Consider the following 60,948-nt stretch of genomic DNA (forward strand, 5'->3'; position numbering starts at 1 on the left):
CGCCAAACCCAGATTCGTCCGTTGGACTGCCAGATTGTGAAGCGTGATTCATCACTCCAGAGAACGCGTTTCCACTGCTCCAGAGTCCAATGGCGGCGAGCTTTACACCACTCCAGCCAAAGCTTGGCATTGCGCATGGTGATCTTAAGCTTGTGTGCGGCTGCTTGGCCATGGAAACCCATTTCATGAAGCTCCTGACGAACAGTTATTGTGCTGACGTTGCTTCCAGAGGCAGTTTGGAACTTGTTTGTGAGTGTTGCAGCCGAGGACAGACAATCTTTACTCGCTACGCGCTTCAGCACTCGACGGTCCCGTTATGTGAGCTTGTGTGGCCTACCACTTCGCGGCTGAGCCGTTGTTGCTCATAGACATTTCCACCTGTCAGCAATGGGTGTGGCTGAAATAGCCAAATCCAGTAATTTGAAGGGGTGTCCACATACGTTTGTATATACAGTGTATCATCTCAAAATGACAAGATGTTGTATAATTACGCAATAAGGCCCGAGGGGGTGTGGTATTTAAGTGATAATGCCAGAGAAGCCGGTGTTTGGAGGATATATTGGCACGAGTGTTGTTAGGCCCGAGATTTCACCTTGCATAGAAAATGTGCTCACTCGTCAGGACACTGTTGTTCAGAGGAGCTAGCCATCAACACAGCTAACACAATCACTTCAAACTGAAGCTGGAAAAACTGCAAACTAGCTGCACTTCGTTTTGTTTTACCTTTTTTCAATTTACATTTCTTTGTATATATATCCATAAAAATTATGCTAGCTGATTCATGATTTCGACTGGCTGAGAAACGCTGCCTGCCTGTTTGTTTGTCTCGTCCCGACACGTTCATTACTATGGGACAGCTGGAGATAAAATTTGAATATTGAAACAATGTTGCAAATGTCGGAGAGACAGACAGCAAGGTTTATACAAATCTCCGCTGTTGAAAACTAAATATTAGTCTAAAAGAAATGTGCGATAATGTCTAGATGCTTTTTATAGTGGAAATCAAGTTAATAAATTACCTGGCTGGGCTTATGAGACAGTGGATTGTGCAGTCAGATGGATCAGAGGAAATAGGCATTTTAACGTCATAGATTTAGCCGGTTGTAATTTGTGGAATAGACACCGGTTGGAATCCTGTTTTAACCAATCAGCATTCAGGATTAGACCCACCCGTTGTATAAATGGGCAAAATAGCATGGCTAAGGCCTGTTCTTAGGCACAATGAAAATAAATACAGAAATATACAATTTACATAAGTATTCACACCCCTTTGCTATGACACTCCAAATTGAGCTCAGGTGCATTCAATTTCCTTTGATCATCCTTGAGATGTCACTACATTCTTCGAAAAAAGGGTTCCAAAACGTTTATTTGGCTGTCCCCATAGGATAACCCTTTTTAGTTCCAGGTAGAACCCTTTTTGGAGCCAAAAGGGTCGACCTGGAACCAAAAAGGGTTCTTCAAAGGGTTCTCTAATGGGGAGTGGGGACAGCCAAAGAACCCTTTTAGGTTTTAGGTTCTTGCAAATTTTTTTGTAAGAGTGTACAACTTGATTGGAGTTCACCTGTGGCCAATGCAATTGTTTGGACATGATTTAGAAAGAAACTCACCTGTCTATATAAGGTCCCAGAGTTGACAGTGCATGTCAGAGCAGAAACTATACCATGAAGTCCAAGGAACTGTACGTAGACCTCTGAGCTCGAATTTTGATGAGGCATATATTTGGGGAAGGGTATGAACATTTTTCTAGAGTGTTGAAAGTTTCCAAGAGCACAGTGGTCACCATCATTGGGAAAAAATATGGATCTACCCAGATTCTGCCTAGAGCTGGCCGTCTGACCAAACTGAGCAACCGGGCAAGAAGAGCCTTCATCAGGGAGGTGACCAAGAACCCAATGACCACTTTGACAGAACTACAGAGTTCCTTGGCTGAGATGGGAGAACCTGCCAGAAGGACAACAGTCTGTCTCTACAGCACTTCACCAATCTTTGCTTTATGGGAGAGTGGCCAGACAGAAGCCACTCCTAAGAAAAAAGCACATGACACCACGCCTGGAGTTTACAAAAAGGCATGTTAAAGACTCTGAGATCATAAGGCAAAAGATTCTGTGGTTTGATGACAAAAGATTTAACTCTATGGCCTTAATGCAAACCGCTATGTCTGGAGAAAACCAGGCACAGCTCATCACCCGTCTAACACCATCCCTACCGTGAAACATGGTGAAGGCAGGATCATGCTATGGGGATGCTTTTCAGCGGCAGGGACTGGGAGACTGATAAGGATAGAGTGAACAATGAATGGAGACAAATACAGGCAAACCCTTGATGAGAACCTGCTTCAGAGTGCCTACGACAGACTGGCTTGAAGATTTACGTTCCAACAGGACAATGAACCCAAGCATACAGCCAAAGCAACGCTGGAATGGCTTCAGAACAAGAATGTGAAAGTCCTTGAGTGGCCCAGCCAAAGCCTAGACTTGAAGACTTGAAGATTGCTGTTCACCGCCACTTCCCATCTAACTTAACAGAGCTTGAGAAAACTTGCAAGGAAGAATGGGAGACATATCCAAGATGACTGAAAGCTGTAATAGCCGCCAGAGCTGCTGTTACAAGGTATTGACTCAGGGGTGTGAATACTTATGTAAATGAGATACTTCTCTATTCATTTTCAATAAATCTGCAAACATTTCTAAAAACATGTTTGCATTTTGTCATTATGGGGTATTGTGTGTAGATGGGTGAGAGAAAACACATATTTAATCAATTTTGAATTCAGGCTGTAACACAACAAAATGTGGAATAAGTCAAGGGGTATGTGTACTTTCTGAAGGAACTGTATGTTTTAACCATGTCCATGTGCCACAGCTTAATTTAATATCTAAATGTTATGAAATATCCAAATATCAGTTTGTTGTTGCAGTTATGGTACATGTCTCTACATGTATGGTTTCTCAGAATTGCATGTCACAGAATTCAAAAGAGTTCTGACTCCAAAAAGTTGCATCATCAAAAATGTTTAAATGATGGAAGAAACTACAGTGTAGCCTATGTCACAACTCTGCAACTGCAGTAGTATATACACTGAACAAAAATGTAAATATACATTTTACAAACGCACAAAAAGCTTATTTATCTCACATTTTGTGCACAAATGTGTTTACATCCCTGTTTGTGAGCATTTCTCCTTTGCCAAGAGTGTCCCGGTAAACACAGACACAGCAGAAGCAGTGTCAGGGCTGCTGAAGGTGGGTGTGGTGCAGGAATCAAGCGCAGGACGCAGAAGCTAAGTCCAAAAGACTTTAGTGAATATTCACGTAGTACACGAGCACAATAAGCCCAGAGGCGAAATAAAGGCGCACACAGGCGTCAAACAATAGGCGCACTAACATGTGCGAAAACCTCTCCAAACAACGGAGGGAAGTACGTAGCTCAGAACACCAAACAGAAGAGCAATCACACACAACACCATACACACACAACGAGAACTAAATAAGACACTAATGAGGACTAACTAGACACAGGTGTACAACATCAAGACAAAACCAAACGAACATGAAACATAGATCGGTGGCAGCTAGTACTCCGGGGACGACGACCGCCGAAACCTGCCCGAACAAGGAGGAGGAGCAGCCTCGGCCGAAACCGTGACAGTACCCCCCTTGACGCGGCTCCAGCCGTGCGCCGACCCCGGCCTCGGGGACGACCAGGAGGGCGCGGAGCAGGGCGCGCGGGATGGTCCCGGTGGAACTCCGACAGGAGAGATGGGTCTAGGATGTCCCTCCGCGGCACCCAGCACCGCTCCTCCGGGCCGTACCCCTCCCACTCCACGAGATACTGGAGACCCCCATCCGGCGTCTTGAGTCCAAGATGGACCGAACGGTGTACGCCGGAGCCCCCTCGATGTCCAGTGGGGGCGGAGGAGTCTCTCCTATCTCACCTTCCTGGAGTGGACCAGCTACCACCGGCCTGAGAAGAGACACATGGAACGAGGGGTTAATATTCTTATATTCAACAGGCAGATGTAACCTATAACACACCTCGTTCAATCTTCTCAGGACTTTAAAAGGCCCCACAAACCGCCGACCCAGCTTCCGGCAGGGCAGGCGGAGGGGTAGGTTTCTGGTAGAGAGCCAGACTCGATCTCCGGGTGCGTACACCGGCCCCTCACTGCGGTGGAGATCGGCGCTCGCCTTGTGAAGACGGATGGCCCGCTGCAGGTGGACGTGTACAGCGTTCCACGTCTCCTCCGAGCGCCTCATCCAATCATCCACCGCAGGGGCCTCGATCTGGCTCTGCTGCCAAGGTGCCAGAACCGGCTGGTAACCTAGCACACATTGGAAGGGGGTTAGGTTGGTAGAGGAGTGGCAGAGAGAGTTCTGGGCCATCTCGGCCTAGGGAATGTACCGAGCCCACTCCTCAGGCCGGTCCTGGCAATACGACCTCAGAAACCTACCCACATCCTGGTTGACTCGTTCTACCTGCCCGTTACTCTCCGGGTGGTACCCTGAGGTAAGGCTCACCGAGACCCCCAAACGCTCCATGAACGCTCTCCATACTCGGGAGGTAAACTGGGGGCCTCGATCAGACACTATATCCTCGGGTACCCCGTAATGCCGGAAGACGTGGGTAAATAGTGCCTCTGCAGTTTGTAGGGCAGTAGGAAGACCCGACATAGGGAGAAGACGACAGGCCTTAGAGAACCGGTCCACAACGACCAGGATGGTGGTATTCCCCTGAGAGAGGGGAAGGTCTGTCACAAAATCCACCGAGAGGTGGGACCATGGTCGTTGTGGAACGGGCAGGGGTTGTAACTTACCCCTGGGCAGGTGTCTGGGCGCCTTACACTGGGCGCACACCGAGCAGGAGGAGACATAAACCATCACATCCCTGGCTAACGTGGGCTACCAGTATTTAGTGCTAAGACAATGCACTGTCCGGCCAATACCCGGATGTCCAGAGGAGGGTGACGTGTGAGCCCAGTAAATGAGTCGATCCATGAGTCGATCCCGAATCTCGAGCGGAACGTACTTCCGACCCACAGGACACTGTGGAGGGCTGGGGTCGGTACGCAACGCTCGCTCGATCTCAGCATCGACCTCCCACACCACCGGTGCCACAAGACAAGACGCCGGTAGTATGGGAGTAGGCTCAACGGACCTCTCCTCCGTGTCATACCGCCGGGACAGCGCATCTGCCTTACCATTCTGGGACCCAGGGATGTACGTGATTTTAAATACGAACCTGGCGAGAAACATACTCCATCGAGCCTGGCGAGGGTTCAGTCTCCTCGCTGCCCGGATGTACTCCAGGTTCCGATGGTCAGTCAAAATGAGGAAAGGGTGTTGAGCCCCCTCAAGCCAATGCCTCCACACCTTAAGGGCCTGAACTACAGCTAACAGCTCCCTGTCCCCGACGTCATAATTTCGCTCCGCCGGGCTGAGCTTTTTAGAGTAAAACGCACAGGGGCGGAGTTTAGGTGGCGTGCCGGACCGTTGAGAGAGTACGGCCCCTATACCGGCCTCAGACGCGCGTCCACCTCGACCTGAAAGGGTAATGCGGGGTCCGGATGCGCCAGCACCGGAGCCCGACGTAAACAGGTCCTTCAGTCTCCTAAAGGCCCTGTCCGCATCAGCTGACCACTGCAGGCGCACCGGACCCCCTTTCAGAAGGGACGTGATGGGAGCTGCCACCTGTCCAAAACCCCGGATAAACCTCCGGTAGTAATTCGCAAAGCCCAAGAACTGCTGCACCTCTTTGACAGTGGTTGGGGTTTGCCAATTACGCACAGCTGACACACGATCCACCTCCATTCTCACCCCTGACGCGGACAACCGATAACCCAAAAAGGGAGACCGACTCCTGGAAAAACAGACATTTCTCTGCCTTGACATATAGGTCGTGCTCCAACAGCCTCCTCAATACACGACGCACCAGGGCTATATGCTCGGCTCGGGTAGACGAGTACACTAGAATGTCATCAATGTACACGACCACCCCTTGCCCCTGCATATCCCGGAAAATCTCATCTACGAAGGATTGGAAGACTGATGGAGCATTCATCAACCCATATGGCATGACGAGATACTCGAAATGACCTGACGTGGTACTAAACGCTGTTTTCCATTCGTCGCCCTCCCTAATGCGCACCAAGTTATACGCGCTCCTGAGATCCAGTTTTGTGAAAAACCGCGCTCCGTGCAATGACTCCGTCATGGTCGCAATCAGAGGGAGTGGATAACTGTATTTCACAGTAATCTGATTGAGACCACGGTAATCGATGCACGGGCGCAACCCTCCATCTTTTTCTTCACAAAAAGAAGCTTGAGGAGGCGGGGAGAAGTGGAGGGCCGTATGTAACCCTGTCTCAAAGATTCGGCTATGTAAGTTTCCATAGCTTTTCTCTCCTCTTGAGACAAAGGATACACGTGGCTCCGTGGGAGCGCTGCTCCTGCCTGGAGATCAATCGCACAATCCCCCTGTCTATGAGGAGGCAACTGCGTCGCCCTAGCTTTTCTAAACACGAGAGCTAAATCCCCATATTCAGGCGGAATGTGCAGTGCGGGCACTTGGTTTGGACTTTCCACCGAAGTCGCCCCTACGGAAACACCCAGACATCGCCCCTCACACTGAGCAGACCACCCATTGAGAGCCCTCTGTTGCCACGAAATAGCAGGGTTATGGGTGCTTAACCAGGGAATTCCCAGCACCACCGGGTACGCAGGAGAGTCGATCAGATACAGCTGTATAGTCTCCTCATGACCCCCTGCGCACACATCCTAAGTGGCGCTGTGACTTCCCTAATCAACCCCCGACCCCAACGGGCGGCTATCTAAAGCATGAACGGGAAAAGGCTTGTCAACAGGCAGGAGAGGGATCCCTAAATCTAAACAAAACTTCCGATCAACAAAATTCCCAGCTGCGCCTGAATCTACTAGCGCCTTATGCTGGGAATGAGGTGCAAACTGTGGAAAACAAACAGGTATACAAAAGTGCGCAACAGAGAGCTCTGGGTAAGTGGGGCGTCTACTCACCTGGGAAGGCTCCCCAGTGCGTGGCCTGTTGTCTCCTCCCCCGGGGAACCCTCCCCAGCACCTGGCCGCAGTGTGCCCTCCACGACCGCAATTGGTGCAGGGGACAGGCCCCCTCGGGCTCCTCCTCCTCCTTTCTCTAGCGCCAGCACCCCCGAGCTCCATAGGGCTCGGCTCGGAGGTGCCGGAGGGTGGAATGGACGGACCCCACTCGGGACGTCCACGGGTGGCCAGCAGGGTGTCCAGATGGATGGACATGTCGACCAACTGGTCGAAGGTGAAATTGGTGTCCCTGCAGGCCAACTCACGTTGAACGTCCTCTCGTAGGCTACATCGAAAATGGTCGATGAGGGCCCGTTCATTCCACCCTGCGTCTGCCGCTAGAGTCCGGAACTCCAGTGCGAACGCCTGTGCGCTCCTCCTCCCCTGTCTCAGGTGGAATAGATGCTCCCCCGCCGCTTTGCCCTCAGGTGGATGGTCGAACACGGCCTTGAAGCGACGGGAGAACTCGGCGTAGGAGATGGTGGTGGCGTCCATCCTCCTCCACTCGGCGTTGGCCCATTCCAACGCCTTGCCCGTGAGACAGGAGATGAGGGCGGAAACGCTCTCATGTCCCGAGGGCACCGGGTGTACAGTGGCCAGGTAGAGCTCCACCTACAGGAGGAACCCCTGACACCCGGCAGCTGTTCCGTCATACGCCCTCGGGAGCGAGAGCCGAATCCCACTGGGTTCCGGACCTGGGACTGGTGGACCGGCCGATGGGGGTGGTAGGGTAGGTGGAGGTGTGGGTGTGGGTACCCCTCTGGACTCCCATCGGTGCAGGGTGTTGATGACGTCCTGTAGAGCGGTCCCCAGTTGTCTGATCTGGTCATCCTGGCCGCAGACATGCTCTTCCAGCGACTCAGGCGTGACTGTTGCGCCTGCTGATTTCATTCATATGGTGTGTGATTCTGTCAGGGCTGCTGAAGGTGGGTGTGGTGCAGGAATCAAGCGCAGGACGCAGAAGCTAAGTCCAAAAGACTTTAGTGAATATTCACGTAGTACACGAGCACAATAAGCCCGGAGGCGAAATAAAGGCGCACACAGGCGTCAAACAATAGGCGCACTAACATGTGCGAAAACCTCTCCAAACAACGGAGGGAAGTACGTAGCTCAGAACACCAAACAGAAGAGCAATCACACACAACACCATACACACACAACGAGAACTAAATAAGACACTAATGAGGACTAACTAGACACAGGTGTACAACATCAAGACAAAACCAAACGAACATGAAACATAGATCGGTGGCAGCTAGTACTCCGGGGATGACGACCGCCGAAACCTGCCCGAACAAGGAGGAGGAGCAGCCTCGGCCGAAACCGTGACAAGCAGGGCCCAGAGAGGGGTCTTCATGATCCTCAGTATCGATAGGACAGCCTGGGACAGGACATGGGAGAGAGGTCAGAGGTAAATTCATGGTCTTCTGCACAGTCATCATTTACAGTGAACACTTTACATGTTGCGTTTATATATTTTTTCAGTATATTTTAATTGACTGATATCCTTATATGAACTGTAACTCAGTAAAATCTTAGAAATTGTTGCATGTTGTGTTTATATTTTTGTTCAGTATAGATTGTAATCACAGATATCTGACACACACTTAACACATTCACAAAGAGTGTCACGCCCTGACTCTAGGACTCGTATTTGTTGAGTCAGGGTGTGTATTTTCTGTGTCGTGTTGTGCTATGTTTATTGTCTATGGTTAGATCTAGTATGTATAGATCTATGTTGGCCAGGGTGGTTCCCAATCAGAGGCAGCTGTAGCTCGTTGTCTCTGATTGGGTACCATACTTAGGCAGCCTGTTGGCACTAGTGGGATGTGGGATCTTGTTCCGTATAGGTTTGTTGTGTGTACCTTAAGACTTCACGTATCGTTTGTTTGTTGTTTTGTCGTGTTTGCACAGTTGTAATAAACATGTACGCTTATCATGCTGCTGTCACGATCGTTACAGGATGAAGCGGACCAAGGCGCAGCGTGATATGCGTACATACTTTATTGTACTAAATACACGATCTAAACAAAACAACAAAACAAACGATACGTGAAGTCCTAGGTTAAATAACACCAACACAAACCTTCCGGAACAAGATCCCACAATAAACTAGTGCCAACCGGCTGCCTAAGTATGGTTCCCAATCAGAGACAACGAGAATCAGCTGCCTCTGATTGGGAACCACCCTGGCCAACATAGAAAACACGAACTAGAACGAAACATAGAAAATACAACATAGACACTACACACCCTGGCTCAACATTAAAGAGTCCCCAGAGCCAGGGCGTGACAGTTGCGCCTTGGTTCGACCAGTCTTTAAACGATCGTGACAGAAGATCCCACCAAATGAGGACCAAGCAGCGTGTCCAGGAGCAGACAGCCTGGACCTGGGAGGAGATCCTGGACGGGAAGGGATCCTGGACTTGGGAGGAGATTCAGGCCGGAATGGATTGCCGTCCTTGGGAGGAGACAGTGGAGGCGCGCTATAGAGAGGAGCAGCGGCAACGCAGAAGGTGCCAGCCGAGGAGGAAGCCCGAGAGACAGCCCCAATAATTTTTTTTGGGGGGGGCTAAAAGGATGGTTGGAGGAGCCTAGTGTTAGAGCAGAGCCAACTCCCCGTACTCATGCTAGGAAGCGTGTGACTGGGCAGGCTCCGTGTTATGCGGAGCTACATACTGTGCCGCGAGTGTTCGGGCACAGTCCTGTACGTCCTGTGCTAGCACCACGCACGTGTCGTGCGAAGATGGGCATTCAGCCAGGACGGGGTGTGCCGGCTCAACGCTCGTGGTCTCCAGTACGCCTCCTCGGTCCCGTATATCCTGCGCCGGTGCTACGTACTGTATCGCCAGTACACGTGCACAGCCCCGTACGTCCTGTGCTAATGCCTCACACATATTGTGTGGAAGTAGGCATCCAGCCAGGACGGGTTGTGTCAGCTCTCCGCTCCAGACCTCCAGTCCGCCTCCACAGTCCGGTACGGCCCGTTCCTGCTCCCCGCACTAAGCCAGTGGTGCGTGTTCCCAGTCCGGCCCGGCCCGTTCCTGCTCCCCGCACCAAACCAGTGGTGCGTGTTCCCAGTCCGGCCCGGCCCGTTCCTGCTCCCAGCACCAAGCCAGTGGTGTGTGTTCCCAGCCCGGCCCGTTCCTGCTCCCCGCACCAAGCCAGTGGTGCGTGTTCCCAGTCCGGCCCGGCCCGTTCCTGCTCCTCGCACCAAGCCAGTGGTGCGCGTCTCCAGCCCGGTCCGGCCCGTTCCTGTCCCTCGCACCAAGCCAGTGGTGAGCGTCGCCAGCCCGGTCCGGCCTGTTCCTGTCCCTCGCACCAAGCCAGTGGTGCGCGTCGCCAGCCCGGTCCGGCCTGTTCCTGTTCCTCGCACCAAGCCAGTGGTGCGCGTCGCCAGCCCGGTCCGGCCTGTTCCTGTCCCTCGCACCAAGCCAGTGGTGCGCGTCGCCAGCCCGGCCTGGCCTGTTCCTGCCCCTCGCACCAAGCCAGTGGTGCGCATCGCCAGCCCGGCCTGGTCTGTTCCTGCTCCCCGCACCAGGCCAGTGGTGCGCGTCGCCAGTCCGGTACGTCCCGTTCCTGCTCCCCGCACCAAGTCAGTGGTGCGCGTCGTCAGCCCGGTCCGGCCCGTTCCTGTCCCTCGCATCAAGCCAGTGGTGCGTGTGTCCAGTACGGCACGGCCCGTGCCTGTCCCACCGGTGCCTGGTCCGGCACCGGTTAGCTGCTCCACTCCGGAGCCAGAGCAATCCGCTCCACCAGGGTCCAGTCCAGCTCCGGTCAGCGGATCCACTCCGGAGCCAGAGCAGTCCGCTCCACCGGTGCCCAGTTCAGCTCCGGTCAGCTGCTCCACTCCGGAGCCAGAGCAATCCGCTCCACCGGGGTCCAGTCCAGATCCGGTCAGCGGCTCCAGTCCGGAGCCTGAGCAGTTCGCTCCACCGTCGTCGGGTCCAGCTCCAGTCAGCGGTTCCAGTCCAGACCCAGATGTCAGCCCCTCTCCAGGGTCGGGGTCTCCCACACCAGGGTCCAGACAGGACTTGGTACGTCGTGGGAGGAAGGAGAGGGGAAGCAGCGCGCCGAGGTCCAGACCAGACCAGGGGCGCAACAGGGAGGTGGAGAGTAAGTGGTGGTCACGCCCGGAGCCGGATCCGCTTCCGAGGCGGAATGCCCACCCGGCCCCTACCCTGTTATGTTTATGTGGCGCGGTCGGAGCCCGCACCTTTGGGGGGGGGGGGGTACTGTCACGCCCTGACTCTAGGACTCGTATTTGTTGAGTCAGGGTGTGTATTTTCTGTGTCGTGTTGTGCTATGTTTATTGTCTATGGTTAGATGTATAGATCTATGTTGGCCAGGGTGGTTCCCAATCAGAGGCAGCTGTAGCTCGTTGTCTCTGATTGGGGACCATACTTAGGCAGCCTGTTGGCACTAGTGGGTTGTGGGATCTTGTTCCGTATAGGTTTGTTGTGTGTACCTTAAGACTTCACGTATCGTTTGTTTGTTGTTTTGTCGTGTTTGCACAGTTGTAATAAACATGTACGCTTATCACGCTGCGCCTTGGTTCGACCAGTCTTTAAACGATCGTGACAAAGAGTCTGTTTAAATGTTTTCTACATTCCTTGTTCTCTGAACCTCTGAAGAGTTTCAAATTAAACGTATCATCTTCATTCTCTTTGTAATTCAATCAACCAGTTTTCACACCCAAACGGTATTGTCCTCAGTCTGCCCTGTGGTCAATGGGAATGTAGCAGGTGTGCCCGCCTAACATCCGGCGTGGCAGGAGTTGCAGGGGAGGCAGTGCCACACAGTGAGTCACATAAGCAGGACCTCAGGCAACAGGGCTGAGAAGGGCTTGGTTGTGCAATGCAGCCCAGTGCCAGCAGCGCAGAAGCAAGCAGTAAGCAGTGAGAGGTGTGGCGGGAGGAGGAGGGCTAGAGAGAGAGACTGCAGCAGCAGCAGAAACTGTTTGTGATATAAGTGGGGTAGAACCGCATGAACTCGGCCAACAAGGAAACTGGAGGAAAGGTTAACGCTGGTCATATCTAGGCTCATACCTCCCCTCACCTGCCAATTCCTCTTCTTACATTACTTCCACGAGGGGGACAAAGGAAGGGGGAGTTGGGGGTAGTGCCTTGCGAGAGTTAAATATACCATGCACCCCCAAGGCCATAATTTATTCCCAGCCACCCCCTAGCACTGATATGCGGATTTTATGGACAAGGAAACAGTGTCAAGTAGAGGAAATGTCATTCACACAGGAGTAGCCCTCTCAGATATGCGTTATCGAAAACTTGTGCTGACTATACTCCAAATAGTGTGTATTAACCATAACAAACATGTTTGGATTTGTCAAGACTCAGGAGTCAGCGCCACAACAGATGGTTTGGTTTAATCAGCTGGTGTGATGGCACAACGGACAGGATTTTATTTTGGGTAGTAACATGAGAATAATTATCAAATGCCTCAATGGAACAAACAGACAAGGGGTCCTCAAAATGATGGATCAGCTTATCAACATTGTGCATGACAGCATTATAACAAACTACTACTGGGGTAAAGTTAATCCCACAGGCACAAATTAAATGGATGACTAAGAGTTATAATTTTAACCAATACCCTAAAGTTGATTAATAAATAATAGTTTGTTGATAGTATGACCATCTGTAGATCATTTATATCGGACTATTCAAATAAAGTGTGACCCTAAATTCAAAGCCCTTATTAGGACTAATTACTATGTATTATAAAAAGGAAATCAGAGTAAATGAAATGTGTGTTCTTCTAACGCTATGTCCTGTTCATATGATATCAACATCTAGTTCAAAGGTGAGAACTCTGTGTATGGCTCTGGGTTCCACTCTCCTGGAAAGTACACCAGCAGCAACTGTTGACATCAACATACACACCTGTCTGCACCTGCACTGGTGTATTTCTGCTCTGTCATTCCAGACAGACAGCCAGGAGGAATGCTGAACCCATCCCCTAGTGGAAGCTTCACTGGGCATGGGACCATGAGGTCCCGAGGAGGCCCTTCTTAAAATACCTCAGAGAGATGACATGTCACTCTGACAGTCGGCCAGGATAGTCTGGGTGAAAGGACACCAACATGGGAGAGAGTCTACTGTGTCACCGTGTGGCACATGTCCCTGTGCCATACCTGCCATGGCTAGCATAGGTAGGGGATTAGTTGTACTCCTTCCTTTTACGTCGTTGGTAAGTTTTCGGCCTATGCTCTACTTGGATGTCAATCAGTGTTAGCCTATCTGTTTTGGATTTTTTTTTTTTGGCTTGTGTTATGTCATTTTTCCATGGAGCTCATAAAGTCTTACCCTTAAGACTGACTGATTTGACCCCAAGCTTCTTTGTCCCTCCATATTCTATTGCTTTGTCCATTAGATTAATACAAAATCATGATAAAGATCAAGTGCAATGCTGGTTAAGCAACAATCTCATTTTTCAAGTGAACCATATTCCATACTAGGCTATCCGTTCAAGTCGGCCATTTTCCTTTCGTGGGACTACTGTCTATCAATCACCTGACAACAGGCCACGCCCCCCACAGACACAGCAATTCCCAACAGGATTCACTCAGGATTGGTGCGTATTGGATGCCAAAGCCAATCTGTTTATAATGACACATTAACACATTAGCTGCTAATTTGCCAGCTGTTGTCTAGGTAACGGTGGGTGGCGAGGCAGGTTTGAAGGCGGTTCCCTAGTGGCACTCCAGGCATGTGTGGTGTGTCTGATGATTACCTCTGAAATGGGAGGGAATAGGAGGTATTTATGTTTGAACAAGCTATTAGATTTGAGTCATTTAGCAGACGATCTTATCCAGAGCGACTTACAGTTAGTGAGTGCATACATTTTCATACTTTTTTCATACTGGCCCCCCATGGGAAACGAACCCACAACCCTGGCGTTGCAAGCGCCATGCTCTACCAACTGAGCTACACGGGGCCCATCTAGCAAGAGAGGAATGTGTCAGTCTAGCTATGTTGCTGCTGTTACCTACTGCTGCAGCACATGTCATGACAGAGTTTGCAAAACAATCGGCACCCCATTGATACAAATAATGATGATATAGTTCTGTCAGTAAGCCTACTTTGCAGTTTGCATTTATTGAGAAAAAATGTCAGTCTACCCAAAAGACACCGGTTATCATTAGCATCGCTAACTGGCTACATACGGACTCATAGACAAATGAGCGCCCTAAACAGACAGGGGCAATATTGCTGGAAATTAATTGGCAGATAATGTGTTACGTTTGGATTTTTAAGCCAATAGTGGCAAACCAGGGGTGGGATAATGTCAATGTGGCTTGATTGGATAGTAGCCGGGACAGTTTTCCAACAATTGTTTACAGACAGATTATTTCACTTATAATTCACTGTATCACAATTCCAGTGGGTCAGAAGTTTACATACACTAAGTTGACTGTGCCTTTAAACAATTTGGAAAATTCCAGAAAATAATGTCATGGCTTTAGAAGCTTCCACGTTCATCTGTACAAACAATAGTATGCAAGTATAAACACCATGGGACCATGCAGCTGTCATACCGCTCAGGAAGGAGACGCGTTCTGTCTCCTAGAGATGAACGTACTTTGGTGCGAAAAGTGCAAATCAATCCCAGAACAACAGCAAAGGACCTTGTGAAGATGCTGGAGGAAACATGTACAAAAGTATCTATATCCATAGTAAAACGAGTCCTATATCGACATAACCTGAAAGGCCGCTCAGCAAGGAAGAAGCCACTGCTCCAGAACCGCCATAAAAAAGCCAGACTACGGTTTGCAACTGCACATGGGGACAAAGATCGTACTTTTTAGAGAAATGTCCTCTGGTCTGATGAAACAAAAATAGAACTGTTTGGCCATAATGACCATCGTTATGTTTGGAGGAAAAAGGGGGTGGCTTGCAATCCGAAGAACACCATCCCAACCGTGAAGCACGGGGGTGGCAGCATCATGCTGTGGGGGTGCTTTGCTGCAGGAGGGACTGGTGCACTTCACAAAATAGATGGCATCATGAGGAAGGAAAAGTATGTGGATATATTGAAGCAACATCTCAAGACATCAGTCAGGAAGTTAAAGCTTGATCGCAAATGGGTCTTCCAAATGGACAATGACCCCAAGCATACTTCCAAAGTTGTGGCAAAATGGCTTAAGGACAACAAAGTCAAGGTATTGGAGTGGCCATCACAAAGCCCTGACCTCAATCCTATAGAACATTTGTGGGCAGAACTGAAAAAGCGTGTGCGAGCAAGGAGGCCTACAAACCTGACTCAGTTACACCAGCTCTGTCAGGAGAAATGGGCCAAAATTCACCCAACTTATTGTGGGAAGCTTGTGGAATGCTACCAAAAATGTTTGACCCAAGTTAAACAATTTATAGGCAATGTTGAGTATATGTAAACTTCTGACCCATTGGAAATGTGATGAAAGAAATAAAAGCTGAAATAAATCACTCTCTACTATTATTCTGACATTTCACATTCTTAAAATAAAGTGGTGATCCTAACTGACCTAAGACATTTTTACTTGGATTAAATGTCAGGAATTGTGAAAAACTGAGTTTAAATGTATTTGGCTAAGGTGTATCTAAACTTCCGACTTCAACTGTACGAGCGTGTGTGCATGTGACAAATATACTGTACCCAAGTCACAGAGCTTAAGTACCCGCAGCCTCAAGGAAACAGATCAACAGTGAGTTGGGAAAGTTGGGGCTTTCCCATGACAGACAGGTTTGGAATGTATCTCAAACAAGGTTCGTTCGAGGATTCTGTGTTAACTGTTTTGTGTAGGTCAAATTACCACCAACTAAATAATCATTGTATATATTCATGTAAAACATTATGATGATATCTACAGTGCCTTCAGAAAGTGTTCAGACCCCTTGACTTTTTCCACATATTTTACATTACAGCCTTATTCTAAAATGGACTTAAAAAATAATAATCCTCAGCAATCTACACACAATACGCCATAATGACAAAGCGAAAACAAGTTTTTAGAAATGTTTACAAATGTATTAAAACTTAAAATACAGAAATACCTTATTTACATAAGTATTCAGGCCCTTTGCTATGAGACTCGCAATTGAGCTCAGGTGCATCCTGTGTCCATTGATCATCCTTGAGATGTTTCTACAACTTCATTGGAGTCCACCTGTGGTAAATTGAATTGGTTGGACATGATTTGGAAAGGCACACACCTGTCTATATAAGTTTCCACAGTTGACAGTGCATGTCAAAGCAAAAACCAAGCCATGAGGTCAAAGGAATTGTCTGTAGAGCTCCGAGACAGGATTGTGTCGAGACACAGATCTGGGGAAGGGTACCAACAAATTTCTGCAGCATTGAAGTTCCCCAAGAACACAGTGCCCTCCATCATTCTTAAATGGAAGAGGTTTGGATCCACCAAGACTCTTCCTAGAGCTGGCCTCCCGGTCAAACTGAGCAATCAGAGGAGAAGGACCTTGGTCAGGGTGTTGACCAAGAACCCAATGGTCACTCTGACACATCTCTAGAGTTCCTCTGTGTAGATGGGAGAACCTTCCAGAAGGACAACCATCTCTGCAGCACTCCACCAATCAGGCCTTTATGGTAGAGTGGCCAGACAGAAGCCACTCCTCAGTAAATGGCACATGACACCCTGCTTGGAGTTTGCCAAAGGTCACCTAAAGACTCTCAGATCATGAGAAACAAGATTCTCTGGTCTGATGAAACCAAGATTGAACTCTTTGGCCTGAATGCCAAGTGTCACGTCTGGAGGAAACCCGGCACCATCCCTACGGTGAAGCATTGTGGTGGCAGCATCATGCTGTGGGGATGTTTTTCAGCGGCAGGGACTGGGAGACTAGTCAGGATTGAGGCAAAGATGAACGGAGCAAAGTACAGAGAGATCCTTGATGAAAACCTGCTCCAGAGCGCTCAGGACCTTAGACTGAGGCGACGGTTCACCTTCCAACAGGACAACAACCCTAAGCACACAGCCAATACAACACAGGAGTGGCTTCAGGACAAGTCTCTGAATGTCCTTGAGTGGCCCAGCCAGAGCCCGGACTTGAACCGGATCGAACATCTCTGGAGAGACCTGAAAATAGCTGTGCAGCAACGCTCCCCATCCAACCTGACAGAGCTTGAGATGATTTACAGAGAAGAATGGGAGAAACCCTCCAAATACAGGTGTGCCAAGCTTGTAGCGTCATACCCAAGAAGACTCGATGCTGTAATCGTTGCCAAAGGTGCTTCAACAAAGTACTGAGTATAGGGTCTGAATAATTATGTAAATGTGATATTTCAGTTATTTATTTATTTTTGCAAACAAATCTAAAAACCTGTTTTTGCTTTGCCATTATGTGGTATTGTGTGTAGATTGATGAGGGGAAAAAACAATGTAGAAAAAGTCAAGGGTCTGAATACTTTCCGAATGCACTGTATATATCTATCTATGTGGTGTCCCACCTTGCTATCTTAAGATGAATGCACTAGCTGTAAGTTGCTCTAGATAAGAGCGTCTGCTAAATAACTAAAATGTTATTCAAGGAGTGTGTCAGTGAATGAATGAGTGAGTGAGTGAGTGAGTGAGTTGACCTCACAAGTGGTTGAATGCATTCAGTTGTGCAACTGACTAGGTATCCCCTTTCCCACACAAGACTAAAAAGGACTTGTTGAAGTGCAGGGTCTCATCTATAACTTGAAGTATGGGTACAGCAGTCTGCAGGGGTTCTGAGAAGCTACATTGTATACTGTAGACAGAAATTCTTTCCACATTACTTTATTAGTCACCATTTCCCAGTAGTATTTCAACCATTGTTGTTAATCATGACTTGTGTGATCGAGAATGTCCTCCTACTATATGAACAAACGTCTAAGAACCAACCAATCATTCATGAAGGCCTTTCACAGAGTCAATAGTCCTCACAATGAGTTCACACATTAGGATAGACTAAACAACAACATTATACAACTGATACAGGATGTTTTCTCCAATGGACTCCCTATAAATATCCCAATGAGTCTCGCACAGACACGCAGACCATCCCTGATTCAAATACATGTGTTGTCCCACATTTGAGGTCCAAAGTCTGTCTTACTGTCCTAACAAATAAACGTTACACAGTCAGGCTTTCACTGGGTTTTCTCACAGTAGATCATTCCAGAGTTACAAACCCTTGGAAGCATAATAAACCAATGTTCTCGAAAAGACGTTGCTCAACTTTGAAATAAAACACAAACTTAATATATTGATAAAATTGCAGACAGGATCACACAAGATGTTATTATTAATAGTAATTAATAATGAGTATTAATAGCCCACATACTGTACATACTGAACTGTTCAAACTGAACCTGAATGTGTGTTTTGAGCAAATAATGACTTGCTATGGAGATAAAGACTCAAAACAGACATGTATGGCCACAGCTGAGACAAAATAGTATTTGGGGTAAAAAGCAGGACATTCTGAGAAAATTCCACTCAAGTTGCTAAGCAACCATGTCACCATGTCTTCCCCATCCCCCAGTCTACAGCCAGGCCCAGTCAGTTTCTGGCACTACTTCTCTCAAGCTATTCAAGTCTGTCTCTCTCTACCTAAGGGCAGAGTATATGGACCCCAGCCAAGAAGGACTTTACCGGAGGTTGCCTCTCTTCTCGGGTGTTCCTCCTCTACCCAGACCTGTGCCAGACAAGAGGGAGAGAGGAAGAGAGGGAGAAGAGAGCAAATGACTTAGGGCTCAAGGGTAGCACCTGAGGCTCGACTGGGTGGAAGTACATTTACATTTTACATTTTCGTCATTTAGCAGACGCTCTTATCCAGAGCGACTTACAAGTAGAACTACATTTGGCTGCCTTGCCTCTCATCGCCATATCCATTAATCTCAGTTAGTGGCTCAGTCATGGCTGTTTACCTCTACTCTGTCCACCCACTCAGCCCCAGATTTAGATTGCTTTCGCAGAATCATGCTTTGGTTACAACAGGCCAGGCCCATTCACATCCACAGCCATTTAGGGCTCTCTGTTGATCTGTCTTGTAGGATCCAATGAGCCACTTCATACACTCAAAAAAGAAAAGGTTCCTGGAGTATCCTTTAGGTGTTCTTCAAATTGAAACTGTGGGGGAACCCCTATAAGTTATTTGAAGAACACTTTAGAAGGGTTCTTCAAATAACCCCTTATAATGGATCCTCAAATAACCTTTTGAAGAAACTTTTGGGGTACATTTTTGAACTACCCCCCCTCCCCTATTATTATTATTATTAATAATAATAATAATAATAATAATAATACGCATAACAATAACAACAATAACACAGTATTTTAGTTGTCACTGTTTATTATGATTTTAGTGGCAAAGCAGAATGAAAAAATCTAAATATGAGGTAAACTCCCAGCAGAGCCCCAAGTCCAATGGGTATATCCTCTGGCGTGTTGATGTTAGTGTTGATGTTCTCCATATCCATAGCCAGAATGATTTTACGGTGCATGGTGATCGAACAGGTTTCATGGTATATTCATCAGAGGTGTAGGGAGGGTGAAGTCTGTGAATCCCAAAAATAGTAATTATACAGATGATTAATAAAACATGCACACGACAGTATTCATACCTTGGTTTTTGTGGTAAATGTGAATGAAAAAAACTGTTTTGATAATGGTTTTCATACACATACCATGTCCATAATGTAGAGGCCTATGGGCTATTCATTGAATAGGTAAGGTAGGAGGATGGTAAATGGGATCTGCATAACATACCAATACCAATTAACATACCTTTGTATGGCTCCTTGTTTGTACAGTGGCTTGCGAAAGTATTCACCCCCCTTGGCATTTTTCTTATTTTGTTGCCTTACAACTGTCACGATCGCTTAAGGAGGAGGACCAAGGCGCAGCGTTGAAGGTGAACATGTTTAATAATAATAATGATGATGATCAACCGATCAGAACAACAAACGAATAACGTGACGTCTACGGTTAACACAAACCGAAATGAACAAGAAACCACAAAACACAAAGTGAAAACCGACAGTTTAAATATGGCTCCCAATCAGAGACAACGAGCCAACAGCTGACACTCGTTACCTCTGATTGGGAGTCACTCACACAAAGAAATACAATAACCTAGACCCACAACAAAACATAGAAACTAACACCCTGGCTCAACATACGAGAGTCCCCCGAGCCAGGGCGTGACAGTACCCCCCCCTAAAGGCGCGGACTCCGACCGCGCCAACGAAACACAACAGGGGAGGGACCGGGTGGGCACTCCGCCTAGGCGGCGGATCCGGCTCCAGTGGAACAGGCACGTGCCGTGCCGAACCGACGACGCACACCACTGGCTTGGTGTGGGGAACAGGCACGGGCAGAGCCGGGCTGACGAGACGCACCACAGACTTGATGCGGGGAGCAGGAATGGGCCGGACTGGGCTGGCGACGCGCACCACAGTCCTGGTGCGGAGAGCAGGAACGGGCAGAGCCGGGCTGACGAGACGCACCACAGGCTTGATGCGGGGAGCAGGAATGGGCCGGACTGGGCTGGCGACGCGCACCACAGACCTGGTGCGGGGAGCAGGAACGGGCAGAGCCGGGCTGACGAGACGCACCGTAGACTTGATGCGGAGAGCAGGCACGGGCCGTGCCGGACTGACGACGCACACCACTGGCTTGGTGCGGGAAGCTTGGATGGGCCGGACTGTACTGGGGACACACACCACTGGCCCTACACCGGGATCTGGAACGGGCCGGACCGGACTGGCAACACACGCCAGTACCTCTCGCCGTGCCTCTACTTCCTCCATCCCCTCTTCGACCAGTGGCCCCCGTAACCCGGCGGCCTTCTCCGGCAACCCACTGGGCCGCTCTATCGCGGCCTCCTGCTGGTCCGACGTCGTGAGCCCCCCCCTAAAAATTTTCGGGGCGTCTCTCCTACCCGTGGACCAGGTCTCCATGTCCCTCGCCAGCCTCTCGCCCTTCTGCCATAATGTCAAGCCCTTCTCTTCCTCACTCGGCTTGACCCAGTCCAGGAGGCGAAGGAGATCTGTCAGGGATCTCCCTGGCGATGGCTCCTGGACACGCTGCTTGGTCACATCTTGGTGGTTTCTTCTGTCACGATCGCTTAAGGAGGAGGACCAAGGCGCAGCGTTGAAGGTGAACATGTTTAATAATAATAATGATGATGATCAACCGATCAGAACAACAAACGAATAACGTGACGTCTACGGTTAACACAAACCGAAATGAACAAGAAACCACAAAACACAAAGTGAAAACCGACAGTTTAAATATGGCTCCCAATCAGAGACAACGAGCCAACAGCTGACACTCGTTACCTCTGATTGGGAGTCACTCACACAAAGAAATACAATAACCTAGACCCACAACAAAACATAGAAACTAACACCCTGGCTCAACATACGAGAGTCCCCCGAGCCAGGGCGTGACAACAACCTGGAATTAAAATTGATTTTTTGGGGGTTTGTATCATTTGATTTACACAACATGCCTACCACTTTGAAGATGCAAAATATATTTTTTAATGAAACAAACAAGAAATAAGACAAAAAAACAGAAAACTTGAGCGTGCAACTATTCACCCCCCCCAAAGTCACTACTTTGTAGAGCCACCTTTTGCAGCAATTACAGCTGCAAGTCTCTTGGGGTATGTCTCTATAAGCTTGGCACATCTAGCCACTGGGATTTTTGCCCATTCTTCAAGGCAAAACTGCTCCAGCTCCTTCAAGTTTTTTAGTCATTTTAGCAGATGCTCTTATCCAGAGCGACTTACAGTTAGTGAGTGCATACATTTTTCATACTGGCCCCCTGTGGGAATCGAACCCACAACCCTGGCGTTGCAAGCGCCATGCTCTACCAACTGAGCTACAGGAGGGTTCCGCTGGTGTACAGCAATATTTAAGTCATACCACAGATTCTCAATCGGATTGAGGTCTGGGCTTTGACTAGGCCATTCCAAGACATTTAAATGTTTCCCCTTAAACCACTCAAGTGTTGCTTTAGCAGTATGCTTAGGGTAATTGTCCTGCTGGAAGGTGAACCTCCGTCCCTGTCTCAAATCTCTGGAAGACTGAAACAGGTTTCCCTCAAGAATTTCCCTGTATTTAGCGCCATTCATCATTCTTTCAATTCTGACCAGTTTCCCAGTCCCTGCCGATGAAAAACACCCCCACAGCATGATGCACCATGCTTCACTGTGGGGATGGTGTTCTCGGGGTGATGAGAGGTGTTGGGTTTGCGCCAGGCATAGCGTTTTCCTTGATGGCCAAAAAGCTCAATTTTAGTCTAATCTGACCAGAGTACCTTCTTCCATATGTTTGGGGAGTCTCCCACATGCCTTTTGGCGAACACCAAATGTGTTTGCTTATTTTTTTCTTTAAGCAATGGCTTTTTTCTGGCCATTCTTCCGTAAAGCCCAGTTCTGTGGAGTGTACGGCTTAAAGTGGTCCTATGGACAGATACTCCAATCTCCGCTGTGGAGCTTTGCAGCTCCTTCAGGGTTAATTTTGGTCTCTTTGTTGGCTCTCTGATTAATGCCCTCCTTGCCTGGTCCGTGAGTTTTGGTGGGCAGCCCTCTCTTGGCAGGTTTGTTGTGGTGCCGTATTCTTTCAATTTTTTAATAATGGATTTAATGGTGCTCTGTGGGATGTTCAAAGTTTCAGATATTTTTTTATAACCCAACCCTGATCTGTATTTCTCCACAACTTTGTCCCTGACCTGTTTGGAGAGCTCCTTGGTCTTCATGGTGCTGCTGCTTGGGGGTGCCCCTTGCTTAGTGGTGTTGCAGACTTTTGGGCCTTTCAGAACAGGTGTACAGTGCTCCCTTTAAGAGTGTGCTCCTAATATACAGCTCGTTATACAGCTCGTTACCTGTATAAAAGACACCTGGGAGCCAGAAATCTTTCTGATTGAGAGGGGGTCAAATATTTATTTCCCTCATTAAAATGCAAATCAATTTATAAAATGTTTTACATGCGTTTTTCTGGATTCTTTTGTTGTTATTCTGTCTCTTACTGTTCAAATACAGTGAGGGAAAAAAGTATTTGATCCCCTGCTGATTTTGTACGTTTGCCCACTGACAAAGAAATGATCAGTCTATCATTTTAATGGTAGGTTTATTTGAACAGTGAGAGACAGAATAACAACAAAAAAATACAGAAAAACGCATGTCAAAAATTTTATAAATTGATTTGCATTTTAATGAGGGAAATAAGTATTTGACCCCCTCTCAATCAGAAAGATTTCTGGCTCCCAGGTGTCTTTTATACAGGTAACAAGCTGAGATTAGGAGTGTGCTCCTAATCTCAGCTCATTACCTGTATAAAAGACACCTGTCCACAGAAGCAATCAATCAATCAAATTCCAAACTCTCCACCATGGCCAAGACCAAACAGCTCTCCAAGGATGTCAGGGACAAGATTGTAGACCTACACAAGGCTGGAATGGGCTACAAGACCATCGCCAAGCAGCTTGGTGAGAAGGTGACAACAGTTGATGCGATTATTCGCAAATGGAAGAAACACAAAAGACCTGTCAATCTCCCTCGGCCTGGGGCTCCATGCAAGATCTCACCTCGTGGAGTTGCAATGATCATGAGAACGGTGAGGAATCAGCCCAGAACTACACGGGAGGATCTTGTCAATGATCTCAAGGCAGCTGGGACCATAGTCACCAAGAAAACAATTGGTAACACACTACGCCGTGAAGGACTGAAATCCTGCAGCGACCGCAAGGTCCCCCTGCTCAAGAAGGCACATATACAGGCCCGTCTGAAGTTTGCCAATGAACATCTGAATGATTCAGAGGAGAACTGGGTGAAAGTGTTGTGGTCAGATGAGACCAAAATGGAGATCTTTGGCATCAACTCAACTTGCCGTGTTTGGAGGAGGAGGAATGCTGCCTATGACCCCAAGAACACCCTCCCCACCGTCAAACATGGAGGTGGAAACATTATGCTTTGGGGATGTTTATCTGCTAAGGGGACATGACAACTTCACTGCATCAAAGGGACGATGGACGGGGCCATGTACCGTCAAATCTTGGGTGACAACCTCCTTCCCTCAGCCAGGGCATTGAAAATGGGTCGTGGATGGGTTTTCCAGCATGACAATGACCCAAAACACACGACCGAGGCAACAAAGGAGTGGCTCAAGAAGAAGCACATTAAGGTCCTGGAGTGGCCTAGCCAGTCTCCAGACCTTAATCCCATAGAAAATCTGTGGAGGGAGCTGAAGGTTCGAGTTGCCAAACGTCAGCCTCGAAACCTTAATGACTTGGAGAAGATCTGCAAAGAGGAGTGGGACAAAATCCCTCCTGAGATGAGTGCAAACCTGGTGGCCAACTACAAGAAACGTCTGACCTCTGTGATTGCCAACAAGGGTTTTGCCACTAAGTACTAAGTCATGTTTTGCAGAGGGGTCAAATACTTATTTCCCTCATTAAAATGCAAATCAATTTATAACATCTTTGACATGCGTTTTTCTGGATTTTTTTGTTGTTATTCTGTCTCTCACTGTTCAAATAAACCTACCATTAAAATTATAGACTGATCATTTCTTTGTCAGTGGGCAAACGTACAAAATCAGTAGGGGATCAAATACTTTTTTCCATCACTGTAAACCTACCATTAAAATTATAGACTGATCATTTCTTTGTCAGTGGGCAAACATACAAAATCAGCAGGGGATCAAATACTTTTTTCCCTCACTGTACATATTCTTACCTCTTTGTTGATTGATATCCATTGAATTGTGTCCATTTTCTGTTTTAGAAAGATTTGCACAAATATGAAAAGATAGATGGTATCATCATAAAGCAATATCAATTGAGATCATACAAGGGACAAACCTTACCTTAAATTGAGGAGATCTTTACATTTTTCAGTTAAGTGCCTGCACCTGCTGTCCTTTCAAGTTCAAATCTAAATGTTTCAGTTGGGCAGTTAGGTTCCTGCAAGAACCCCCACCAACTCATCGAGGAACTAAGGAGGTTCCTTGATGAACCCCACACTTCCTGTTGAACACAGAACGAGGGAGAGCTTGGTTTGTTGTTTTGGAAAGTTTGTTATTTTAAGTGTATTGGAAAGTTTCTTAGTAGCTAGCTAACTTTTTAGTTTGGATCCTGCGACGTAGTTGGCATCAGTTGCTGGGACTGCTACTCTCTGTCCAGTGATCCTGCCGACAAAGGCCTGGTCTGAGGAGCTATTTGGCATAGCAGCTAGCCTAGCAGCTAGCTAGCTGCCTATCAAGCTAGCAGGGTTTCTTGAGGGCTTGAACACAGCCCGTGACACGGTTAACCATTGTGGCTGGGACCACGGATTGTCCCAGGTTTGTGGCTGTCTAGATCCCTGCTGTTTGCTGTTTTAAATCTTCCCTGTGACCTGCCCTGTCTGTTACTACGAGGAGTAACAACGTAACCTACATTGCTAGCTACCATGACAAAGACCAAAGCCGACGGGAGTACCGTTGAGGACAGTGGTGTCTCTCTATCACAGGTGAAGGATATTTTAAACGAACAAAAAGAGTTCTACAAGCAGTTGTTAAGTGTTTTGTCCAAATACTGTTGGATTCAACTAATAAAAGAATGGACGACCTGACCAGAGAGGTCCAGGACCTGAAGAACAGCTTGCAGTTCTCCCAGGGTCAGCTCGTTGAGTTGAAACAGGAGAACGGCAAGATGACAGCAATCTGTAAGTCATTGAGAGAGGACATCAGTTCTGTGTGTGAATCCCATGATAACAATGATGGATGAATCAGACTATCTTGAGGGACAATCAAGGTGGAATAACATGGTTGTGGACGGAGTTGCAGAATCTCCACATGAGACCTGGACGGAGTCTGAGGACAAAGTGAGGGAAATGATCTCTGAGAAATTGAAGATGGACCACAGGAAGATTGAGGTGGAGTGCGCCTACAGGACTGGGAAACACACCACCGGCCCAGGTGACAGGCCCAGGCCAATAGTGGTCCAGTTCCTGAGGTTCAAGGACAAGGTAGCTGTTCTGGGAAGAGCCAAGAACTTGAGAGGAACGTATATCTTCCTCAACAAGGAATATCCTGAAGCTGTGTGCCAGAAGAGGAAATAACTTATCCCAGCCATGAAAGCTGCCAGAGTGCGTGGGGACATTGCTTACATCCGCTATGACAGGCTCATTGTCCAACCTCCCTCCCAGAAGCCTGGAAGGGATGAGAGAGCCAAGCCTATGGGTTCGTAGCTTCAACCCCGCAGCACACACACACCAATTGATTAATGGACTGCTGAATGTATATTTTTTCTCTTGCTTTGTTTGCTCTTTTCCATATTATGTCTATCTCTGATAAGCTACCCAGGAAAGGGCTGAAAATAGCCCATATTAATATATGTAGCCTTAGAAATAAGGTTAATGAAATCAGATAACATTAATATATTAACCGTTTCTGAGACTCACTTAGATAATTCATTTGATGATACAGCAGCAATACAAGGATATAACATCTATAGAAGAGACAGAAATGCTTATGGAGGAGGTGTCGCTGTATACATTCAGAGCCATATCCCTGTAATGCTTAGAGAAGATCTTATGTAAAGTGTTATTGAAGTGTTGTGGTTGCAGGTTCACTTGGCACATCTAAAGCCTTTTCTTTTGGGGTGTTGCTATAGGCAACCAAGTGCTAACAGTCAGTATCTAAATAATATGTGTGAAATGCTTGATAGTGTATGTGATGTAAACAGAGAGGTCTACTTTCTTGGGGACCTGAATATTGACTGGTTTTCATCAAGTGCTTGTAATCTGGTTCAGGTTATTAATCAACCTACCAGGGTGTTTACAAACACTACAGGAACAAGGTCATCCACATGTATCGATCACATTTTTACTAATACAGTAGAACTTTGTTCTAAAGCTGTATCCGTACCCATTGGATGCAGTGATCACAATATAGTGGCTATATCCAGGAAAGCCAAAGTTCCAAAAGCTGGGCCTGAAATAGTGTATAAGATATCATACAAAAGATTTTGCTGTGACTCTTATGTGGATGATGTTAAAAATACTTGTTGGTCTGATGTGATTAATAAGGAGCATCCAGACATTGCACTTGATGAATTTATGAAATTGCTTCTTCCAATTATTGATAAACATGCACCTGTTAAAACACTGACTGTTAGAACTGTTAAGGCTCCATGGATTGATGAGGATTTGAAAAACGGTATGGTTGAAAGAGATGGGGCAAAAGGAGTGGCTAATAAGTCTGGCTGCACATCTGACTGGCTGACTTACTGCAAATTGAGAAATGATGTGACTAAACTCAACAAAAAGAAGAAGAAACTGTCAAGATCAATGATATAAAGAATGATGGAAAAAAAACTTTGGTGTATTTTAAATGGAATATTGGGCAAAAAGACAAATTCAACTCCATCTTTCATCGAATCAGATGACTTATTCATCACAAAACCATTTGATGTTGCCAATTATTTTAATGATTACTTCATTGGCAAAGTGGGCAAACTTGGCAACAATGAACAGTGAGCCATCGTATTCATGCATAAAAAACAAATAATGAAAGAAAAGCATTGCAAGTTTGAATTTTGTAAAGTTAGTTGTTGTTATCGATCAATAATGACAAACCTGGCATTGACAACTTAAAGCTACTGAGGATGGTAGCTGACTCCATAGCCACTCCTATCTGTCATATCTTTAATCTGAGCCTAGAGGAAATACTTTGTCCTCAGGCCTGGAGGGAAGCCAAAGTAATTCCGCTACCCAAGAGTGGTAAAGCGGCCTTTACTGGTTCTAACAGCAGACCTATAAGCTTGCAGCCAGCTCTAAGCAGACTGTTGGAAAAAAAAATATTTCACCAAATACAATGCTATTTCTCTGTAATCAAATTAACAACAGACTTTCAGCATGCTTATAGAGAACGGCACTCAACATGTACTGCACTGACACAAATGACTGATGATTGGTTGAAAGAAATTGATAATAAGAAGATTGTGGGAGCTGTACTGTTAGATTTCAGTGCAGCCTTTGATATTATTGACCATAACCTGTTGTTGAAAAAACGTATGTGTTATGGCTTTTCAACCTCTGCCATATCGTGGATTCAGTATCTATCTAATAGAACTCAAAGGGTTTTCTTTAATGGAAGCTTCTCTAATGTCAAACATGTAAAGTGTGGTGTACCGCAGGGCAGCTTTCTAGGCCCTCTACTCTTTTCTATTTTTACCAAATACCTACCACTGGCATTAAACAAAGCATGTGTGTTCATGTATGCTGATGATTCAACCATATACGCATCAGCAACCACAGCTAATGAAGTCACTGAAACCCTTAACAAAGAGTTGTAGTCTGTTTTGGAATGGGTGGCCAGTAATAAACTGGTCCTGAACATCTCTAAAACTAAGAGTATTGTATTTGCAAAATAGTTGGGAAGAGATTTTTTACGTACCGATCCCATGGCATAGTGTTTATGAACTGATATGCAAAACGATGCCGGATTCAAAACTTAGAATTTTTCAATTTAAATTATTATATAAAATTCTTGCTACCAATAGAATGTTATTTTTATGGGGGATACAATCTTCCCAGCTCTGCAGATTTTGCTGCGAAGAGACAGAATCATTAGATCATTATATTTTGGTACTGTCCATTTGTAGCTTGTTTTTGGACACAGGTCCAGGAATGGCTAAAGGATTGCAATATTTCCTGGAGCCAACCCTGCAGATAGCATTACTGGTTGATCTGAAAAGTCATAGTCAATCGATCAATAATATAATTTTACTTTTAGCAAAAATGTTTATTTTCAATTTACAATCTGTAGAAATAATGAGAATAGAAAGGTTCAGAACTTTTGTAAAACATCACAGTACAGTTGAAAAATATATGGCAAATAGAAATCCAATATGGATGGTGTTAAGAGATAGATGGGTGGTGTTGAATGGAGTTGAAGGATGGGACTAATAACAACTAACAACAACTAATAACAACAAGATAACTAATAATGTAAGCATGCTGTGTCCATAATAAGTATATAGGTTATAGGTTGAGAACTTTTGTGAAAGAGCACAGTTAGAAAGATATGGCATATAGAAGCAAACCGGATGGACATCATGAAAATGATCGGAGAGGTTGAGGGTAGAGGAAGTTCAGGAGTAAAAACAAACAAAATCGAATTATTGTAAAATTGACTGTGTCCATAAAATGTATATAGTATGTATAAGCTGGAAGTCGAGGCCTAAGCATTGTTATTCACTAGTTTACTCCAATTATGGAAGGGGTGGTGGGGTTGGAAAGTAATAAAGGGAAATATATAAAAATATAATAAAATAAAAAGTATTGTATTTGGTACGAATCATTCCCTAAGTTCTAGACCTCAGCTGAATCTGGTAATGAATGGTGTGGCTGTTGAACAAGTTGACGAGACTAAATTACTTGGAGATACCTTAGATTGGGGCAGCAGGTAGCTTAGTGGTTAAGAGCGTTGTGCCAGTAACCGCTCTGGATAAGAGCGTCTGCTAAATGACTAAAACGTTTTTAAAAAATTGTAAACTGTCATGGTCAAAACATATAGATACAATGGTTGTAAAGATGGGGAGAGGTCTGTCCATAATAAAGAGATGCTCTGCTTTTTTGACACCACACTCCAAAAAGCAAGTCCTGCAGGGCCTAGTTTTGTCTTATCTTCATTATTGTCCAGTCGTGTGGTCGAGTGCTGCAACGAATTACCTAGTTAAGCTGCAGCTGGCCCAGAACAGAGCGGCACATCTTGCTCTTCATTGTAATCAGAGGGCTGATATAAATATTATGCATGCCACTCTCTTGGTTAAGAGTTGAGGAGAGACTGACTGTATCACTTCTTCTTTTTATAAGAAACATTAATGTGTTGAAAATCGCAAAATGTTTGCATAGTCAACTTACACACAGCTCACAGGGGTCTTTTCACAGTCCCCAAATCCAGAACAAATTCAAGAAAGCGTACAGTATTATATAGAGCCATTATTGCATGGAACTCCGTTCCATCTCATATTGCTCAAGTGAACAGCAAACCTGGTTTCAAAAAACAGATAAAGCAACACCTCACAGCATAATGTCTCTCCCCTATTTGACCTAGATAGTTTGTGTGTATGTATTGATATGTAGGCTACGTGTACCTTTTGTATTTATTTTATTTTATTTATGTAGTCCTGTCATTGAGCTGTTGTCTATTAATGTTCTGTATTATGTCATGTTTCATGTTTTGTGTGGACCCCAGGAAGAGTAGCTGCTGCTTTTGCAACAGCTAACGGGGATCATAATAAAATACCCCAAAAATACCAAATACCTCCTATGGGGTTCTTGGAATACATTTTTTGGGGGGTAATTTTCAGTGCCAAGAACTCGAAGGTTCTTTGAAGAATTTTGAGGATCTTAGAAGAACCCTTGATGAACCCCTAATTTTTAGAGCGTAGGCCCAGGCACAGTTTGTGATAATAACATAGGCCATAGAAATAGAATCAAGATTATTTCTCTATGCCATACGCGCCATGGAAGTATCCACTCTTCTGAAGTCTGAGGATTCTACATCACTTTGAGCTAGAAAAAGGAAAGCCCCTATCCTTACTTCTAATACACATCATAGCAGTTTAGGTTCATTTCAACTGTCACATTAGCAGTAGGCCTACTGTACCTTACTGTGTGTGCCTATGTCTCTGCTGCATTCGCCTGTTTCTCTAGCCTAACATGTCTGAAAATGGTACTGTAGTACCCAAATATACTCCAGTCTGAATAGTGTGGATGTACTGTACCATAAATGCCTTACCACTACCGCTGTATCTTTTGTGGGGACATTCAGATGGAGAGACTACGTTAGCGAGGCCATTTGAGGACATTGGTGTGTTTTCGGAGCAATGTGGTGACTGGCGAGCGAGGCTGTGTGTTACTGTTTTCACGCCTGTTTCCTGTCAGTGGGGCTTTGGGGTTGGTGCCCAGACATATGGACCTGTGGAAGACTGGGGCTCCAGCCACGGCTGAGTTTGCTCTGTGGCTGAAGGGGAATGTTAATGAAGCCAAGGCCCAACATGAGGCTTACATCCCAAATGGCACCCTATTCTCTCTATAGTGCACTACTTTTGACCAGAGCCTCTGGTCAACAGTAGTGCACTATATAGGGAATAGGGTGCCATTTGGGACATGAGCCACCAACATACAGACCACCAGTACAGCTCCTGGAGCTTTTTTTATTGGACAGTTGGACACTATATGATACATGAGAGAATATTCCCAACATCTGAGAAAAGACATGTCATTTAAAAAACAAAGACATGTACAAATATTTCAACCTACCCTCGACATATACTGTAAATACTATGTTAGAACAATTTCATACAAAAACAAGAAACATAATAAAACATTATATTAGGAATAATAGTAACATTCTGTTTGATATATACGGTAAAAAATAACCCATTTCCCATTCTCTTAATAAATATATACACATTAAGTACTCTGGTACAAAAAGGAGCTTCTACAGTACGCAAGGACACATTTTTTCAACATTTTCAAATGGACACAAATGTAATGTTATCACATTATTACTGTACCTGATGTGTGTATACAACGACATAGGGAGAATCTGTCAATCTGAATGGGTTTGACCTTAACTATCTGACTTCCTATGCACTAATAGACATTCTCAAATCTATTTTGTTGTGAGTCTGCAACCTGTTCTGAAACCTATTCAGGCCATAGCTGAGTGAAGGGTTGATACTTTTTTCTTCTACTTAATAAAAAACATGTAATACCTATGAAGAGGCCATATGCTAAAGCGCTATAAGGGAAAATGTCTGCTCTCGATTCTATTCAGAAATCCATGTGAAAACCACATGCAGTACATGCTCATACTCAACACACATATGGTAACAACAAACACAGATAATATCATACTAACTGCCAGACTGAGTGTACATACATACATACATACATACATACTAAATACTGCCAGGATGTTTAGTATCAATACAGTGAGCCAACCATCCCCTCTATTTGCAATACAATTAGTGTTTGCAATGCGTGCTAAATATCCTCTTTAATCGATTAAGATCTATCTTCAGTGCTATATGGAGTTCCAATGGGGCAGACACAATGCAGTCTGAGGCATAAGGATAGCTAGCCTGGTCCCAGTTGTGTTTGTACTGTCTTGCTATGTTTGGCAAGACAATCACCATAGGAATTGGCAAGATAGCACAAACAGATCTGGGACCAGGCTAAAGGATAGCATGCATCTCCAACCACTCTACTATGATGCTAATGCTAATGTCAAAATCAATGCATTATTAGCCTGTTTCTCTTACGTATTCCATGAACAACACAAAGATACTGAGAGAAGGTTTGTCTGCATAGCATCAGGTATTATAGCCACACAACAAATACGCCACACATACTGTACTGTAACAAAGATTCTCAAATGGCCTTTACATACATATATTACATAGCTATTACAAAACGAAGAGGGCTTCTTGTTACACTCGATTCTTATATATAAAAGTTACACAAAATGTATCAAAAGTCTACATCAAGCCATCGACACAATGCCATCATCATATAAGAGCAGTGGCTTTGTAACTTGGCTTAGTGACCTTACAGATAACAAAGAACACTGTCTCTCAGACAGGTGGACAGTTAAGCCTTGTCCCAGATCAGTTTATGCTGCCTCGACAACTGCAATGATCATTGGCATGACTGATAACAACAGATCTGGAACCATGCTAGTGGACTGTAGATATTGCGAATAGTGTCAGAGACATTCTGTTCATGTTCGGTGACTGGGCTAAGGCCATGTGTATGTGTATGTGTAAACCACATTTCTTTACATTTACAACAACTTTACAAGCTGCCCAATGTCCACACTCTATGTAGACTGGGCGGTGACAGTGTCAATCACTCCCCACCCCTCCCTTTGGGCCAATCAGATTTCAGTCAGGGTGAGTTTGTACACGCCCCCTAGCTCCTCCATGGCGATCTGGAAGGTGTCTTCATTGGAGTAGTGCTTGATGATGTTGTCATCCATGTTGACTAGAATCCTAATAGAGGGACAGATAGGGATGTCAGTATCATAGAAATAGAATCTAGTCAGTCTATTTCCATGGTTATTATCTTATTATGTAATACATAATGTAATACATAAAAATCCTGATTCTCCACAAATATAACGTTTACTTGTTGTAGAACGATCTTAATCATGGTAAATAAACTTAACCATTGATGTGAACCTCTTACCCTTTCTTGCATTTCTTGTAGACTTTCCCCACTTTCTCGAGCGGCACGTTGTATTTCTCTGATATCTAGAAGAAGCGGAGCAACAAAGACTTGTTATCCAGTAGTCTCTTGTTTGAAAGAAGAGACAATGTATGTGAGGGTGGTTGAGATGTTTGAAATAGTATTTGAACCTAGGTCTGGTGCTTGCTTTGTTTTGAAGTAACATTATGTTGTATACTTGTTGTTTTTTTGTGTGTTTTTTTTATTATTTAAAATGGAACTCAATAACTCCTTTATAATGTAACTCAATAACTCCTTTATAATGTAACTCAATAACTCCTTTATAATGTAACTCAATAACTCCATTATATATATATTTTTTACAATGCCTTAATGTTTTGTTTTCCATCTTCTATGAATAAAAAAAAGATCACCCTAACAAATTATTCAAAATTCAACCAGGAAAGAGAAGAGACATGGGAAGAGACATATGATGGTATCTTTGCCACCCTTTGCCCCCAGCTGCCCACTCTCCCCTCCCCAGGAAACTAAGAGGCCCTGTCACAACTCATTTGGCCTGTTGTGGAGGCGGTTGGGGACCCATGTTGAGTTCCCCACAGCCTGGTGTCCCCTGCTGAGGGATGTCCCCTATACCCTTTGTCTTAGTGCACTACGCCAGACAGACCCCCTAATCAGAACCATAGCCACCATGGCCCCCCACCTGAAGGGAGACCCTACACGTGGCAATGCCTCTGTCCTCCTTGGGCACCCCCCTTTCTCTTTCTCCATCCGTCCCTCCATTTCTAGGAAATAATCATCTAGGTTGTTGTGTCTCCTCTCTGTCTCTCTCGCTCTCTCTGAGATGCTGGGTTGAATTAGGATAATCAAGCTGAGCGAGATAGATAGTGGCCATGGGTAATTTCAGGGTAGACGATAGAGGAGTTTGTGTGGCAGAATGGGCCGTGACACAAACAGAGCCACCCACACTAGTGTCAGCGGAGTGATGCGATGTGACCAGCCTCCCATAACATACACCATATGTCTGGCTGTCTCCCTGGGTGTCCCTCCCTGACTGACCCTATGAAACCCCACTAGGGACAGGCTCACCCTGTTTCTAAGCCACTATCATGGTGGTTCTGTAGGTGTGAAGTTTGACTTTATGAGTAAAAGTGATCTGTTTCATAAACTTTAGTGGAGGATTGTGGTTCTGAACCTGCAGTTGTTTGGAGCATGTTTTTGCACTAGGGTTGTGGGTTTGATTCCTGCATGGGCCACATACAATGACGATTAACTGTAAAGCACTTAGGGCTTAATGGCCATATTACTGTGTTATTACTATAATATTATTATATTATTATATTATTATGCTCTAGTTGTATTGCGTAGAAACTTACTGCTTCCACCAGGCCTTTCAGTGTGGGGTTCTTCAGCATGACAGCATCAAACACCTCCTCGGTATCCTTACGCACATACAGCAGAACTACATAGGAGAGAGGAGGGGTACAGTGAGACATACTGATCACACATACACACAGGCATGTACACACACACACACACACAGGGACACATACACAAACATACATAAATATACACACAAACACACTCAAATGGGGCTAGGTTTCGCAAAACCAAAGTCATAGCAGGACACACACCCCAAATCACACAGCACATGAACTTATTGGCAGAGTCAGATATCTGTTTTGCTGAAGCTAAGCAGCCTGACTGGTGGTGAGGCCCTTTATGTGGGTTTGAACTGAGATTCTCACTATGACCCTGTCTCAAGTGACCCATACCTCACAGTGTTCTATCAGATCTGGGACAGTAATACACATTCGCACAAACACACATATACGTACACACACACGAACACACACATGCACGTGAACACGCACACGTGCAACGGACGTCACGCTGCTTGCCTAGCGAGTACCGCTTCCTCCTGCTACACACGCACACACACACACAGCAGTCTGACACCCAAACCACAATGAATAACTAACAACAACCTGCCCCCATGACCTCCTGCCCCTGTCGCCCTAGCCCAGGACATTCCAGTCTGGGAAGGGGCCAAACTCAAGGCTCTGGTCCCTCTGGTACTCTGGTACTGGGAAGACCAAGTCATTCTCTAGACCAGAGATTTGTTGTCTGCCCAGCCTCTTCCCAGACCTCTGGGTTAGCATTGGCAGGATGCCTGGTCAAACTCAGCCCCAGTCTGTGATCCTGAGCGAGGCAGCACACTGCTCAGGGAGGGCTGGAGTGTAACTTCCCACACGTGGAGGATATTCAAGCACTCTACCACGCTGCCCACTGTCCACCCACATTCACTCCAACCTGATACTCAGAATAGATGTGCTCTAAATAGATCTATTGGTTCACTGACACTGGATATGATATCAAAGGGAATTTGGCAGCCCTAGTACAAGTGACCGTAAAGGGGATTTTGACCAAGGGTGTATGTGTCTACCAGCTCTCACAGTCTCACGTCAGAATTAGACGTTCATCCATGTTTCTCAAACGTCAAAATTCGAAGTTGTTCCAAACGTCAAATTTCAAAGTGTTTAAGGTTACGTTTAGGCATTAATTCCGAATTTTTAAGGTTAGGGTTAAGTTCAGGTATTAACGCCAAATTCTTAAGATTAGGCATTAACTCTGAATGGTTAAGGTTAGGGTTAAGGTTTGACTCGACCTTCGCCTCTCCCGAGCCCGTTGGGAAGTTGCAGCGAAATTGGGGAAAATTTTTATTTTTATCACTGGATTCAAACTTGCAACCTTTGGAATCAACGCCCATCCACCATCCCCGTCCACAACACTCTAGCAAAACCAAAACCTACTTGAAGGTAACAACGCTCACTGTTGCCCCTAATGGTCGGTTTCCGCATCATCTCCTGACGTCCTAAGACATGGATGGACGTCGAATACTGACTTGTATCATGGGTGACCTGGCTGGTGTGTGTTCTGACTTCAAGTTTCTGCAATGGTGACTATGACATCATTCGCTATACTAAGCTTCCCGTACTACATTTAAAAAAGCCTTTTCGTTAAAAGCTTCTCAATACAAACAGTGTGCAAGTTGTGTGTGCTTGCATGCGTGCGTGTCCATATGCTGATGAAGGGTGAAGAGTGTGTCCTTGTGTGTGAATTGTGAGTGAGAGGTGAGAATGAACAGTGATATTGGGTTATGCCGTCGGGAGGGGGGAATACAGCATGAGTGTGTTTCAGGGACTGGGTGAATAAAGGTGTCAGCATTATTCAGTTCGGCTGGTGCCAAGCCAAACTCGGCTAGCCGAACCGAACAAGTGTGCTTGGGTACTCCCTTAAAAGACCTTCGCTTGAAAAACGAGAAGAAAGCGTCAATAGTACTGTTTGTCCATTTTGAGACGCCGTAGTCAGTATACACTTCCTCAAAATAGTCAGAATTAATAAAAGATAACTCAATAAATTTGTCATACATTTTTTGAGATCTTAGTAGCGCAATTTTACATCTAACTAAGATGTTCGGTGCAGTATTTCTCAATGAAAAAATGTGCATGAAAACGAGTCATGTCTCGTTGAATGACAACAAAGACTTTATTGAAGAATCCCTACTGTTGACCAATCACTGACGAAGGGGCGTAGACTTCGGCTCCGAACTTCGGCTTGCTTCCAGAAAAAGATTTGTGTGCCCGAACAGCGCAAAAACCCTCACCGAAGTCCAAAACGAACAAAAACGTCACAAAATGTCGTCATAATATATGCACAAACTATACCAAACTGTTTCGGCTTGGTAAGCATGCAGATGCCTTAAGGAGTCATGTGCCTCTATGTCTATGGGCAGTGTTTGTAGGGAGGGTAGGTGGCCTTCAGGGAGCAAGCCATAACATTCACAACAACGCACGCACACACACACGCACACACAATAACACACTCCTCCCTCTGCATACCTCCCCCTCTCTCTGGTCTCATACCAGGGAGGATGGTAAACAGTGACTGTGAGACACCTTATCAGTAGTGCATACACAGTGTATTGGTGGGCACACACACACACACACACACACACACACACACACACACACAGACAGACAACGAACAGTAGACTCATTTACAAAATAGCCTCCAACACTCTACTCAGCAAATTGGATGTAGTCTATCACAGTGCCATCCGTTTTGTCACCAAAGCCCCATATACTACCCACCATTATTACCTGTATGCTCTCGTTGGCTGGCCCTCACTACATATTTGTCGCCAAACCCACTGGCTCCAGGTCATCTATAAATCACTGCTAGGCAAATCCCTGCCTTATCTTAACTCATTGGTCACCATAGCAACACCCACCCGTAGTATGCGCTCCAGCAGGTATATCTCACTGGTCATCCCCAAAGCCAACACCTCCTTTGGCCGCCATTCCTTCCAGTTCTCTGCTGCCAATGACTGGAACGAACTGCAAAAATCTCTGAAGCTGGAGACTCTTATCTCCCTCACTAACTTTAAGCATCAGTTGGCAGAGCAGCTTACTGATCACTGCACCTGTACACAGCCCATCTGTAATTAGCCCACCCAACTACCTCATCCCCATATTGTTATTTACTTTGCTCATTTGCACCCCAGTATCTGTTTTTGCACATCATCTTCTGCAACTCTATCACTCCAGTGTTAATACTAAATTGTAATTATTTTCCACTATGGACTATTTATTGCCTTACCTCTATAACTTACTACATTTGCACACACTGTATATATATATTTTCAATTTTTCTATTGTGTTATTGACTGTACGTTTTTGTTTATCCCATATGTAACTCTGTGTTGTTGTTTTTATCGCACTGCTTTGCTTTATCTTGGCCAGGTTGCAGTTGTAAATGAGAACTTGTTCTCAACTGGCCTACCTGGTTAAATAAAGGTAAAAAAATAAAGAAAATAAAAAATAGAACACAAAAACACCCCACATACAGACATCATACCTTTCTTGGGCTCGTCCATTCTGGCCAGCTTATTGGGAGGGGAACCAAACTCATCCTCATTGGCGTAGGGTAATCTCTTCATGCCCGAGCTGCTACGGACACACACGAAAAGTTGGCTTAGAGCGTTTACACACACACACACACACACACAGGCCCTCTCACAGAGAAGTGGCAGGAAGGTCCTAGACCATACTGTCTTTATTTTCTCCAGCCGTTTTCCACCCACTTAAATCAAATTACAGACAAACAAGTGTAAAATGTGTGTTTCCAGGAACTCACCTTTCCTCTCCATCTTCTTGTGAGAAGGGCTGCATGGAGAGAAAGAGAAGTGAGTGAGAAAGGGAAGTGAGTGAGAAAGAAAGTGAGTGAGAAAGGGAAGTGAGTGAGAAAGGGAAGTGAGTGAGAAAGGGAAGTGAGTGAGAAGGGAAGTGAGTGAGAAAGGGAAGTGAGTGAGAAAGGGAAGTGAGTGAGAAAGGGAAGTGAGTGAGAAAGAGAAGTGAGTGAGAAAGGGAAGTGAGTGAGAAAGAGAAGTGAGTGAGAAAGGGAAGTGAGTGAGCTAGGGAAGTGAGTGAGAAAGGGAAGTGAGTGAGAAAGGGAAGTGAGTGAGAAAGGGAAGTGAGTGAGAAAGGGAAGTGAGTGAGAAGGGAAGTGAGTGAGAAGAGAAGTGAGTGAGAAAGGGAAGTGAGTGAGAAAGGGAAGTGAGTGAGAAAGAGAAGTGAGTTAGAAAGGGAAGTGAGTGAGAAAGGGAAGTGAGTGAGAAAGAGAAGTGAGTGAGAAGGGAAGTGAGTGAGAAAGAGAAGTGAGTGAGAAGGGAAGTGAGTGAGTAAGAGAAGTGAGTGAGAAAGGGAAGTGAGTGAGAAAGAGAAGTGAGTGATATGGGTCAAGGGTGAAAACACACATTCCTACATATCAAAGAGGTGATTTTATCTGATATGGACCGCATTTGGAAATAAGTGCAAGAAAATAGGTCGATTGGACTTTGTGGGCAGTGACAACAATCCTTGGGGAACTCTTCAATCAAATTTAATGACAGTGTTTTGGATATACTTTACTTATTCTGACTCACACTTATAGGATGTTCTTGTTCAGGCCATTCTTGCAGCACAAGAGGAGTGATATTTCTCTGAAACCGACAAACCCGGTAACTTGTGCTATAATCAATATTAGCTCTGGTCCAGGTTGTTAGTGTGCACCCCTCTACTATGTAGTGGAGCAGAGCGCACTAACGACCTGGACCAGAGCTAAATCAATGTAGGCTATTCTCAGAGGAAACCCAGTCACCCTGCTAATCAGTCACAGATAAATGTGCTGGAGGTTTACTGGGTTGCTATTTTGGATCCAACTGCCAATTGTGCACCAAAATAAATGTTTTCCCTCCAGGCTGGATCAGAAAAGTAAACAGGAAAGGTTTATTTTCAGCTCAGTCCACTCTGCAGCTCAGTAGCGCCATGTGGCCCAGAAATCAGTGAACTCATTGAGCTGGGTCATGTTCATTAGGCACCAAACGGACTGAAACAGGGAGGAACACTACCAATGAGAAACACAGATTTTTGTTTTCTGTTGCAATAATATGTTTTTAAACATTTAAACCTAATGAACAGGACCCTGGTGCCACTGTAGCCAATAGGGTGGCGGTGGGTGTATGGGCAGGCATAAGCTACGGACAACGTGGCAGGCAATTTGAATGCGCAGAGATACCGTGACGAGATCTTGAGGCTCATAGTCGTGTCATTCATCCTCCGCCATCACCTCATGTTTCAGCATGATAATTCACGGCCCCATGTCGCAAGGATCTGTACACAATTCATGGAAGCTGAAAATGTCTCAGCAAAACAACACTGTCTATCCTGGTCCTCAATGTTGGCAACATACCCACTGTACAGACAACATTCTCAGAGCTTTGCAATGACTTGGGCCCTGTTATATACTAAACCATCCTTCCTTACTAATTTCCTTGAAATATTAGTGATCTATTGAGGTTGAATAAGTAAATGTGGCTTTCACCAATTCGGTCTGATTTCTGATGACCTCACAGCAGGAAGGAAGGAAGAATCCATTGCTAGTGTTCAAACAGGGCCCTGGAACATTTGGTCTCAACATGAGACCTAAAAACATGTTAGATTGACTCTGTATATTCTTGGCTCTAAAAATCAAGGGGAAATGCTTCACTCTATGCTTCCTGCATCCAACCTGAAGGCCATGTTATGTCACGCTGGCTGGGAGCACTGCTAGAGGTGTGCTGTTGGGTAATGTTGAGAGACCTGACATACCACACGCAGACAGACAGAGCTACACTACCCTCTGTCTCCTCTCACCTTGGTGTCAAACCAAGTCACAAGTGCAACAGGTGCAGTCTACTCTAGACATAATGTATTAGGTGCCTTATTCAAAGAGCACCGGGCTTAAAATAATCAATTACGTTAAAAGTATATATTTTTTAATCTGCTATACATGCTTAAGAGTGATTCCAAACATGTTTTGATTCATTGAAGCACCATGTAAGATCTTTGGCACATAAACACACACATCAGCCAATCCCAAGGCTATCTCCCCCTATTAGAACACACTGGAAAGTCCCAGTCTGAATAACCCCTGATCCCATGATATTACAGGATTACAAAGTCCTGGCCAATTGGCAAGTCTAGCCTGTGAGTTTTGGTTGCCTTGAGGTCACCTTGTGCTGAGTAGGAGTTGTGAAACTCTTTACCCACCGGGAACCACGTAATGTGACGCACATCTTAATGCATGTCATAACAACAAGATGCCCAGCGCTTCAAGCCAAGCCTCCTCCTCCAACCTCTCTCGCTCTCTCCCCACCTGCAAAATATTAGTTGCATCTTGCGCCCTACACTCGTCTGTTCAATGCATGTAAATAGCTTGCCCACTCCATAGCAAGCGGCTCTAGCCACAATGATTGGTGAAGTAATTTAATGTCGAGCTAAATGTACAAAATATTTTATTTCAAAGGTTTAAAAAGGAATAGAAAGGAACAATATAAACCGCTACTATTTTTGGGTTCGAACCAGTTCAGAACTTCATTTTGCTGGTCGGAACAGTGGAACGGAACCAAAAAAAGAATTGTTCTGTTCAGAACGAAACGATTGGAAAATAATTTTGGTTCCAACCCCTGCTAAGTACCACTCTCTGAGTGGCGAGCTCTAACGCAATGATCCAGAGTGTGGTGTCTGGAATATGTCTTCTGACTCACACCCTGACCCTACCAGCTGGGGAGGAGTGACCGATAGGAGGAGCGCTGGGTATGCAGGGTCACAACACGGCACAGACATAACACATTCCCCTATAGGATTTCAAAAGTCCATAAAACCTGGGAATATTGTGAAAGTTTCTGGAATTTTGATCCCCCATAATGCACAGCAGATCCCCTTAAAATCCCTGGACATCAATGGTGTTCAGGGCTTGGACATCAAACACTAAGGTTGGGTCTCTAACTCATCTATTAACAATGCATAGGCAGATTAACAATGCATAGGCAGAGCCTCTACACTCTAAAGTAAGATAGCCTTAGGGGGATATCCACCCACTAAAGAACACCTGGTATTTAGTGAAGGAGTGTCAGAATGAGGGGCTCTTAGAAGTCTGAAGGAAACATGGTGGGGGGTGGTTTGGACTCTTTGGTAGTCAGTGGCTGGTGGGAGTTGCATTCAAATGCCCTTTGATAAGATTTGTATCATTGAATCTGCACCAAGTACAGTATGTGCTCTTATCTTATCACAAAACATATCATTTGTATACTTACCGGTACTCTATAGTAAATTCTACCTTGCACTTGCATGGCAATTAAGTAGGTATAACTACGATGTATTCTAAATGCATGGCTGTTGTGGTCCACTTGTGCAGCCTACATACAGCCCAATGGAAATACACAGGTAGATTTTTTGGAATCCGCTAAAAAAAGGGTTGGCGTTTATAATTTTGTCCCAATTAATCTGATAACAGCCTTATCACCACACCTACAGTATATCAGGAAAATTAAACTGTTTTAATATCAGTTTGAATGTCACAGGTACCATCCCATAACATTTAGGTGGTATGCATACTTTGCATAACCCTGCATTCGGTTACCTGGCCAAGGATGTTGACCCTGTCATGTCTGGGTAGAAGTTGCCTTAAGATATATATCTAGGGTCAGCTTACCCTGCCCAAATCCTAACCATTCACCATTAGAAGGTGAAATGCAAGACGGACCATAGATCAGTTTATAGGGGTACTCACATGGCGCTGGACGTTGGAGAAGTGGATGTCAGGGATGAAGAGAACCGGCTGAGTCTCAAAGTCAGTCATCATCTTGAAGGTTGTGACATCATTACGCTTCTGAAGAAGAGGGACTTTGACGTCACCATCTATGGGGGTCGAAAATGACAAATGATGAGCCTTGTTGATGTGTATCGTTGCAAGAATAGATCATATAACACTGAACAAAAATATAAACGCAACATGTAAAGTGTTGGTCCCATTTTCCATACGCTCAAAAAGCTTATTTATCTCAAATATTGTGCACACATTTATTTTCATCTCTGTTAGTGAGCATTCGTCCTTTGACAAGATAATCCATCCACCTGACAGGTGAGGCATATCAAGAAGCTGATTAAACAGCATGATCCTTACACAGGTGCACCTTGTGCTGGGGACAATAAAAGGCCACTCTAAAATGTGCAGTTTTGTCACACAACACAATGCCACAGATGTCTCAAGTTTTGAGGGAGCATGCAATAGGCATGCTGACTGCAGGAATGTCCACCAGAGCTGTTGCCAGATAATTTAATGTTAATTTCTCTACCATAAGCCATCTCCAACGTTGTTTTAGAGAATTTGGCAGTAAGTCCAACCAGCCTCGCAACCACAGACCACGTGTATGGCGTCGTGTGGGCGAGCAGTTTGCTGATGTCAATGTTGTGAACAGAGTGCCCCATGGTGGCGGTGGGTGTATGGGCAGGCATAAGCTACGGACAACGTGGCAGGCAATTTGAATACGCAGAGATACCGTGACGAGATCTTGAGGCTCATAGTCGTGTCATTCATCCTCCGCCATCACCTCATGTTTCAGCATGATAATTCACGTCCCCATGTCGCAAGGATCTGTACACAATTCCTGTAAGCTGAAAAATGTTTGGAATGCTCTGGATCGATGTGTAAGACAGGGTGTTCCAGTTCCCACCAATATCCAGCAACTTCGCACAGCCATTGAAGAGGAGTGGGACAATATTCCAAAGGCCACAATCAACAGCCTGATCAACTCTATGTGCTGCACTGCATGAGGCAAATGGTGGACACACCAGATACTGACTGGTTTTCTGATCCATGTCCCTACCTTTAAAAAAAAGTTATCTGTGACCAACAGATGCATGTCTGTATTCTCAAGTAAAATCCATAGATTAGGGCCTAATGAATTTATTTCAATTGACTGATTTCCTTTTATGAACTGTAACTCATTAAAATCTTTGAAATTGTTGCATGTTGCGTTTATATTTTGTTCAGTATATTATTGTGTGTGTATGTGTGTGCTTGCGCCTGTGTGTGTTTATGTGTCTATGCTCATTTCTATGTGTCTATGCTCAGTGGGCACTCACATGCTCCCATACTGGCGGTGAGGTCGGTGCACTTGCCCTTCCTGCGAGACTGCTTCCTCTCCTCGTCTCTGATCTTCCTCTCAGCTCCCTTGTCACAGAACACCTTGATCTGGCAGAAGGCCCGGTGGATTGGCTTGTTACTGCGGTTGTTGTAGCTGTAGGTGTCTATCTGCAGATTCAGTGGAAGGCCCTTCACCCCCTTCTGGGAGGAGAAGTCTGTGCTTAGGCAGTTGACCGAGATGAAGATCTGAGGAAGAGGAGGAGGAAGAGGAGGAAGATTCAGGATGTTGTTTTTTCAGTGGGAATTTTATTTGTTGAGTAATTCAGGTACCTTAAAACCATGCATAACAACAAATGGTGGGTGGGTGGGGGGGATTTGTGTACCATTGCCTCACTATGTTAAACACTATAGTGACTGTGCACAACGCATGGTACAGTATCTTACACTTAAGGCATTAGACCCTGTTTATTCTGTATATAATTTTTTTTTTATAGTTGTAGAAAAAAGCTAAAATAATGCAAATGGTGAAATTGGATTGTATTCTTTGTCAATGACTGATGTTCCATGCACAGTAAATTAGGTCATATTTTTTCGACAGCATTCCCACTGGTTCCACTCCCACTGAATTCCAAAGAGCATAGAATATCTGTCTGGTTCCTTGTTTTTGTACGTGCAGTCTTTACTGAACTAGTGTGTGTCTCCCTCTTTTGGCAGACAGTGGTAATTACATGTTGACTCAGTTCTACTAGCAACCACTAAAAGAAGGTTGCTGAAAGCAATTTCAAAACATCGCTTTCTTTAGAAAGTACTATGTCAATATGCTTACTTAATATTATAACCACTATACTGAGAAACGTTAACTGCAAGTTTGCACAGATATCATGTAGTGACAACTGTTAATTTATTTCTATAATCACATAGTAACTATATAGTAACTACATTTTGTAGTTAATTTTAAGCTGAATTGAACTAGTTTTCTAAATGAGATGCTTGGTTTAATCAAATAGCTGACCGGTTAACCAAAGTAGTAAGTAACTATATGGCTTACTTCATGTAAAGTCATGTCTGGCGCAACATAGTCTCATGAGCTACATGTTCCATTTCAATGTTTTTGCAATTACTCATCTTCAGTAAAGGTGATCTCATCATATAATGACCTATTCTCATGATCCTAGGAGTATGTCCTATCAAGAAACCCAAAGGGTGTCAACATTTGGGAAAGGCTGCTCCTGCTTTGACTTCTGTTTCACTTCTACCTTCTGAGTAAACTGTGTGTGCCTACGTTTCAAATCACCAGGGGGCACAACGAGAGAAGGTAAAGCATCTTTCACACACACGCATACGTACACACGCACGTACACACGCACGTACACACGCACGTACACAAACGCAGTGACTATGTGTCCTATCAGTCTTACACATCATCCTTAGTGTGACACCTTACACCTGGCTCATCTGTGGTTCTAACAAACAGGCAGAGTGGTGGGTACACAAAGGTGATTCTACACAGTACAAACAGGTGGTTATACACAGTACACACACACAAGGATGAACATCCTCTATCCTATGGACACAGGCCTCGGGTCATGAGACGAGAAGACCACATCCTGGTTATGTGTGTGTGTCTGTGTGTGTCTCCCTCAGGGGATCCAAGGGATAGATGAACTGCGGTACTGTCTTGTCTGCCCGTCTATTTGTTAGCCTAATTGTGTTAGCATCCCAGGTTACAGTTGAACAATCAACAGTAGCAGTGTCATAGCACTACACGAACACAAAGCGCTAGCTAAAACGTCTGGGAGGTTGACAGTTGACACCATCCCTCACAACCATCTGGGAGGTTGGCAGTTGACGCCATCCCTCACAACCAAAAAAACTGGTCAGGAACAGTGGAATACTGCTCTTCCCTCGAACCCGGTCGGACAGGATTCCATCGTTAGCTGTCAAATCCAGTTTTCTGCCCCCCTGCCGCGTTTCCTCATTCCAACTCCCATTGTTGGGCACGTCTTAGCCCCTAAGGCCTCCCTTGTATGTGCATCACATTAGCTAAACAATGGCGATGACAGGTAAAACGAGTCAAGAATGTGGCCTCAACGGCAGACAAACACCTACCTACAGTTGAAGTTGGAAGTTTACATACACCTTAGCCAAATACATTTAAACTCAGTTTTTCACAATTCCTGACATTTAATCCTAGTACAAATTCCCTGTCTTAGCTCAGTTAGGATCACCACTTTATTTTAAGAATGTGAAATGTCAGAATAATAGTAGAGAGAATTATTTATTTCAGCTTTTATTTCTTTCATCACATTCCCAGTGGGTCAGAAGTTTGACTTTGACTTTGTTGTCCTTAAGCCATTTTGCCACAACTTTGGAAGTATGCTTGGGGTCATTGTCCATTTGGAAGACCCATTTGCGACCAAGCTTTAACTTCCTGACTGATGTCTTGAGATGTTGCTTCAATATATCCACATAATTTTCCTTCCTCATGATGCCATCTATTTTGTGAAGTGCACCAGTCCCTCCTACAGCAAAGCACCCCCACAGCATGATGCTGCCAACCCCGTGCTTCACGTTTGGGATTGTGTTCTTCGGTTTGCAAGCGACCCCTTTTTCCTCCAAACATAACGATGGTCATTATGGCAAAACACTTCTATGTTTGTTTCATCAGACCAGAGGACATTTCTCCAAAAAGTAAGATCTTTGTCCCCATGTGCAGTTGCAAACCGTAGTCTGGCTTTTTAATGGCAGTTTTGGAGCAGTGGCTTCTTCCTTGCTGAGCGGCCTTTCAGGTTTTGTCGATATAGGACTCGTTTTACTGTAGATATAGACACTTTTGTACCTGTTTCCACCAGCATCTTCACAAGGTCCTTTACTATTGTTCTGGGATTGATTTGCACTTTTCGCACCAAAGTACGTTAATCTCTAGGAGACAGAACGTGTCACCTTCCTGAGCGGTATGATGGCTGCGTGGTCCCATGGTGTTTATACGTGCGTACTATTGTTTGTACAGATGAACGTGGTACCTTCAGGTGTTTGGAAATTGCTCCCAAGGGTGAACCAGACTTTTGGAGGTCTACAATATTTTTTCTGAGGTCTTGGCTGATTTCTTTTGATTTTCCCATGATGTCAAGCAAAGAGGCACTGAGTTTGAAGGTAGGCCTTGAAATACATCCACAGGTACACCTCCAATTGACTCAAATTATGTCAATTAGCCTATCAGAAGCTCCTAAAGCCATGACATCATTTTCTGGAATTTTCAAAGCTGTTTAAAGGCACAGTCAACTTAGTGTATGTAAACTTCTGACCCACTGGAATTGTGATACAGTGAATTATAAGTGAAATACTGTGTCTGTAAACAATTGTTGGAAAAATTACTTGTGTCATGCACAAAGTAGATGTCCTAACCGACTTGCCAAAACTATAGTTTGACACAAGTAATTTTTCCAACAATTGTTTACAGACAGTTGCCATACCAGGCAGCGATGCAACCAGTCAGGATGCTCTCGATGGTGCAGCTGTAGAACCTTTTGAGGATCTGAGGACCCATGCCAAATCTTTTCAGTCTCCTTAGGGGGAATAGGTTTTGTCGTGCCCTCTTCACGACTGTCTTGGTGTGCTTGGACCATGTTAGTTTGTTGGTGTTGTGGACACCAAGGAACTTGAAGCTCTCAACCTGCTCCACTACAGCCCCATCAATGAGAATGGGGGCGTGCTCGGTCCTCTTCTTTTTCCTTTAGTCCACAATCATCTCCTTTGTCTTGATCACGTTGAGGGAGAGGTTGTTGTTCTGGCCAGGTCTCTGACCTCCTCCCTATAGGCTCTCATCGTTGTAGGTGATCAGGCCTACCACTGTTGTGTCGTCGGCAAACTTAATGATGGTGTTGGAGTCGTGCCTGGTCATGCAGTCATGAGTGAACAGGGAGTTCAGGAGGGGACTGAGCACGCACCCCTGAGGGGCCCCCGTGTAGAGTACCAGCGTGGCGGATGTGTTGTTACCTACCCTTACCACCTGGAGGACGGCCCGACAGGAAGTCCAGGATCCAGTTGCAGAGGGAGGTGTTTAGTCCCAGGATCCTTAGCTTAGTGATGAGCTTTGAGGGCACTATGGTGTTGAACGCTGAGCTGTAGTCAATGAATAACATTCTCACATAGGTGTTATTTTTGTCCAGGTGTGAAAGGGCAGTGTGGAGCGCAATAGAGATTGCATCATCTGTGGATCTGTTGGGGCGATATGCAAATTGGAGTGGTTCTAGGGTTTCTGAGATAATGGTGTTGATGTGAGCCATGACCAGCCTTTCAAAGCACTTCATGGCTACAGATGTGAGTGCTACGGGTCGGTAGTCATTTAGGCAGGTTACCTTAGTGTTCTTGGGCACAGGGACTATAGTGGTCTGCTTGAAACATGTTGGTATTACAGACTCAGACAGGGAGAGGTTGAAAATGTCAGTGAAGACACTTGCCAGTTGGTCAGCGCATGCTCGGACTACACGTCCTGGTAATCCGTCTGGCCCTGCGGCCTTGTGAATGTTGACCTGTTTTAAGGTCTTACTCACATCGGCTACGGAGAGCGTGATCACACAGTCATCCGGAACAGCTGATGCTCTCATGCATGTTTCAGTGTTACTTGCCTCGAAGAGAGCATAGAAGTAATTTAGCTTGTCTGGTAGGCTCGTGTCACTGGGCAGCTCGCGGCTGTGCTTCCCTTTGTAGTCTGTAATAGTTTGCAAGCCCTGCCACATCCGACGAGTGTCGGAGCCGGTGTAGTACGATTCGATCTTAGTCCTGTGTTGACGCTTTGCCTGTTTGATGGTTCGTCGGAGGGCATAGCGGGATTTCTTATAAGCTTCCGGGTTAGAGTCCAGCTCCTTGAAAGCGGCAGCTCTACCCTTTAGCTCAGTGCGGATGTTGCCTGTAATCCATGGCTTCTGGTTGGGGTATGTACAGTCACTGTGGGGACGATGTCATCGATGCACTTATTGATGAAGCCAGTGACTGATGTGGTGTACTCCTCAATGCCATCGGAAGAATCCCGGAACATATTCCAGTCTGTGCTAGCAAAACAGTCCTGTAGCTTAGCATCTGCTTCATCTGACCACATATACTATTCTATCCTACATATCCTTCAGATATACTATATATTATATCCATATGCTGTCCACAATGTCTATACATCCCATCACATACAGTATATATATATTGTGACGTCACGAGAGGCTACACAGCTTTCGGCGGGGTTGCTCAAGTAGTGCAAGGAGACAAGGTTCAAACAAACCAAGGATTTTATTATAGGTCTTGGGAAATTAACGAAAATATAACAAAAGTCTGTTCTCTTGTGGCTCTTTAAGGGTTAACAGTTCAGGGATGTCTCTTCCACATCCAACATCATAATTCTCACTCGCTCAGATAACTTTTCCCCAGCCTTACTGTAGTCCACGTTGCAGCTAGTGGCCAACCCAGCAAAAAAGTCCTTCCAAATGTCTCTCACGTATTTCCACAGGTGCATATATCCAAAGGTGAGTATTTCCCAAAGGTAAGTATCTCCAAATCCTTATATTCCTCATGGAAGTGGACGTGCAGCACTCTTGTCCTCCAGAGAGCCCAGCTTGGAGACTGTGTCTCTTCCCTTCCCCAACCTTCAGCTCATCAGCTCCTCATTTGTTTCAGCTGCGTGGGAAGATTGGCCATAGAGGGGTGGAGTTCCCGACCATACCAGCAGATGGAGCCATAGCTGTCTGGGTTTGCAGCCACCTCAGGGGGATGTAACGTCCCTCCAGGACACAGCCTCTCGTGACATCACACATCCCCCTCCTCGGGACCGACGTCCTCGTCGGGGTAAAGGCAGCGAAGAAGGCATCACGCCGGGAGAGGGCGTCCGCATTGCCGTGGTGCTTGCCAGACTGCTCTCTCTTCAACTCCTCCAACTCTAGGACCAGGGACTCAGCCTCCTGTTGTCTCTCCTTGAATTTCTTACTGAACGCATCAGCCTTGGTTTTAGCAGAGTTTAGCTTCTGTTGAGCAGCTTTCAGTTCCTTCTCTCTCTCTGCCTCCGCATTCTTCATCTTGTTCTCCAACACCTTGTACTTCTCCTCTGCCTTCTTCTGGACCTCCTTACTACTGCGCAGGGTCTCCTCACACTCCTCGATGGTCCTGCGCAGCCTCTCCAGCTCCTCCTGTTGCTTAGGGAAGGAGCTCTGTTGGAGTTTAGCCTGGAGGATATCTAACTCTTCTGTCTTCATGTCTAACTGTTGCTTTAACAAACGATACCTCTCAGCGGTCCCCTTCAGACCAGACAGTTCTTTGTCCAGATTCTGTAGCTCCGTCTCTGTGTCGGTCTGGGCACCTGCCATCCCTATCAGAGCCCGGGCGGGAGTGAGTAACTCGGAGGATTGCACCGGAGCCTTCCCAGGATGAGTCTTGCCTCTCCGTTTCCGAGGTACTCGGGTTATCCTCTCCTGAGACTCTCTCCAGAGTGGGTAAAAGGCTGGGCAGTCTCGTCCAATTAGGACAGGGACGGGGAGGAATCAACCACCCCCGCCGTCGTGTGTATGGTTCCCCGTGTGCTGGTCATTGTAAGTTCAGTAATGGGGTATTCTCTGGTGTCCCCATGGACACAGGAAACTGGGAGGACTTTCCCCGGGGTCAGACACGTTGGGCCCACCAAATCCTTACGCACCAGGGTGGCCCGGCTACCAGAATCCAGTAAGGCCTCCACATCATGGTGATTCACAGTTACCGGGCAGGTGGGGGGTCGATCTGGGCCGCCATCTCGACTCCCAAGAGCGAGGCAAAACGGTGTGTGGGTGCTGAGCTGGAGGACTCCGCAGTGGGCATAGGTTCATCGGCTGGTTTCCCACACTGCCAGGAGATATGTCCCATCTCCCCACACCGGTAACACTGTCGAGTTTCCCCCCTCCTGGTGTACTCTTCTTGGACCCGCCTGGTTTCTGGCTCCCCCTGGAGCCGGGATAAGTCCTGACGTGGCTGGGTTCGAGACCTTGGGGGTCCTTTGGACGGGTTCTTCCCATTTGTGGTGGGGCCGCACTCCTGGGGTCTTTTTCGGGAAGCATTCAGCATCTCCGCTGTGGCCTGGTACTTTTCCACAGCTTCCACGGTCAGATCAGCCGTGGTCAAGGCCTGTTGACTGATGAACCGTTTTTGCCTCATAAGGCAGGGGCGCGTAGGTAACGATCCACCACAACGGCCTCCACCACCGCCGCTGCTGTATTCCTCTGCGGATCCAGCCATTTCCTTGCGATTCGGACAAGTTCATGCATCTGCGCCCGAGGAGGTTGGTCTGGTTGGAAGGTCCAGCTGTGAAAGCGCTGGGCCATACCAAACTTTGTGAGTCCATATCTGCTGAGGATCTCAGACTTCAGGGCATCATAGTCAGTAACCTGGTCAGGGCCCAGGTCCCGGACAGCATTCAGCGCTTCCCCGGTTAGAAAGGGGGCTAACAGACCAACCCACTGTTGCTTGGGCCAGGCTTCCCTAGTGGCCGTGGCCTCAAATGCATGCAGGTATGCCTCAATGTCATCGGTAGCTCCCATCTTAGATATAAAGTCACTTGCCTTTATTGGGCGGGTATTTTGGACCACCCTCTGTCTCTGCAACTGCAATTCCTCTGCCTTCAGAAGGTTGGCTTTCTTTTGCTCCTCCAAGAGAGCCACGTTTGCTTGCATCTGGGCTTGCTGGCCAGCAACAAGGGCTTTCAATATGTCCTCCATTTCAGTCGGCGGGGAGCCTACGGCCAACTTGGAAAACTGGGTGATCAAACCTTCGGTATCCTCCTCTGACATGCACTATTAACGCTTGAGCGTGCCCGTATTCACCACCATCTGTGACGTCACGAGAGGCTACACAGCTTTCAGCGGGGTTGCTCAAGTAGTGCAAGGAGACAAGGTTCAAACAAACCAAGGATTTTATTATAGGTCTTGGGAAATTAACGAAAATATAACAAAAGTCTGTTCTCTTGTGGCTCTTTAAGGGTTAACAGTTCAGGGATGTCTCTTCCACATCCAACATCATAATTCTCACTCGCTCAGATAACTTTTCCCCAGCCTTACTGTAGTCCACGTTGCAGCTAGTGGCCAACCCAGCAAAAAGTCCTTCCAAATGTCTCTCACGTATTTCCACAGGTGCATATATCCAAAGGTGAGTATTTCCCAAAGGTAAGTATCTCCAAATCCTCATATTCCTCATGGAAGTGGACGTGCAGCACTCTTGTCCTCCAGAGAGCCCAGCTTGGAGACTGTGTCTCTTCCCTTCCCCAACCTTCAGCTCATCAGCTCCTCATTTGTTTCAGCTGCGTGGGAAGATTGGCCATAGAGGGGTGGAGTTCCCGACCATACCAGCAGATGGAGCCATAGCTGTCTGGGTTTGCAGCCACCTCAGGGGGATGTAACGTCCCTCCAGGACACAGCCTCTCGTGACATCACAATATATATATATATATATATATATATATATATATATATATATATATATACAGTACCAGTCAAAAGTTTGGACACACCTACTCATTCAAGGGTTTTTCTTTATTTTGTAGAATAATAGTGAAGACATCAAAACTATGAAATAACACATCAGTCATGTAGTAAACAAAAAAGTGTTAAACAAATTATTCAAATAGCCACCCTTTGCCTTGATGACAGCTTTGCACAATGTAGAAAATAGTAAAAATAAAGAAAAACCCTTGTATGAGTAGGTGTGTCCAAACTTTTGACTGGTACTGTATATATTTCTATATTTCCTAATTATTTTACTTTTAGATTTGTGTGTATTGTTAGATATTACTGCACTGTTGGAGCTAGGATCACAAGCATTTCGCTATACCAGCAATAACATCTGCTAAATATGTGTATGTGACCAATACACATTTGATTTGATTTGATGTGTTGTAGGGATAAACAAGTTGACCTACAACTTTCTCTCCATCTCCCTTCACCTTTTTCCTCTCATTCCTCATACCCAAGGTATGTTTCCTGTATCTCACCTTAGCCTCCTCGTTGATGTCCCAGGTGAAGGATATGGCGTTGTAGGAGATCTCCTCGATGTTGCTGATGGTGTTGAAGCTCTCCTTGTAGTCAGCTGGGAACGACAGGACACATAATGGACTGTACTGTTAGCATTGACATTAGACTTTCAATGAAAAGGGGCTGCGGTCGTGGCTAAGTTATGAAACTACAGTAAGTTGGCTAAGTTGATGTATGGAGTGGTGGAAGGAGACTTCTGATATTTTATTGGAGGAAGGATGACAATATTATAAGGATAGGGTTGATTTCATTGTCTTAGTAGCGTTGCATAAGAATGAAGCTCAGGTCAGTAGCTTGTTTTAGATACAAGTACTGAGAATGTGCTCCCACACTAGTGAAGTCGATCCTCAAAGGTGTGGATAAAAAAAGCTCCCTCTGTGGTATTGGCCTCCTAGTCTCGCATTATTGTACTTCCAAGTCTTTCAGAGCCATTTTCACTCTGCCATTTTACAAAATAACGCGAGAAATTCGGAAATCTAGGTGCTTGGTCGCCAACTTTAAGTTCTGACCAATCACAATCAACTTCCTTACTAGGGATCACCAATACACTCTCACACCTTGGCCTATAGCCCTTTACTACAAACCACACTGTTTAAGTAGGGCGCCTCTACGTTTTTGACTGACTGACTACTTTAATCCAAAGCAAGCAGGGTGTATCAACAGTCACCTTTCGCCCATAGTCCTTCCATCAAATTCATGAGACAATACACTTTCCTCTGTCAAGCAGAATTAAGCTTTCTTTTCACAGTGTGTGCGTGCAGAGTAAGATTGATCAGTCTACCTCCAGAAAATTAAGTTACTGGATTGTTCTGACAGGGAGCCACCATGGAGCCCAGTTTACACAGGTATTATTAACAAACAGGGCAACTGGCCTTGTCCCATTTCCACCCACACTCTCACCCTCCCTTATCCAATCAGGTGTATTGTTCTAAAGAGGTTTGTTAAGATTCAACCAATGAGAACATGGCCTGTATTCACAAAGAGTCTCAGAATCGTATTAATGAATAAGATTAAGTTTATATGGACAGGGGGACCTGATCCTAGATCAGCACTCCTACTCTGAGACACTTTTTGAATACAGGCCCAGTTTGTGTTGTTCATTGGGTGGATCTGTCTGTCTGGCTCCTTGGCTAGCTGCCTGCTCCTCCTTGAGCTGAGACAGAGACAGCATGTGACAGGAGGGAGGAAATGGAGGGTGATGGTTGCACAACAATTCAGGGAACAACAATGAATCAGTGGCAGTGCAGGATGGTATGGTAAGAGTGTTAGGTAGATATGATCAAATGCATTCGTCACCATTCATGAAGTACTTCTGGAGACTTTATGTAACATAAGAAACTACGGCCTAATTTAGTAAGCATTTGTAATAGGAAATTTGCACCTGTTATTTCCCAGAAGTAATAAAACAGGTTCATTAACACTTTTAAAGGGTAAAGCAATGAATGTTTTAGCCAGTGTTTTGTTTTTCCTTGTGCTTCGCACCGTAAATCAGGCCTTTAATGTATTCTTTAGTCCTTTAAACTTCCCTTTAGGAGTTATTGTGGAGATGTGTGTGATGTAGACTCCAGTAGCATGGGCTCTTACCAATATCAAGACACCTCTGCTTGGCTGTGTGCTGTCTGGAGTGCCAGTACTTCCAGTGCTTCAGCTGGTCGTCTCTGCACTTCTCTTCCCCGAACACCACCATCACCACACTCTGAAATGGAGCACACAATCCCAGGGCCATCAAACATGTTAGCTCAACTGACACATTCAATTTAACGAGATCAGACCTGTTAGTAGCTAAAAGCTACTATTAGCAAAATAGCTACCAACTAGCCTAAGATTTCTCTGTTTATTCTGTCTAACCTTTCACCAGAAGTATCTTTAACATGAGACCTACTCATATCATGTATTGGTACTTCAACAATGAGACTAGCTAGCTTTGTGGTGTGGTCTTACCCTGACTTTGCTGATGGGGTGGTGAAGCTGCTTGCTGTTGTCCATCTCCCTGAGGCTGATAGGGTAGAACTGACCCTTGTTCAGGTACGTCATGGTGCCGTCACCTGTCTTCTGACGCAGCGACTTGGACGCCTCCAGGGTGTACTCAAAATTATTCCTAATAGAGAAATAAGTATTGGTTACAATAGTACATTTGTATTTTCCTTTAGGGAAAGAGTAGCCTGAAATCCAGACCTGTTTTGTGCTGACATTCCACTCCTTGTACTCTGTGTCATATGTTTGGCACAAAACAGGTCTGGATTTCAGGATATGGAAAGGGTATGCCTTCACATTAAGGCCCCACTCATCAATCCCTTCCCATTGACTTGATCGTGACCCAAACTCCTCGTAGCGTCACAGAGGCCCTGTTGTTTGGCATTGTGCCTTTTACACTGAGGGAATCTGGTGACTCCCAGGTGACTGTGGTGAATGAGGCTATTTTCAGTAGTCTTCTATCAGGGCCTGAATGGCGACAGCGGGCGGCCGGCGGGCTTACCCCGGCACGGTGTCAAAAGCGGTGTATTCCTCTGGCGCGATGGAGGCCAGGCGTAACTGGAGATCCCCTGGGAAGGAGAACACCTGCGGCACACAAAGAGGAGAGAGGGCTTGGATTTAGACAAGCATCCATGACGAGGCTGTAGCTAGTGCTTTCAGGGGTTAAAGGGAGTCAAGGGAGCTCTCTCTCTCTTTCTCCCTCTCTCTTGCCCGCTTTCTCTCTTTTTCAGTGAAGGGGAAACAAACCACTTCCCTTCCAATCCCTCCCTCTCTCCTTCCCTCCCTCCCTCCCCCTGTGTGAAGGGGGTTGTGTTGGGTTATCCCTTTCCAAGGTAATCCCCCTCCAGGTTAAATAGAGAAAGAGAGAGAGGAGAGAGAAAGGGCCTGGGCTATTGTAGGGGGGAAATAGTACAGCACTTTATTGTGTAGGCCAGACAATGGCATAATAACACGCTGGTCCGCTATTTTGGCATATTCAAATAAAACAGGGAGGGCTGAGACCCACTGTTGTAGGCTCCAGAGGCTCAGGTAAAAGGGGTATTGTCTGACGGGGGAGAGAGAGATCTGAAAGTGGGGGAGGGTTGGGGGGTTTTAGATGAGAGAAAAGGCTATTGGATCCTTGTTGTTGAGTATGTTTACACACCTCTTGGTGACCGTCCTTATAGTTCTCTGGGAAGGTGGAGTCGGGGGTTCGGGACTGAGTGCTGGGGCTGAACTGGCTGTGGGTGAGCTGCCGGGCGAACTCCACTGTGTGGCTGTCGGACTCAGAGCAGTGGTTGGGGACTGTGACAGAGAAGCTGTTGGAGGGCCCCTCCATCTTGACATTGGGGTAGTTGGGGACGGTGGCGATGGAGACGGTGACAGTGGTGTCTGGGGAGGGGAAAGGGACTCCCCTCTTGTTGTCATGGCCATGCAGCTGGTTGGGCAGGAGGATGTTAAAGGGGCCCTTCAGAACCTGGATCCTGCTCTCCGCTGACGCCATGGAAGTCTCTTGCAGGGGGGTCATCAAGTGCCTGAGCAAGAACAATTAAAAATAACAATTAAAAAAAACAGGGCAGGTAAAATGTCATTGGTTTAATATGAAATAAGGACCATAGACAGGTGGGGCGTGGGTATCGCGTGGATATCAACCAACCAACACACACACACACACAGAAACAAAACATAATGCTAAAATGCATTACCATGGCAAATTCTGGTTTGTAAAAGGGATGTTATACCTACATATACCTTTTGTTGGGATCCACATCAGAGCCCAGTGAGTCTGTCTTGGTCTGAGATATTGTTCTCTTCTCCCGGGGAACCTGCATGGGAAGGTAAACACAGCCGCTGTGAGTCTGACCACATCCAATAGAACCATCTCTGTCTACATGGAAAACAAAATGGCAACCAGTCAATGTGCTGTGGCTGCTTCACAAATGAAGTCTGGAAGACACAGGTCTTGAGTAAAGCTACTTCAGTCGTTTAGTTTACATTTACATTTTAGTCATTTAGCAGACGCTCTTATCCAGAGCGACTACAGTTAGTGAGTGCATACATATTTCATAGGCCGTACTAGTGGATAAGGGTTTATAAATCATTAATAAACACAATGGTTCAAATTGTGTGGTTGTCATTTTGATGCTTGCCAAGTGGGGAGCTTATTTGTGGCTGTGCTGTTATGAATCATGAATTGATAATAATCAATTACAGTGCAGCCATATACACCTTATAGGAGTGTCATGACACCTGTGAGGGAATACAGCTCCTGTACCGGTAATAACCAGCCTTGGTTCTGTCACTTCTATGTTACCTTGTAGTAGTCGTAGAGGAGGCCCAGGGCTGCGGCGCTGTCCTCGTCCCCGTTGATGCTCATCATGGCCTTGGTGGCGGCCGTCAGGGGATTCTCCAGGAACGACTTCCACGCCTCGTCCTCGTTGGTGAATGGCCGCCGCTGACCGTAGCTGGGATCATTCTGCAGCACCAGGACTGCCCTCTTACTGGCAGAGGGGGAGAGAGGAGAGAGAGAGAGGTTAGGAGGAGTGCCGTGACAATGTCATGGGAGAAAGCAACTCGTGCTACATATAGTACATGTCAAAACCAGGAGCTGCAATAATAATAATAATAATAATAATAATAATAATAAGCTACACATTTAAGATGGACTGAGTTATAAATATGTTAATATAGTTAATGTGACCCTGTTTCTCTAACTGGTTCACTTAAAAATCAGACAGTGAATCATCAGATGGATACGCCAGACTGACAGCACGTAATATATCAACAGACAGTCAGAGCAACAATCACTGCCTTGTTCACAACCAACTAACAGTTGGAGAGATCAACAATGTCACACTTTATCTTCCAGACCTGTTGTACAAGCAAGACGATTGTGCAACAAATCTCAGCAATTTGTGAGATTATGGCATCTCGGAGAAAAGACTGGCTCTTCCAGTGTGACAGCTCATGATGATCAACAGTTTCCTATTGGTTACCCGTCTGCTATTGAATGTTTCCTATTAGTTATCTGTCTGCTGTTAAGCGTTTCCTATTGGTTACCTGTCTGTTGTTAAGTGTTTCCTATTGGTTACCTGTCTGTTATCTACACAGAAGGATCTAGTGCAACATTCCAGGGTTTATCAGACTGGGTTGTTGTTTTATTTTTAGAGAACCTGTTTGAGAACATTTATCGCCATCGTCATCATCATCATCACCAAGCTTAACTGAATACACTCCCAAAGAAAGCAAGTAATGCATCCTCTCTCGAAGAGGAACAAGACTTGGCTACACCTTCTTCTGGTGTTTAGTGAAGGGGCTAGGTGTATGGGGGGGGGGGGTCAATGTAGTTCTAATTTACAAGTTGGTAGGTAACTCTACAGTATAAGAAATCAATACAAATCTTATTCTTCTAGGACTTGATAAGGCACTTATTATTAACCTATTAGGCCCAGGTCTACACCATTGTATTATGAGAAGCAATGCAGTCTTTCTGTCAATTGTGGGTGAAGGTCAAACTTGGAATAGTGTAGTGTGTTATATGACATGATCACACAATTACTCAGTAGTTTTATTTTTAACTGAATGATTTTACAGTCACAAACAGAACCCTAGAGCTTTCAAGTGGGATGTGGGAACAATATTGAAAGTGCAAACAATGACGACTTCTCAGACCTAAAGTCTACACTGGGCATATTTATTTCATTCAATAAATATATCTACAAACAAAATGTCTCCTATGATCCTATAAAATAAAAGCTAGCGTGAGATATGATACCTATAGCTTGTCTATCCTCAATTCACATGAACGCTTCTCCAGAGTGGCATACACTGAATTTATGGATTGATTTCCTTTTGTTTCCAAGCTATAGTTACTACAGAAAAGGCTTTTATTCTGACTGGTCAAGGTAAACATATTATTAGTAATCCAATATCTAATTGTTTCATTCACAAACTGTTTCCCGGGTAAAATTGAGGCGTTAGGGATTTTCAACCCGATATATTCGTTAATAACTGGCAATATAACTTATAGGGTATGCAATACATTGTTAAAACAAAGGAGCATTAACGTTTTTTCTATTTGGAAAAAAAAGCATTGAATTGGACACTGAATAAATAGCGTTGTCTACATTGTTTTCCCAGAAATGTTGAAGAGGAACCCCAATTGCCTCTCACACCGTAGTTGGATGTCAGGAAATAGGCTGGCCTAAATAACACATTTTACATTTGGAATTACATTAAAAACATAAAACGAAAAAGTTGTTATTTATTGGCCTACTCCCCCCCCCTTTCAACAATGGCCTATTTGTGAATATCAAAATCCATTTTTTTTCTTCATATTCACTATCTCAATCAATTAAATAACTCTGTCAAAATAAATTATTCATCCAGTGACTGTATGTCTGTATGCAATACAACGGAGAGAATGCTTGCTTACATTGTTCCTTTGACTATAGGGGCCAACGCCTAACAGGTGTATGATTTCACTGGAGTCAACAGTCTCCTTGTCATTGCCCTCAAACTGACAAAATACATCCACATTTGACCACTTTGGAGCAAAGATTAAAATCATTCTAAAAATCATTATTTATATTTTTTCGATTAAAATTTAATTTTCGATTAGAAATGACATTACAAGCATGGATTAGGCATCACATAATGCATTTCAAACCTAAAATAAATAGGAAAATATATGCATAATGCCTCAATTTCAATAAAGTAGCCTAAAACAATAGGCTAAACGTATGCCTTGCAAAGGTAAAGCCAAATCAAACACCTCCAGGGGGTATTAAGACGAATTTCTTCAATTATTGTAAGCTAAATCAAATACTGACAGACGGAACGGCAGAACAGTACTCTGAACAGGCGCCTGAACTAGCACGACAGGTGGAGAGATACAGTACACCTGTGCCATGCAGGCTGGAACACGACAAGTGAAACTGTGCTTGTAAACTCTCAATGGCGCTCTCACGGATCCCAAGCACGATAAATACAGATATTGAATCATCCTCGTTTTGGCAGACAGGCAAAAAGTAAACTTTCTCACAGTCCAGGGAACTCTATTAGAATCCACAAGTAAAACCCCTCAAAAACAGTCAAATATCGACGGCTCATTTTTGCACCAAAGTAGAGAATGCTGTATGAGTTCAACATATTGGTTCTGATGGACTTGCAGTGGTGATTGAAAACACTTACTTGTCATGCTCCTGTGACATCTCGGTTGGTGGAACTGGACTTTCTAGTTGGTACTGTAAATCCGATCCTTCTTCTTTCCCAGAAAAACTCAATTACGACTCGGAATGAGGGCCAGAGCAAAAGTGTCTCTGAACGAACGGGTTTTGTCGGCTTTTCTCGCTTTTGGGGTATAGTGTGAGAATATGAGGCCGGTTTTACCTGTGACAGGGCATCGGATTGGATTACAACTCGGTAAGGGGTGGAGCAAAATAGTCAATAACGTGTTGGTACTTTGTATTGGTCTACCTTTGGGCTTGGTTAAGAGCCAGTGCATAAGACAACGAGGAGGACAGTGACACAGAAAGTGACCGAGCCAGTGCATAAGACAACGAGGAGGACAGTGACACAGAAAGTGACCGAATTAAAGGTGACCCACAATACAGTGATTTTATTGTAGCCTATACTATCTATCACAATTTGTACTATTTTAGGGTAAGAAAATGTTCAAGCCAAATTTGCATACACCTTGACTTAAGATAACCATCAAGCTATAGAAGAACTACATGGTACATGGTGCAACCAGTGTCAGCACTTAATTAGACCTCACCTGTATAAAGTGATTGATTGCTTTAGCTAACAGCAGGCAACTTAAAGGCATATCAGAGTGTCTGGGGTAAAGCTCACTAATGGCTTGTAGGGTGATAATACTATAATAATTTGGGGGGTGCTTATATTTGTCCTGTTACACACAAGTGTGTAATGGAAATGTGTTTTTATGCATATCCCAACTCCCCCTGAGACATCAGTAGGGTCAAGGTTAAGTGCCTTGCTCAAGTGCACAGAGACAGATGTTTTTTTTTTTTTTTCCCGGTATTCAAACCTGCAACCTTTCAGTTTACTGGCCAGACGCTCTAACCTCGAGGCTACCTGATGGGATACTAGTAGCCCTTGACTTGGACTGAAATGGTTGTAGGTACTCATTTT

At 45.4% G+C, this 60,948-nt stretch overlaps 1 protein-coding gene across 4 annotated transcripts; it reads right to left on the minus strand.

The window, feature by feature from the left end:
- Window positions 1–31,255: 31,255 nt before the first annotated feature.
- grhl1 (grainyhead-like transcription factor 1) lies at window positions 31,256–60,125 on the minus strand. 4 transcript variants are annotated; one of them, XM_041855471.2, is made up of 15 exons: window positions 59,986–60,125; window positions 57,107–57,293; window positions 56,545–56,618; window positions 55,958–56,327; window positions 55,316–55,398; window positions 54,781–54,937; window positions 54,424–54,535; window positions 52,800–52,894; window positions 43,807–44,053; window positions 42,452–42,579; window positions 38,498–38,526; window positions 38,219–38,307; window positions 34,675–34,760; window positions 33,302–33,366; window positions 31,256–33,105 (listed from the first exon to the last, which is right to left on the minus strand). In XM_041855471.2, the coding sequence occupies exons 1-15, from the start codon at window positions 60,003–60,005 to the stop codon at window positions 32,991–32,993; spliced, it is 1,857 nt and encodes a 618-aa protein (XP_041711405.2). In that variant the 5' UTR covers window positions 60,006–60,125; the 3' UTR covers window positions 31,256–32,990. The 4 variants fall into 4 exon arrangements, with proteins under 4 accessions (XP_041711405.2, XP_041711404.2, XP_041711403.2 ...); XM_041855470.2 differs by having other exon boundaries at window positions 38,219–38,310; XM_041855469.2 differs by having other exon boundaries at window positions 56,539–56,618.
- Window positions 60,126–60,948: the final 823 nt, after the last annotated feature.

Source organism: Coregonus clupeaformis, chromosome 29 (assembly GCF_020615455.1).
Source record: "Coregonus clupeaformis isolate EN_2021a chromosome 29, ASM2061545v1, whole genome shotgun sequence".
NCBI lineage: Eukaryota > Metazoa > Chordata > Actinopteri > Salmoniformes > Salmonidae > Coregonus > Coregonus clupeaformis.

What these genes read in the sequence shown, in the direction of transcription:
- grhl1 (XM_041855468.2), bottom strand. Translation starts at nt 60,005, where the DNA reads ATGTCACAGGAGCATGACAA. An exon ending in ACATCAACGAGGAGGCTAAG is followed by an intron (nt 44,054 to 52,799) that starts GTGAGATACAGG and finishes CCTCTTCCTCAG; the next exon opens with ATCTTCATCTCGGTCAACTG. An exon ending in AATGGACGAGCCCAAGAAAG is followed by an intron (nt 34,761 to 38,218) that starts GTATGATGTCTG and finishes TCTCCTATGTAG; the next exon opens with TTCTGCTGTATGTGCGTAAG.